Source organism: Aplidium turbinatum, chromosome 1, assembly GCF_918807975.1.
Source record: "Aplidium turbinatum chromosome 1, kaAplTurb1.1, whole genome shotgun sequence".
Taxonomy (NCBI): domain Eukaryota; kingdom Metazoa; phylum Chordata; class Ascidiacea; order Aplousobranchia; family Polyclinidae; genus Aplidium; species Aplidium turbinatum.
The window spans coordinates 48,758,655-48,812,597 of NC_137472.1; the positions used below are offsets into that span (position 1 = coordinate 48,758,655).

A 53,943-nucleotide genomic window follows, 5' to 3' on the forward strand; every position below is an offset into this window, starting at 1 on the left:
ACTTTTAATGCGATGGTTGTACCTTTATAGTGTACACAAGTTTTTGAAGCTGAGACTTGACTTTGCATTATAAGCATAACCGCATGTCATGCTCTACTCCCGATCGATTCTGATGTTTCAGTTGCAATGTAGTCATTGTGCTGAATCCTGCTTCACAAAGAAAGCCTTGTGGTTGTAAATGGGATCAGATTAAAAGCAAGATTGGCTAGAGTGAAGTACCGTGAATCTATTGACACCCAAAAGTAAATATTTTCTGAGACCTTTGGGTATTTTACTTAAAACGAGCTAAAAGAAATGCGGTTTGCTGCAACAGCTGTCATTTTTATAAATTTTTTTGCACTTTGGAAGAAAAGTTTCAGCAAATCTTATAGTCTAAGTCTTGTTCTTTGGACGGTGTCAGGATCTCACCGTCCTAAAAACTTTTTGCTAAGCTGCTCCTGCTGAAGATGACCTAGTATATATATATAATATCTTATTTTGGCAGATATAATACAACTCTGTCGACGATCTATTGTTGCAGTTTTAAAAACATGTCAAACTCATTTTGCTTCACATAACTTTGCCACAGGATAAGTTTTTTGTATATATAATTTTTTTTCTATTTTGGCACTGTGCTCATTGTGAAGCCAGAACCTTGCATGGATTGATTCAAACAGATCAATGAATTAAATATGTCGGCTTGAGTAAGCCACGTTTGCATTAAAGTGCTGCGATGCCATTACACGCAGTAATCATCTTGCAAATTAATTGAAAAAGAAAACACGTAATGTTAATCACAACCAAAAGCTATCAATTGAAGTTTTAAGAACAAACCCCAAAATTGAAAAAAGCAAGACTGGAAAAAAATAAGCCCAAAAACAAGCCGGTACACGACAACTGGGCGAGACAAAGTGGGCGATACCCACTTGGGCGAGACCAGGTGGGCGACGAGACAAGTGGGCGACAAACCAGGTGGGCGACGAGTCAAGTGGGCGACGAGCCAAGTAGGCGACGGACCAAGTGGGCGACGAGCCAAGTGGGCGACGGCCAAAGTGGGCGACGGAATGGAAAGTTTAGCCGTTCGAAAAAAATATGACTTTTAATTTTTACTTTAAAATACAATGATTGATTTGTAGAAGGGAAGCCATGAAAGTTCTCACGCTGAGTTTCACGAAGCATTAGAAGCAACATTTTCATTATTTTTTGTGTAATAGCGCTTTGCATTGTGACATCATCTTGTCACATTATTTTGCAATTCGCGGCGTCAGGGTTTATCGTGAAGTTTAAGAGAAACCTCTCAGGAAAGAGACAAACGAATGGCCAAAGAGTGGTTGAAGTCAGTTATGAACGTTCTCTAACCATTATTAAAGCTTGTCAGTATAAAATATGATTTTAATTTTTACTTTAAAATACAATGGTTGATTTGTGGAAGAGAGGCAATGAGAGTTCTCACGCTGAGTTTCACGAAGCATTGGAAGCAACATTTTCATTATTTTTTGTAGTCTAACATAATCTAGTAATAGCGCTTGCTGTTTGATGTTAATTTGCATTGTGACATCATCTTGACACATTATTTTGCAACGCACAATCCAGTCTCTGAATATTATAAACACTTGCGGTAGGTCACTAGGTCAGCCAGTGGTGAGATCTTAACTACGCTACTAAGTAGCTGGTTTGGTAAGTACATGCATTAGACATTTGAATGTGTGTAGTGATTTTCAAGCGAAACAGAAGTTTTTGTTAGTTGTTCGAGTGTGTTATTGTTTAAAATACATGTAAAAGCTTACATACGAATCATTAACTACGGAGATTAGCATAAATTTGATGCTCTAAAAATAATCCATTAAAATAAAATTTTTGACAGAATATCTAAAACTAAAGTCATATTTTTCAATTTTTAGGTCATAAACAAAATGGCTCTAGTAATGACTGTCAGTCACAATGTGTTCTGTAAACTGCTGATGCAGCTACGCAGCGTCTAGACTAGAGCATTCGGATTAAAGTTTTATTGGTACTTTCACATACAACATTGTAAATGTAAGTTAATGGCAAGTCTCTATGAGACATTGGATTTTCCGCGCACATACGATTTATAGCGTCAAGAACACTAGTTGTGCGCTGTTTCGGTCATTGACCGATTTTTTAGAACAATGTCCGAAAAAAATATAGCCTAGCCAATTCGGTCAAAATGTGCACACAAATATATAGTCAATTCGGCCAAGTGTTGCAAGGTTGAGTTTCGCTGATGAACGTTGAAGAAACGTTTGTCTGTTCCGACTTTTCTCAGGTAAAACACGACAACGTTTCTCAGCGAAACTTAATGTTGTGGCGAGTCAGAAAGTGCAAATTTTGGTTTGTATCAGCTACTTGAAAGGAAATATTTTCATCAGAAAAAATGACCGAAATAAATAAAAAATGACCGAATTTTTACAAGTCATTTCGGACAAATGACCGAAAAGTCTCAGCGAAAAAAAAAACAAACAGATTGCGCGTGCTATGTTGGTGGCTGCAGCGTTTTTATTAGCATCGATAGTGACCGGAAGTTTTTGCAACATACTCCATCGATAATGATGTTTGAAATTCTTGATCTACTTGCTTAAGGTGAGTTTTGCCGATGTTGTTGTTACGATGGTTGTTCAAGAGCTTTTCCCGTGCCTTCCATATCCGTGAAATTTGCGCCTGTGCCACATCAAATTTTGCTGCAACAACTCTCTGTGGCGTTTTCCTTTCTAACTCTTTGATTACAATTAGGCTACTCTTACTACCACTGTTTGACCTTTCGTTTGTCTCTTTTCTGAGAAGTTTCTCTTAAGCTTCACGATAAACCCTGACGCCGCAAATTGCAAAATAATGTGTCAAGATGATGTCACAATGCAAATTAACATCAAACAGCAAGCGCTATTAGTATTACTAGCCTACAAAAAATAATGAAAATGTTGCTTCCAATGCTTCGTGAAACTCAGCGTGAGAACTCTCATTGCCTCCCTTCTACAAATCAATCATTGTATTTTAAAGTAAAAATTAAAAGTCATATTTTTTTCGAACGGCTAAACTTTCGCTTCCGTCGCCCACTTTGGCCGTCGCCCACTTGGCTCGTCGCCCACTTGGTCCGTCGCCCACTTGGCTCGTCGCCCACTTGACTCGTCGCCCACCTGGTCCGTCGCCCACCTGGTTTTGCCCAAGTGGGTATCGCCCACTTTGTCTCGCCCAGTTGTCGTGTACCGAAAACAAGCAACCAACAAATTAAAAAAAATACTCAAACTGGAAAAGTTAAAACCAGTTTAAGCACACATACCTAAAATTGTACTAAGACAGCAAGCATTTATTATGGTGAGTTATGGTTACTCCATGTGGGGTTGAGACCCACCGTAGTTGGAAACCAATGGCCTATATGAATAATACAGAACTAGCACTTTTGTATTATAATATACTATCTTTTGTTAGATTGTTGATTTTATATGTTCAGGTTTGATATATATATTTTGTTTATTTTAATTCATTTCTATTTTAAATTAGATTAAAGGGGACCTGAAATGAAAAATTAAAATTTTTTTGGTGATTCTTTAGTGTTTAAGTATTATATTTTTTGAAAAATTTTTTTGATATGCCTTTTTGTTTGGGAGATATAACTAAATGAAAATCGGCCACCTGATGGCGCTATGTGTTTTGTGACGTCATCGGCTGGCAACCAAGTAAACAGCTTCATGCATTTGCCTTAGAAACGTCGCATAGGTCATTGCATATTGAGCATAAACAAGATGTCTGAAACAAGACAAGGATTTCTCTTTGAACCAAAAAGACGGCGACTTGACAGCGAAGAACATCATTCTGATTCGTGCTCTGACAACACCAGTTCAGACAGCAGTTGGATGGAAAATTTGCATTGAAAAAAATGCAGGAAAATAATTTGCTTGAACCAAGTGGTTTATATCAACTAAAAGTAGCCTATGTATTCAGAGTTGCCTAATATGCCTTTGCCTACCCTGCCAATGTTTTACTGTCTTACTGACCTGTTTCAAAGACTTGTTTTTTTCTCGCTTTGCTATTCGATCCAAACGCCCAATCGTACTCACAGACCTGTACCTAGGTCGATCGAGTTTTGTGGGTACTGTAATGACAGTGGCTTTCACATATCTTGAAAAATCAAAGACAGAAGAAACAGCTTCAGGGATGAGCAGGTGTTTGGACTTGGTGCCTTGTAGCTCTGCCTGTAGATCGCGTTAATAATCGCTGGCCAGAAAATGATTGCTGCACACACGGCAGTGCTTGTTTACAGGTGGGTTTTTGAGTTTCATTGCTGAAATCCATTTCTTCAGCTTGTCGTCATTATTCAGAGGTAAACGATGAAAGATTTGACGATTTCCCGGTTAGTACGACCGGGAGCCATACAAGTAGCCACCATTTTAAGGGTGTAAAAACTCCCTTAGCACAAAATTGTTCGCTGTTTCGGTAGCCTACGCGATTTGTTCCTTGTGTTTGTACGCAAAACAATAGACCTTGGATGCTGCTTTGCCAGCCAATGACGTCATCAAAAATTTTGACCAATCAGAATCATTCAATTCAAAAAAGGTTTTTTTAGGTTTTTTTAATTAATGGTAACACAAAAAATAAAAAAATTGTTGAAAAACGTTTTATTTCAGAAAGATCTACAAATACAAAAGCTATGTATTTTCGTTGCAGTGCACCTTTAAAGATGTTTGATTTCTATCTAAACAATATTTTTTAGTTTTCCATAGATAAAGTTGGTGATCCAATTAATGGCAAAAGAGCTTTCTGCGACCGTACGAGCAATTATCGCGATGATTTTGCTGATTACACTCTTGGAGATAATGTTATATCAATGTAAGTGGCTATCTTGCATAATGCATATGTTTGTTTATGTTGACTTGAGTCATACTATGGTTTTATTGTAAATGCCATTAGTGTGTGGAAAATTTGTTACTGGTAATATAATGTGCTCAGTGCTCACTGCTCATACTAAAATTACTCAATTTAGCTAAAAAAATATAGGAACTAGTTTTTTGCAATTAGATGCTTAGTTGTGACATTCAATTTTTTTGTCTCCAGTGACTTGAGCAACAATGAAATAACCGAAGTGACAGATGACTTCTTTCCTTCTAAAAATATTGCTAAGCTGAAGAAAGTTCTTGAACTGTAAGCAGTTTTGGAGACACTTTTTGCTTAGGTTGATGCTATACACTTTAACTCCCCTGAAATATGCATTATATTTAGTTTTAATATTACCGATTACCATATATATTCATGAAAACATAAATAAACTCACATTCAACATCATTGGTGTAATGGTGTAATTATTAATATTATGCAGTGTACGACTGTACATTAGTCAAAAATTTAGATGTGTATAACTGTATATATATTGTTTCATTAAAAATATTTGGTGCTATGATCATCTTATGAATAATGTAGAAAATATGTAAAAGTTTTAACTTTTGTTGAACATGTTTTATGCTAAGTTACAACCTTCAGAATTATTCACTTTACAATTTATTACTCAGATTGACTGCGTGGTGTGGTCAATAAGAGTTTTCTACATGTTAACAGTTGTGAACTAAGCACATGGAAGTTGAGCAAGTGACAACTGAACTAACAACATTTCAGCAAGTAGCTGCAAATTGGCAAATGATGAGACTGAGCAAGTAACGACTGAGTAAGCCGACACTTGGCTTGTCACAAGCAAATTCAGTTTAGCAAGCGATAACTAAGCCAGTTCGATGCTCGGTGAAAACCTCATTTGCTGACTTGGACAGTAGCTGAAATGTACTTGCTGAGTTATCGCATGCCGAGTGATCCGACGACTTGTTAACAGCTGTTTGTTCGTGTCTGCACAGATCGTTTGTAAGAAATAAAATCAGCTACATTGGTCCTGGAGCTTTCCAATACTTTGAAAATCTCCAGAGCTTGTAAGTTGTTTTAATCTCTGCTTGCATTTTGTTATTTTTTTTCTAAATGTTCCAAATATTTTTTACATGTCGGTAATATGTAACTGTTGTTGGTAATTAAGATTTTATTTTTGGTGATACCTTGCTTTTACCCACATCTGTTGAACTTTAAGCTACCCATTGTATGGATTAGCGTACCATTTGGAAACAAAATGTTGTTAAATGTTAATGCAAAATTGTAGCAGAATCTATTAACAATTTTTCAACACTTCAATTGAACATTTGCTTGACTTATTGTTTTTTGCTTTATCTAGAAATTTAAGCTATAACCTGATTGGCCGAATCAACAAGGACATGTTTATTGGACTTGAAAAGTTGCAAAAGTTGTGAGTTGGCCTGAGTTCATTTATGACATCAATAATTGCAATTAAATATACTCGTATTACAAAATGAATTTCCTTCCTTTCAAGTTTGTGTTTACCTTGAGAAGTATGTCCCTGATAGCAAAATCTGTCATTTTTTCATTGATTCAACGTCTGCAGACGTGTAAATATAAAATTTTGCCACCTCCACTTGACTTTTTCGATTTGACATTATATATTGTAGTTATAATATAGTTTTATGTTTAATGGCAAAGTTTGTTTCTGAAATAATGTTTTCAAAGACGCATCATTCTTTCAATAAAAACATCAATATTTACCAAACAAACAAATATTTGCTGTAGTTCTCTGAAATGTTTGTAAAAATCCAATTAAAGGTTTTAGTTTGTTTACGTTCTTTTACTTTGCAGGTTTTTAAAGTACAATGTTTTCCCCATAATCCCTGGAGATGCTTTTCAATATTTGAGTTCACTCAGAAAGCTGTGAGTTTTGTAATGCGCATCTTCGCGAAATACTTAACTAAGAAGTGATTGAGTTTATCAAAGTGTCAATCAATGCTTTTGGAGTGCCTGAATTGTGTAAGGTCCGTATTATTTGTTTTACCATACAGGTCTTGAAAATTTGTTTCATTTTTCACCTTATAGTGACTTGACATCTGACTACTTGGTATGCAACAATCTAATGAAGGATTTCGTTGATTGGTACCTTAGCAAACGGGCCGTCCGGAACCGTTTTCGACTGGCCGGAAACTGTGAGCTTCCCGAAGATAACCAAGGGGTATTGTTAAAGAAGCTCGAGCCGGAAAGTTTAAGTGGTGAGTATGGGCCCTGGTTGGTTGGACTGTTTTAGTGACTTTTATTTTTATTTTGGTGATTTATTTAATGTTGACAGAGTTTCTTTTTTTTGTAAATGTTGCTGAACCAAACATGCCCTTACCACCTCACTCCATTCGCCTTCGCCAACTTATCAACAGTTTCATTCAACCCAAACAAGTTCATAAAGTTGTATTCCTTTTGTCTTTCAGCTTCACACCACACATTGCCCTTGCCATATGACTCTCTCAGTTTTTCTTAAAATCGCCAATTTGTTTTCTCTTAAGCGCCATGTCTCACTTCCATACAGCATTGCAGATCTCACGCAAGTAGTATAAATTCTTCCTCTCATTTTCAACGAAAAGCTTCTACAACATAAATTATATAACAACTCTCGTCTCAAGTTTCCCTGAATTTCACCCAACCAAATCTCACTCTTGCAGGCACTGCCGCTTCACAACCACCCCTGGCATTCAACCTATCTCCTAGATAGCAAAAGGCATTCACCGATTTAACTTCGTCATTCAGCTTTTCAACAAGACCAACCATTCTCAACGTTGAAAAAAACCTGAAAGTTACATTTAATTTTCCGACCTGCATGCAAGCACGACTTGGATTCTTTCACTATTTACAGATGTTGTAGAATGAACCGTTAAATATATATTCACACAATGTTTGGTTTTATTTTAGTTGCAGTGTCGCATACATTTGTTTCTTAAGTTTATCAATTATCATGGTAGTGGTACGCATTATAACAATTCCTAAAACACATAGGAAGTTGTTAACATGATGCTGTGGTGATCGAACTGCGTGGATTGAGGAAATCTGATTATCGCAAAGCTGACTGATAGACTTAATGCAAGCAATTTTAAAAACTCAATCACTTCCTTTAAGTTTTCCGTTCTGTAAATAACACTAAGCTCGTTATTTTTGCTTCAGATAGTTTGTGACGTTAAACCCACGTCGTTTATTTTTGGGTTCACATTTTCAACTTGACCCTTGTACTTAAATGAACGCATTACACGTTACCGGTACTCTTGCCCAGGGCTGGGGAGCCACTGCAAAAAAGCATAGGCTCCGGCTCCAGCTCCGGAGCTATCAAGCATTCATCCACTAGCTCCGGCTCGGGAGCTATAAATTTTTAAACAGCGGCTCCATGCTCCGGCTCCATACTTTATCCGACTTATTCTTTTAAGCGGTATTCGCTTAACCGATGTTTTTACTTTACAGTTCCGGCAAAAAAATCTTTACATTCAGTCGGCAAAAAAAAAACTTTACATGTAAAATCTGCAGAAGTTCTTGGCTTACTGTTCCCGCCAAAAGCATTGCGTCACAAAAACAAAAATTGCTCTGCGTGCGTAGTGTTGCTTTCCAGCTTCGTGAATAGCAAGGGGGGTGAAATCGCACAAAATTTTTTATTTTCTTAAAGTTTCGAGGTCTTGCAAAATTTTTTTCAAAAACTAAAATGGGTCGAAAGAAGAAGCAAATGGAAGAAAAACCTCGTGCCTTGACTTTGTTAGAGAAGATAGATTCTTTGATTGCTGTAGCCAGAGATATTGGGGTCTCAAGAGGCAATTTATCAATTAAAAAGGTGAAATATTCACACATTGCAAAGATTTTGGTGATACATTGCCTCTCTGAAGACCCCAATATCTCTGGCTACAGCAATCACAGAATCTCCCTTCTCTCACAAAGTCAAGGCACGAGGTTTTTCTTCCATTTGCTTCTTCTTTCAACCCATTTTAGTTTTTGAAAAAAGTTTTGCAAGACCTCTAAACTTTAAAAAAGTAAAAAATTGTGTGCGATTTCACCCCCCTTACTATTCACGAAGCTGGAAAGCAACACTACGCACGCAGAGCAATGGCTTTATGGCGAAGTGTTGCCAGAGAGTAGCTAATGATGTAACTATAACCGTTTTTGTGACGCAATGCTTTTGGCGAGAACAGTAAGCTAAGAACTTCTGCAGATTTTACATGTAAAGTTTTTTTTTTGCCGACTGAATGTAAAGATTTTTTTTTGCCGGCACTGTTCATCAGATTGGATTTGGTTTGAGATTTCAGGTTTTGATTCAAATAAACGATTGATACGTTGAAGCTATATACTATTAACCGATTTCGTCTATTCAATACTGGAGCTGGAGCTGATAAATATTTTGTACCTCCAGCTCCGGCTCCACAAGAAATGTTTAAAAAGACTCCAGCTCCAGCTCCGGAGAAAATGCTTGGCTCCTGGCTCCGGCTCCAGCTTCGGAGAAAATGCTTAGCTCCAACGCTCCAGGCTCCAGCTCCCCAGCCCTGCTCTTGCCGCTTATGCACTTTTTCTTCTGTTCAATTTATGCCATAACCAGAAATTCACTTGGTTTGACCGTGGCTACTTGGAGAATTAGTGAAGATCTTTAGGCAGTCTTGGACATGTACTAATATAGGTTTGACTAATATAATAATAATAATGATTTATTTGCATCAGACAAAGCTGTCCATATCCAAAACAAAACAACAAAATATTACACAAACTGCAATATAGTTGCTATAATGCTGGTGATGTTTCTTGTAGGATCAAGTAAATACTTGAATGTGTCAATTCTGGTTGTTGAAAGATATCTAATGTCTTCGAGTAAAAGTAAAAGATTTCACGCATTGTTGTTGCAGACCAGATTTCAAGACTGCCTTTTCTCGAAATCCAACCCTCACACGATCAAATTGTATTTGAAGGCGATAGCTTGCCCATGAACTGTGAGGGAACGGATCTCTTAGCTTCGGAGGTAACACGACGTAGAACCTTTATCGGGTTGTTTTTTTTTTTGCAGGTTTTGCGGGGCATTTCTATACAAGCCCCACTGCAGATGGCTGGCTACCTAGCCAGCAAATCAATTACTTTTACATTGGTTTGCTTGGTAGCTGCACGCATGGCAGATTGCACATCGGATTTGCACATAAGTTTCATTCTCGACGGTCTTTCAGTATTATCGCTTCCCAAGTTAATTTTGGCCGACCAACCCCACGTCTTCCTAATAATGCTAATTTTTTTAGACGTATGATCCTCTTTGCGTTCGATTTGGGTCACTTCAATACATTAACTTTTTGAGCAATTTGTTAGTAGTTTTCTACTTTACAAACACAGACGTCATCACTCCATTACGTCACACTGAAAAACAAAATTGTTTTCACTGTAGGTGCGTTGGAGTCTAAATGGGGATAATGTGAAATCAAGTGCCGGCTTGTACAAAGAAGATGTCATTTACAATTTCAACAGAACTACTCTGTCAAGTCATATACAGTTAAAAGTAGCCCCAAAGTGGTCAGGTATGCAATTAACAATCTAACAAACGTCTGTAGTCTTCACTTGTGCTTGTGAATTGGTGAAAATATTGCCAGTGTGGGATGACTTTAGTTTTATTTGAATCCACATATGTTCATTTTGAACAGTCTCACGTTGAAGTTAATCTACGCTGCCTGATTTCAAAAGTACATCATCAACAAATACTTTCGTGCATTCACATACTCACATAGGCCTACACAATACACTTTTACACATACATACTTATGTGTACAAGTATTCCAGGAATAAGTTGTAGCACATGCAAAAAAAGTGCTCAATGCAGCTAGCAGATCTAATAATTAAAAAAAATTAAATTGACTAAGCCGTGTGCTATTCGTATAAGTACATACTTTGGTCGAGGGTTAGAGGCAATTTTTAATTGCAGTTTTGTAATCAAGTCACAAGTACATGGAACAAAGCTGTTTTTAAGGCATTCAGCAAAACCTAGTTTTCTCTTTCCTTTTCTCCTGTTTGCACCATGTAAAAATTCTTATATTGATCAATGTCAAAGGGTTTAAACTTTGCTATGTTAAATCAAACGTATGAACCAAGTAATCACCCAACACCGGCTTGACATGTTAGGAGCATGGAACTGCACGATCAGGTCTAACTACTCTCACGATTTCAAGCACGTGAGCATCATGGTACTTTGGAGCACCGCTGTCTACTGCGACAGAAACAAGATTGTCAACCACTTCGGGGAGTTTGATTGGCCAGCCGCCATCAATGGAGCTCATGTCGCTCTCAGATGCCAACAGCCTGATAACGTTTTAGTAAGTCTTCTACACAATATACTGTAACGCTGAATTTCTTACATTGGAGAAACACAACGAAACGTCGTTTTTGCATATACTCTGCTACAATCAGATGATCTGATTAACATATAATTATTGTGTTTTGATATATATAAATTTATAATTATAAAGTTTATTATGAATCAGCTTAGTGAGTTTTGTCCTTATAGATGGATTTAAACATACCGCGTAAAATGTTTTCATGAAAATTAATTTTGGATATCTAAACTCTTATTTTTTGTGAATTTCAGAATACATGCATGTATGTATGTCTACTGTCTAGTTTTAATCCGGCGACGTCTCCGATACAATTTTAAAACTAATCACAAGAAACAAGCGGATTTGAACGGTGATACGTTTAGAGATCGCACCATTTTTCAAACTTGATACCGAATTTAGCCAGTAATCTTCGGAATTGGTGGTTTTAACGAAGCCTTGCTTTTTCGTGCTAAGGCTGCCTTAAAATAAACAGTCAAAACTTGTTAATAGCATACCAATTAACAAAGTCATTCACTACATCACACGTAAATCAAAACCGTTTCACTGTATATTATACATGTTTTGTTGTTTGACACTGATATTACGTTGAAAACATCAATCGAAATAAACGAGTGGCTCGAATCTGTGGAACACTTTTTCTTCATAATCAGCAGACCTGCTTGCTGTAATAAATTCGAATTTTGCTGGTTGCGGTATAAATCTAGTTGCTTATTAGCTTTGCTGTCCCGTCGTGAGAGATTAGATCTTGCAAAGCAGAGAGTCAGGCCACAGTATGTCAGTATCCATCATTTTTACATTGACAAAGCTTTGGTAGAGAGTTTGCTTTGTTGAACCATAGTGAAATAAAACAAAGTAACTTTATTGGGTTTAACATGATGTATTACATAAACAAATATAACATAATTAAAATTAGAAATAAACTCTAACGTTTTCGACACGTACGTGTGTCCTCATCAGGAATTACATTAGGAATTTTAATTATGTTATATTTGTGTATGTAATACATCATGTTAAACCAATAAAGTTACTTTGTTTTATTTCTCTATTTTTACACTGATTTAACGTCGGCAGAACTGCTTGGGAAATGACTTTGTTTTCTCAGATCAACGGTGTGAACCAATTCACAGCTAGACGGTCCTGCCTGGATGGAGGGAGATGGTCGGTGGGCGACTACTCAGCTTGCCAGTATGCTGACGACGTTGCCCGTTTGTTAGATGTCAGTGACTATTACAGCATATACGTATCTTGTATTGCCAGCTTTAAATCATTTTAATCGTGTGTTTCTGCTTAATGTTTTTTTTGTAAGATTCTTGGGGTTGGAAATAATAATGCTTTAAACAATGTTTTATTGTTATTTTCAAGAAGATGCAGCATTTCTTGAAATGCGCTTATTTTTTCTGTGCTATCACAATTACTACATATCATGAAATCGATGCAAAAATACAAAAAGTTATTTCTAAGTCAATCATACTTAGCTACTCTCACGGCAGAAATGCAAGAAATCAGATAAAGTTTGTCCGTAGCTTAATTATCTGCTTTGAAGTATAATTACGGGTTGTGCTGTTGTTCAACTACTTACAACCAAGCCACGCATACACTACTTTCAAGTCCTGCTATGAGAGAAGCGTCGAAAGGCATTGATATTCAGTAAAAATGCATCTTGTTTTGGAAATTATTGTGGCGTATTCAGTTCATTGATGTGCATCGCACTTAAGCTAATATGTCGCCGAAATAGCTCCACAGATAACATCTCGCGTAATGTTAGTTTACTACTCTACATGTCGATGAACTCCTGCGCAGGAAAAATCGTTCTAAAATCAGCCATTATAGATCGTAAACTTCTGTCTTTAAGTAGTCGTTTCGCTTCAGTGATTTTAGCGATCACCCCAACTTTGACGTCACAACAGTGTCATGTTGTGTGGATGCCTTGGTTTTTTAAGACATACCTTAGAATTTGATTACCTTAACGTTATTTTATGTTTAATCTTGCAAAAATGAACATTTTCCAAGTTTGATTCGTTGAACGTAGAAAACTCGCAGTCAATCATTGCCATGGGAAACCACTAAAAGATTTATTGACACGCTTGCTTTGCGTTCTTCTATCACATGAGGGCATCACCTTTCTATAATGAATATGTGATCTACCATTTCCCGACGCTTGGTTGAGTGTTGACACTTAAAAAGTTGCTAGTTTGATAAATGGGCTTGTTTTCGTCGATGACGTTGACTGAACAGTAGTTGTGGGGTCAAATACAATTCATAGAGGTTCTGTTGCATGAATATATCAAATTTAACATTTTACTACACGAAGGTTAACGTGTTCATCTTTCTCAGAATGCCATCCATCAAAACTTCTCTTCAGACAACGCACTGGCAATTTGTCGTTCCACCACCAAAGCGCTTAAAAGATTGACCATCAGAGAGGCGATCGGCGTGGAGAAGATGTGCGATTTTGTGCAAAAGTGCCGACAATACCGATCCCCATCCTATCCTGTAAGTTTTCAATCACCAAAAGAAACATAGACATTTTGAGAGCAGTTAAAGAATACCAACAAAAGGCTACTTGACTACATGAAAAAAGAAGACTTATTGGCTATAATGAAGCTACACCCAATTGCAGCAACAATAAAATCAAAAATTTTAAACCTTTTCGGCCATACTAAAAGATCAAAATACGGAGCCAGCAAAATCTGCATGGAAGGTAAAGTTAACGGAAAAAGAAAAAGAGGCAAACCACCAAGACGATGGCATGACAACATCCAGGCATGGACCGAACTCAGTTTGACGACAGTGGGCGAGCTAGCTAAAATCGGTGACTCAATGGAAACAGTCAGATAATTCATGTTGATTGTTGATGCGCAATCTGCTGCACCCGGAGATGCTGTAAAGTCGGCATTGGTTGCTAAGTTTACCCATTACAAAAATTCTAAAGTTACAATATTTTGATGTTGTAAAACATATATTTATCAGGCAACAACTAAATGAGAAAGAAATTGAGGAAATGCTAAAGACGTTGTTGTGCTAATCTGATTTATCAACTGATCTTGGCAGGAACCCTACCAGCAAATCGGTTATTTTTTGTAAGGACTGGTTTTCTCGCTGAAACTGATTTCACATGGGTGTTGTCACTGCATATGTTGGCATGTCCATGTTCTGTAAATAACGTTGAAGATGTTGCTGTGTTTAGAACGAAATGGAGAAAATCTTGGTTGAACTCACCAGCAAAAGTCTCACGTCGTCATCAGAGATCATGATGATCTCACTGCTTTCTCATAACGCCTGTCACACCTTTAATGAAGTCATCAAGGCAACAGCAAAGCTTTTAACCTTCAACACAACATCTTTTACTCAGGTAATTAATGCCCCACTTTTACATTCAGGTGTATTTGTTGTAGTTTCGTGACTGACTAAACCCGAACCTGCTTCTTCAAGGATACATTGAATTTAGTTTGCGTATGCCTGCTCATTCGGCTATGACCTTTAGCGTCTGTCTGAAGTTGAACCACTTTAACAAGGACTCATTTTACCAGCCGGGTTACAGGTTTGTAAATTTGTAGCTGGGTATTATGTTTATGTCCCATTCTATTCATCTTTCTATTCCACAGACGACCCCGAACATAGCCATCGCCGCCTATAACCTTCCTGAAGACAGCGAGCGATTGCTGTGTAATGTCACGTCTGGTGTCACAGTTGACGTAAACTGCACCAACAAAACATACACGTCATTCGAAAAGGTATGTCCATATTGATGTTTTGAAGAAACGTTTGTTTTTAGACTGAAAAAGCCTTTCTGGATGCTGAATCTTGGCAGTTTCGCATACTCGTAGAGGCTTTAAACCTCTTCAAATTTTAGCTTGCCGTGTCTAATGAACTGTTTGTGCTCTAGATGCCGTTGAAATGAGAATTCTTTCTTAAAGTGCGTTGCTTAACTGCGCAATCTAAGATTTGAACCATCGTTTCTTTGTCAGCCTTTCGTTGCTTCAAAATTCAAGTGTCCAATCATTGAGATATTTAGGAAATCTATAAAAGTTTGTTAGATTAAATTAACTGTTATTATTTTCACTAACGGAACAAAATGCACTTTCTGTGCTCATTTGTTTTTTGCTCAGTTATAGTTGAGAAAAATTAACTGTGAATGGGTATTGAAGAAGGTCGTCAGACCACTCGGCATGCGACAACTCAGCAAGTATATTTCAGCGACTGCTAAGTCAGCAATGAGATTTACTTGCTCGGTTCGGACTTGCTTGGTCATCGCTTGTTAAACTCATTTTGCTGACTTGTGACGTGGCAAGCTTCGGCTTGCTCAGTGTCATCATTTGCCAACTTTAGCCACTTGTTGAAATGTTGCTAGCTCAGTTGTCACTTGCTCTACTGCCATTGGCTCAGTTCACAACTGTTGAGTTATAGGTGACTCATTGAAGAATAATCCATGCAAAAATAACTAATATATTTATTCTAATATTTCAGATTTCACAACCGGGAATATTTCTTCCATTCATGGCTGCGCGAGAGTTTCACCAGAATCATAATATACTTCTCATTGTCTATCGGTCCGTAGCCTTTTCCTAATGCCAACTACTACGCTTTAGATCAATGATTTTAAAATATCGTTTTTTTTTCTTTGAAATTTGTTGAGACATGATTTAAATTGTAATTGATCACTCAAGTACTCAACTGTCAAGACATGAATTAAATTGTAGTTGATCACTCAAGTACTCAACTATTAAGACATGAATTAAATTGTAGTTGATCACTCAACTGTTAAGTGGCTTGATATTGTCGCCGGACTCGATTACAACAAGCACTTCATTTCTCTTGTTCAGAAACGGAACTCTGTTTCAATCAAGACACTCCCACACCATGAGCCTTGAAGAATACGTGATTTGGAACGTCAGTCAATCGGCCAACTCTTCCAACTCTTCTGTGGATGACACAACTGAAGAGAGTGTCATAACATCCCCCGACACCACTGAAAAGTCTCCGGTTGGTCGTGAAGACAAAGCAACTCGTTACGTCACCGTGTCTGACGTGTACTCGGTGACGATTCCTGGCATTGCCGAGAAGAATCTCACCAAGCCGATAACGCTCATGTTTCTCACCAAGGAGAGAGGTATTTCAACCTGTAAAAGCTGCTGCCTTTTTAAACGTTTCAACGTTAATTCTTTCGTTCCTAAACTTAAAAACATGGTAAAATTTATAACTTTTGCTGGACTGAGTTTAGCTTCGATACTGCCACTTATAAAAATTGTTTGTATGGATTTAGCGGTCCCATTAGTAATATTAATTTTGTCTGATTGCGGTAATGTTAAATCCTGGGAAAACTTGAATCGAATGTTCGTAATAATGATCATATTTTATTTTGCGCCCATTGCGATAACATACAGTACTATGCGATCACATATAACAGGAAGCAGCGAAGGGACATATTAGTCTTCGAATCAGCTGCTCCCCATATTTTGGCATGCCATTAAGTGTCTTTGCTTAGACACAACCGTGTGCTCTGGAGCGGTGTCGAACCCACGTCCTTTCGGACGTCGCGCGGACGTTCTCACCGCTCGGCTACGCAGCCGTAACCTTTACAGGAAATATGCAGATTTCTTAACTCTTACTTTTAGTGACCATGCAAACTTTTTTTTGTGCATGTATCAGTGGATAAACGGCAGTTTGAACATTACATGGCCTTGTGGAATGGCACCCAGTGGCGTAGGAACAGAGGTGAATGCAGATTCCGCAGCGACAGGGCCACCATCGAACAACAAAATAGGAACATTACCATTGTGGAATGCAATGTGCTTGGTGTGTTTGCAATATTGAAGGTAATGACGTCAAAAATAAAACAGCCAAATAAAGTAAGATTTATTATTGTTCTTTATGTGTACCATGCGGCTTTCCTGGCCTCCTCCCACGCAGCCCTTAGCTGACACATAAGAGAACGCCAAACAGTGCAGTGATTTCCGAGCTTGCAGCTGTAGATTGTTCAAGAATGATAGTTAGCAACGTCCCGGTCAGACTAAGATGATATTCGTTCTAGTCCGGAATGCGACTTGCTGCATTGCGATCTATGTACTTATCTTTGAAGAAGAGATAGGTTGATTTTAGAAATCGAAAATATTTTTGCTAGCAAATGTTAAATTCCTATGCTTTTCTAGTCTGCTGATATTTCTGACCTTGCTTACAAAATTATTCATAATTTGATTAATTTTATTTTATCTTATTTATTTTGATAGTTTTTAAGAATCTAAAGACGTCTGTTTCTCGGCAGCCGATTGTAGCAAGAATTGACAGCGATAGACACCGCGTTCCGCCCATGAGGCTGGGTTAGTGCTTAGCCTTGTGCTGATAGCCGGGAAGAACGCTCCTTTCACTAAAGACGTCTGTTAATATTTCCAAAAATTTTAATGAACCGTAGTATCACCGGACCATTGCTGCTTGAAGTTAAAAAAGGGAAAATTTAGAATGCGATTGAGGCAATTAGGCATGTTATGTGGTTTGTATTGACGGTGATTGAAAAGTCTGCATGATTATAACCGTACATTTTGTTTGATTAACATTAGAATCTTGAAGGAAGGAAGAACTTAAACCAACCTAATGGGCCAATGCAATCTGTGCACCCTGCTGTGTATGTGGGGACATCTCTTCTCTGTCTGTGCCTTCTTGCTGTCATAGTCACGTATCTGCTATTCAACAGGTATGGTGACAGTGCTGCATGTTATGTAAAGTTATTTATCTTACAAGTGTTACATCGTATATTCATATGTTATACATTACAATGATTTCTTCTCGTTGACGAACAGGATAGAGCCGTTTCAATAGAAATATCTATTTAAAACACATTTAAGAAATGCCTGAGTGATGTTTTGTTTGGGTTATTGTGCTATCATTTTTTGTCAACGTCATACAAATTTTAACAAGCAAACCTAACTTGTGAAAACCGTCCTTTTTTTTTACATTGGATTAAATTTAAAAAATGCGGATTTTTGCCAGCCGAGAATAATTATTTTCAAACAAATTTGCTTGCAGCTTAATAATATCCCGTGATGCCAAACACATGGTGGTCAACATCTGCATTCATCTGCTGTTGGACGCACTAGCCTTCACCATCGGCATATGGAGGGTGGATGACAAGGTCTGTATCTGGTTGACATTTAGAGCAATGTGTCATGTATTTTTCTCTCTTGGTTGCAACAATAAGACTTTTGATGTGTATTGGACTTTTTGATGGCTAGGATATGTATTACTGTACCTTGAATCAGAATAACCTTTCCGTAACCTTTGAACTACTGACGTAACTGTAATTGCTGAGGTCGACATCGTAAAACTGTTAATTGAAATTGATGTCATGATGCCAACAGCAACTTTACCATTCATTTTGTTGAACTTATTGATGCCCAAACTGTAAATATCGTTGAATGATTGCAAGCATACTGACACCTCGCTAGTGAATATCGGCAAGATGATTCATGTCATCTTCCTCTTTCTGTAAATGTGGTGCCGAAGAACAGACCGAAGACCACATCATCAATGACTGTACCATCTTCAAGCCACCTAACGGATGAAGGTCTGCGCGTCATGGATGATGAAACCAAAGACTGGCTGCTCTCTAGTAGCCTTCCCGTGTAGTCCGGAAACATCGTGAATCTGGGGTAGAAAAAAGAATAGACCCTGTCCCTCGGCCCCAGAGGCTCAGACGACGACGACCAAAGTGCTTTTTTTGGTTAGACAAACCAGACAAATCAATCAACCCAGACAAATCAATCATTTTATACATTGATTCAACGTCTGCAGACGTTGAATCAATGTAAAAAAACGGTTGATTTGCTGTCTAAGAAGGGGTACTTTTGGTCAAATGACATGATAGCATTCGAATCGTAGAAGTAAAGCTCTATGATTTTATTACTTTTACTTAACCAGGTGCTTTGCCGTTGCTTTGGCATATGTCTTCACTACGCGTCGTTGTCTGTCTTGTTTTGGATTGGTCTCTCTGCCCGAAACATAAGCAAGGAAATTGTGGCTTCACAGCAGCCTGTGTCGGCGGATCCGAAACCTCAACGACCGATACTACGGTGAGTTGAACGACTCAGCCAGCAGAAGTCCGTATTTTTATATCGTTTCAACGTCGCTTTCAGTTTTACTAACAATACGCTAATGATGCGCCGTCGTTATAAAATGCAGTGCAAAGTTGTTTTTTTAGCAAACTAATCCCGTTTTCAACAACAATGTTTTTTTGATAATCACGTATATAGGTATCACATTTATTATGACCGGCGTTTGAAATGTTAAAGATATAATTATTTTCACAATCTTGTCCATCCGTGTTGTTTTGATCAATATTTTTTTTTAGATTTTACCTCACTGGATGCGGAATTCCTATTATTGTCTGTGGGATCACTGCAGCTGCGAAGATACAGAATTACGTTGGCGACGAAAACAAATAGTAAGAACAAGATATCAATTCATTCTCACTTGTCATTACCCAGACAGCAAAATCCGCCATTTTTACATCGATTGAACGTCAGCAGACGTTGAATCAATGTAAAAATTACAGATTTTGCTGCATGGAGAAGAAAATGTACGCGATTTGTCCACATCACTTGTCACTTTGTCTTTTCAGCTGCTGGTTGTCATGGGAAACAAGCCTCTACGCGTTTTACGCCCCTGCCGCACTGATAGCGATTGGCTGCCTTCTGGTGCTGTTACGAATCCTTGCCACGCTCAACTGCAACAATGCCAGCTTTAAAACGCGCCGGCATTACAGAAACACCAGCGCTATGTCAGTGCCATTGTCTGAACTGTTGTCGTTATTAGAATTATAAAAATTTTTATAAGATTTTTCGTTCTAGAACTTGTGTTGAGGCGTATCGCTCGTCAAATTGAAGTTTAATTTATTTTTGAAATAGTAATGTGCGAGTGCGGTGTGTTATGTATAGGCTTATTTTTAACTTCTGGCCTTTTCAGAGGGGAGAACACTCCTTTGCAAGGAATTGACTCGTCGTATCATGGCAGCACCATACACGACGGGTCATCATCTGGTATGCTGCACGTACACAAAGAGGTGATGGGCTTATTAACAAACGCTTGTAATGGCCGATGAACAGAGTATGTTGAATTAGTAGGAAGCTTCACAATTTGCCCACAAAATACATCTTGAAGTTTTGTTTATCCTCAACTGTTTGGTTAATAACTGGATGAGGGTTGTCTCCAATCGACCACACAGGAAATTGTCAGGATCATTTTATGGATAATAATTGCAAACTTTCATGGAGTTCATTGATATTTCTATATTCTTAGCATCCAAATTCAGAAAGTTTTAATTGACAAAAAAACGATGTATTTCAATAAAACCTCTTATCCCAACAGATCGACAACGAGCAACCTTACCGCACCCGACTGCGTGGTGTCGCCCTTGCGCTTGTTTTCTTCATCGTCACCTGGCTGCTTGCTGCTTTGTCCGTCGCCGCGCCTCAGATGCAGGTATCTTCGCTGCTCATTCATCACTCAGCTCTTATAAAAAATTGCCAGGCTGCACAAACTTCGCGTGGATAAAGAATGTTTATATTGTTTATACCTTCTTGGAAATGGCGGTTGCAGTTATTGCAATTGTTATAATATATACATGTTTATTTTTTATGTTACATTGACACTTCGTATTGTAAAATTTGCAGCTGCAACTGTACATTAGCATTACAATTGCGGTGTTTTTGTTTTGCGACGACTAGTATCCGCTTGTGAGTTACAGATGTAAAACTATGATTTTTTGACCAGGCGTTTGCAAACTTTAAATCATTGTTGAAAAGGACTAATTTTGGTGGGTATTCCTTTTGTTGAGGGTTGGATACAATGCGTCGTTGTTCTCGATCATAAACTTTCATAAAACTTTCAAAAAAATCAAAAATGAACTTTTAATCAAGTGAACTATTTCTTCCAGGGCGCCATGTCCACGTCTTCTGGCTTGCAACAAACAACTTTTCTCTTGGTAAGTGGTTTGTTAGACCGAAAAGTGACGTCAGGTAGCATTTATGCATGCAAGGCCTGCTCTGATAGCTCAGTGAATAATATTAAACACCCGGCTCTGCGAACGAAGAAACAGCAAGACCAATCAGCTTTAAGCACTGACAGCTCGCTGTTTAGCTATGACAGTAGTGAATAGTGTGTAGAAGTATAAATTTAGTGACAGCCTTTCGTTTACCGTATGTTGGTATTCACACGTTCTTGAATGGTAAATACAATTTATACATGCACGATTGCACGTTGTGCATCAGGACAGAGTACTTCGTATGAATAAAGGTCTGGTGCTGTGAAAAATACACATTTTCAAGTGATGAACTACTGCAAAACTCAACGCTATGAATATACAATTATACAATATACATACAACAATGTGCAATATTTCTCCACCACACATTCGAACACTGGCAGCAATGTCGAACTTGCATCAGCGAGTTCTCGACTCAGCAGAAATATCTTCCAATAGTTCAACAAATAAACCAAGCACCAAAAACCTCGCAACTTGTATCAAGAAACCCCCGACCCATCCCCAATTCACATTACAACGGAGTGGCAGAACTTCTGAAATAACAAAACCCCTCCTGATGGAGAGTTTATCACAGATCCAACAAAACCTCTCCCAGGCTTTGACGCGGCTACCAGAAAATCATGGTCCACTGCAAACCTGCGAAAGAACAAAACAAACTAAAACAAATGACAACCTTAACCGATGAGGGATGACAACTCAACCAAACTGCCCATATCAGTCTACAGACCATCTTATATTGGAGTGCTCAGTAACCAAACTTCAAGGAGGATACCTCACAGCCCACCAATGCAACAACGTCATGGATTGTCCAAACTCTAATTGAAGACTGCTTGAACTTATAGCGTCATACGAAACAACAACTGCATTTCTTCAAACACTGGCGTTTTGTACGGCTCTAATCACCAGCTAATTTGTGAGATGTTCGGTGTCTTACAGCACCGGATGTCAATGAATTTTAATGGTTTCAATAATAACTAAACTACATTTTTCCATCTTATGACGTTAGATCTCATGAAATCGTTTGGTTTGTTCAGGAGTCGGCCTCTTCTGAACAGTCGGATGCCGCTGTGGATCTCAACGCCATCTTTTCATATATGTTTGCCCTCGTTGCTATTGGCACTGGAGTCTTCATGGTGATGCAGCATCTCTCATCCCGACGAGATGTCCTCGCCGGATGGAGAGCTGCGTTGAGATGTGGAAAGCCAAAGTTCGCTTCTCAAGTCGCCGGTCGTCATAGCAACGATATCGATCTCATTTCAAATATCAAGCCGAAAGGGCCGAAACGGGAAAATGCTCTCACACCAAGTGGTGAGAGATTCATATGTTTGTAATTGACTTCCTCAGTGAACTTGCCTTTGTTACTTTGAATGCACAATAAGGATTGCGCGAATGTAGGGGAGACTCGGGTAAGTTGGCCCAGCAAAATGAAAAATTGAATTTGTGAGCTGATAACAAAACATATGTTAAAGCGAATGCTATTGAAGAGTAGAGAATTCATCATTCTACAAGTGGACATATTCTTGCATCAAACAAACATTCTTAGGTATATAATTTTTCAAGTTTTCCGAAAAAAATAAAATGGACCATCTTGCCTTCCTGTGCGGGTAATTTGGCCCACCATGGAAGGTAAGTTGGCCACGTGGGAAACACGTCCATCTACGGTGGTTATGCGTCTATTCAAAGCCGATAATTCAAAGTGGTAAATTCAAAGCCGATAATTCAAAGATAACAATTCAAAGCGGTCGATTGAAAGCCGATAATTCAAAGACGACAATTGAAAGCCGGCAGTTCAAAGTTGACGATAATTAATCCGCTTGATTGGAAAAGTCAATAATTGAAATTAATTAATCTTATTGTGATGTGATAAGAGTGCGAGCTCGTACTGTACTCAAAAGTCCATCGTTTTGCATTGCTGAAGTTAGTCAGAAGTTGAACAAGGAGTAGTATGGATGTTTCTTTCACGAAAACGGAAAGAGGAAGGAATAAAGCATGCCATGGCGGCTACTGCTATAATCACGACAGGGATAGTAAGCTTGGTGAGGGGTTAAGCTTCTGGTTGTGTGAAGAGTATTGGAAGGAAAATAAGTGCAAAGCAAGAATGCATGTCTGCAATGAGAAGGCAGTGAAATTTGTTGGAAAACATAACCACGCTCCAAATGGTCAGCGTAAGCAGGTTTTGGACGTTTGTGCCCAGGTTAAGTTGCAAGCAGCAACGTCTTACGCTACAACTCAGCAAATCATTGCGGCGGCAACAGCAGATTTGCATCCAAATGCAGCAGCTCAAATTCCTGAGGAACGTGTTTTGAAACGCAGCATTCAGCGAGCCAGAAGGCAAGTACAAAATATTCCTGTGGAGCCGTCAAATGCTGAAGAACTGGTAATTACATTAGAATTCAGGAAATTGGATGATGGTACTGTGTTTCTGCTTTATGATTCTGGGCCTGGAAATGATCGCATATGCATTTTCAGTACCCAGCGTAACCTTGAACTTCTCTCTCAGAGTCAAAGCTATTTCTCTGATGGAACGTTTAGCACAGCTCCAAGCCATCTCTTTCAACAGCTATATACCATCCATGCTATTGAATTAGGCATAATTGTACCTCTTGTCTATGCTCTTCTTCCGAACAAAACTGCTCAAACCTATTGTCGACTTTTGCAGGCTATAAAAAACCTTCGACCTCAAATAAATCCAATGTCCTGGATGACAGACTTTGAGAAGGCTGCAATCAATGCCATTCAAGACAATTTTCCCGCAACTTCACTGACGGGCTGCTTTTTCCATTTACAGCAATGTGTTTGGCGTAAAATACAGCAATTTGGATTGGTAGCAGCTTATAAAGAAGATGATGGAAAGTTTGCAATGAGTGCGCGGAGCCTGGCAGCACTAGCTTTTGTACCAGAACAAGACGTTGAGAACGCATTACAAGCCCTAGTGATAGATGAAGAATTTGATCACCGAATTCAACATGTAGCTGATTACTTTGAGGACACTTGGATTGGCCGACCAACTCGCCACGGGCATCGAAGACCTGCTGTGTTCCCAAATGAACTTTGGAATGTTTATCAGCGCACTTTGCGTGGAGAGCATCGTACCAACAATAGCATTGAAGGGTGGCATAGACGTTTTCAATCAACTGTCGGTTGCTTTCGTCCGTCCATCTTTCGCTGCATCAACGCTCTTAAGAAAGAGCAAAAACATAACGAAGTCCCAATGGAACGTCTTGTGGCAGGCCACGATCCTCCATCTCGAAAAAGGAAATATGAACAACTAAATAAACGGATCCTTCGCATTGTGCAATAGTATGATGCTCGAACAACGGCTCAGTATCTGCGTGGAATTGCTCACAACTTTGGCATGTAGTTTTCTTGCGAACTATTTTCTGTTAGAATTGTCGGCTTTTGGTATGTAATTAAATTGAAACTGTTTTCTTATGAACTATTTTAGGTTTGAATTGTCGGCTTTTCTCTGTTTTGTTTTTTGTCGTTAATCTCAGCTTTGAATTATCGGCTTTTAATTGACGGCTTTGAATTTTCGTCTTTGAATCGTCGTCTTTGAATCAACCGCTTTGAATTTTCGTCTTTGAATCATCAGCTTTGAATAAACGGCTTTGAATTTTCGGCTTTGAATTGTCTGCTTTAAATTGTTCTTTTTCTCCTCCGTTCTCTTTAAAAAGTTCTCTTTCTCCCCAATTTTATTTTCTTTCTAATTATTTCTTGGTTTTATAGAGGCAGACATACCGTACATAATTTATTCTATGTATGCATTCATGTATGGTTTATAATATAATCTACTATTAGGCTATAATGCTGTATTTTACTTCAGTAAACTTTTTTTACATGAGTAGCCTACACTAAATAAGCTTTCGAAAATAACAAAGGTTGTATCAAACATCATGTAGTTGGAACGGCATGCCTTTATTCCTAACGATCTAGTCACCTTAACGATACTGATAGGTAGGACCTTGTTTGCAATAGGCTACAAACCCCATTTTTGCATGGGTACCAATATATATCGGAACATTTTTTAATGTATCTCCGAAACGAGGTACGTTTTAGACCGTCGCTTGAGAAGTGGTTGATACACATTTCCGCGATTGGTTTTCTTGATTAGGCTACTTAGCCTACTATTATTACCATATGGGTTAGGAATAATTTGTGGCATAAAAACGATGTTAGGAAGTGTATTATTGTTATTGATCGCTTAATGCTGATGTAAAGCCGCGATTTACTTACTTTGGATACTTGATGATAGGCTACTTCAATCTTGCAAAAATAAGTCATCGTATTAATTAGTCAATTATTATCATTCTATATAATACCTCATGAAGGCAAGTTGGCCATGGTGGCCAACGTACCCACCCACGAAATGGGCCAACTTCCCTGCATGGCAACCACATTGCAGAAACTAAAATTTATGTCAAACTATCGAGCTTCTAACAACGGTTTCACAGTCGAAGTGAGCCTTAATAACCACTCTAGCGCTGCACTCACTAAATAATAACCTTTCTTATAACTTATAGTAAGAAAAAAATCACTCGACATCTAAAAAATTCTAAAATTTCAAAAATCGTGCTCACATGTTTATACTGCTTGCTAGAGCCTCCCAACCTGGTGATAAGATAGTTTCAACAGCACTTTCTCAGTATGCGTACGATACGTAACAATAACTATTTTAGTTAAAAAATTATTTAGAGTGGGCCAACTTGCCTACTGGGCCAACTTACCTGAGTCTCCCCTACATGTGATTTTTTAAACTTAGGCGAATTTAAACTGCTTTTGCAGTTTTGGGCTATAAAAAACCACGCACTTTCACACTTTGCTTCTGGTAAATACCATCTGCTTTTCTTACCCTTGTGACTGGATGGTTTCAATGAAAAAATGGTTGACGGCAGCTAAATTTTTACTTGGCCTCTATGTTCTCACCCATTTTAGTCGAGACAGCATGCGTTGATGAAAGAAATGTGATTTTCATTAAATCAAATTACATCTTTTACCACCGAGCAGTGACGGAAGGAATGACTTTGGAGACAGTGCTCCCTGGAACCACCGGGGAGGAGACCTCCCAGACGAACCCTGCCTCCATCAGGTCGCGCTCGGATCCGCAAATGAAGAACGCGATCCATAATGGAACGTTCATTGTGAACAGCGTATGCAGGGAAGGCAGCTGCCCTGTCAAGTTGGAACAGAAGAAGGAAACCGAGATGATCATAATCTCCCGCTCGAACTCATCGTATATGCAGGTAAAAATCTTTTCCTAAACTTTAATCAAAACTCTTTGTCTTTTAAGTTTCATCAAAATTCTTCTGGAGACGTCGAAACAACGTTTATATGTTTATTCTCCAGCTCCCAGATGGCAACCGAGTCTTTGTGGCATCCAATGGTTCCCATCATGTGGTGGATCCTTACCCAAGACACAGTCATCATCATGGCAACCACCATCACCACAAACACCATCATTCTGCGAATGGTTCAAGACCGATCAAGATGACCAACCTCCAAGTGAGTACAATCTAGAATAGATCGAGAGAAGCATTGCGATAATGAAAGAGCTGAATACACATATTTGCTCAAATCGACGGAGTCTCGCTTGAGCAACTGAGTTGCATAATAGTGATCGGTCTTCTATTGTTCTTCGAAGATAAGTCGTGTAAAACGTTAGGTTACGCTTTCCCAATCAGCTAATGAGTTTTTTGCATTGGTTCAACATCTATAGACGTTGTTTTGTTCACGTTTTTTAAAAGCAAATTTATTTTCTATTTCCTATCACAAACAAATACCCAATGTTCACATCTGCCTCAGCTAAGCAAAGCCGAAATGACTTTTGTGCAAGACCGATATAAACGATTTCGGATATTACCAGCAAAGCTGTTTATTGACCAACAATGTTTACTGACACGACAGTACGCGCAGCACGAGTCGAGTATGACGGAACACAGCTTCGATGGCAGTCTGATCAACATGCACACCATGCCGGTGGTGCTGCAGCACAACCAGCCCAAGATGGACAATGGGATGGTTTATAAGAAGTATGCTGTGCTTCCTTATTGAAATATGATACCCGTTTCAAAGTCAATTGGTCGATGATTTTATGACGTCTAGTTTAATTGAAAGACGATGTTGCTGAAAACATTTATTTTTACTAGCGCTGTAGATGAAGACTTAATTTTCGAAACTTTTGCTGAACATGAGTCTAGTATCTACAGTTTGAGCTCTTTATTTTGTGATTTTATTTTTTCTAGGTATTTATACTGCAGTTGGGAAAAATTTTAACAGCCTATATTTTGATAGGAATGTTTTTGCAATAATTTTCGCTTTAAAACGCTCCATAACTTTTGCAATCGATATTAATTCAAAGATACCAAAGAATTCGCAAAAACTTGGAAGCGAAGCGGAACCGGCAGCAGAAGTTGACAGTGCTGAGGGAGTACGCCCAAGACCCCCTGACCAGCAACGATGAAGGCAAAGAGTCAACTTCCTCAGTCAGACACAATGAAAGAACCCCCCTACTTGACTATTTAGAAAGCGATCCCTACCACAATGATGACAACATCAAAGACTATCTGGCCATCAGTGGTGAGCTAATAGTGTAACGAACGACTCTAGCTTTAAAAAGGATGGCTAGACCGCCATGGTCACTTGGCAGCTTTCTGTTGTCATTTACTTGTAAGATGCAGTGTGTCTTCATTTGATTATTTTTCTTGCTAATTAAAGGATGATTCTTTTGCTATTGTTATGTTGTTACTGAATTGTTAAGCAAAATACATCAATCGATTAGAACAAAAGTATTTCCGTTTTATCGGAAATATTTTGTTGTAAAAGTTTAAAGTTTTGTTAAATTTTATCCTGTTTTAATAATTGAACTTGAAGACTTACGGTCAAATTCTTTTTTATAATACTCATACTGAGCAAGAAAACCATGTTCTTTTTACATTGATTTAACATCTGCATACGTTACATCATTGAAAAAGGACGGATTTTGCCTGCTGGGTAAATTCATCCTGCGCAGTGTTTGATTTTCTCCGATGATTTCATTATTTGTTGTATTCCGCACAATGCAACATGATGCTAATTTTTTCGTAGAATACAAGAAAGCCGATTTGAATGAGAAACTGAATGGAGCAAATAACGAACAGCCAAAGTATCGGACTCTACTCATTTCTTCTCCGAATCGGAAGCAAGAAGAGGATGAGGACGCGAAGCCTCGGATCAACCACATTCCTCCTCGGAGGCAGCGTGGGAGTGGAAACCCCAATCTCGCATCGAACTACAACAAAAGAAAGTCTTCTCACCGGAGCGATCGAGCTGCCGCCGAGTTCGACAGAAGGTACAGAGACCGTCCGTCGACGTCTCGGCTCGTCAAACAGCAACCGGTCGTGAACTCTCTGCCTACTCCCGTGGGTGACAAAGCTGGAGACGCGAATATGTCGCTGCACGGCATCGTAGAATCGAGCACTGCGCTGCCGTCCTCGACTGGTGAAACACAGAAAAGCCACAATTACCTGACAGCACATTCTGTTCTGAGCAATCCCTTCTACGTTCCTTCGCGGAAATCATCAAGGACTGAAGCCACGCCCGAACCACAGCCGAACAGTTCCAATGCGAAAGACATTGAAACTGCTGTCGACGAAGGCGGCTGTGGTGATTCCTCTGCTAGAAATGAAACAACGGTTTAATTCAGCCCCAGATGACGCGGTCATATGAATGAAAGCCGCCAAACAAGACATTCTGCTAATCAATTGTGTTGTGATATATCAAACGAACATTCCTGTTTTATCTTCGCTTTAAAAGGTTGCAGTGTATTTTTAAGAAAGCGGTCATTTGCAATGACTCTAAAAAGTGTGAAGTGTTGCTCAAGGGCAATGACTTTACATGATCCTGATCATCCACACTTTTGTAAAATATCGTGGCTAGTTGCTGGATTTTTTAGTTTTTTTTTTACATTGCACTATGCCTAGTAGTTTTATACATTCGAGCCAGATTTTGGAAGTGGCGATGCTTTACCAGGCATTCCGAGCAAAACAGCATTAAGAAATGTTTATTTTTAATTATTGTGTGCTAATTGACCTTTTATATGTTATGATATTGTTGACAGCGATTCGTTCATCTTCGTCATTGTTTGCTTTTCCTTTTCTGCTCAATCGGCGTGAAATTATGATAAGAGCCTTGATACGTGTGCGGTGCGGTTCTAGTGTGCTTCGCTTTTTTATGCTCAACATTTTTACAATATCGTTCAAGTTTTATTTTTCATCCTGTGTTAATGTTTTCTTTATAAACCCTGCTGACGTTTTTGCAGTGAATCAAAAGTGCAGAAATCATTGTGCCACAGAAGAAACCCATACGGTTACTTGAATAAGCCGCGTTGATTATTTCGTGAGTTTACTTGTTTCATGACTAAAAGTGTCACCAATATTTTGCTTTCGGAGCAGTATTTCCGTTTATCTACGTGATTTTTTGAAATCTTTCACTCGTCACACGGTCGCGACAATTCATGACGAGTTGCGGTAATGCGTCTTCAATCGCGGAAGATAATAATTTCATTTTTAGGTATTCCTCGCATCTCAGAAGAAATAGTTGATATTACCATCAAAAGTTTGAGCCTACGATATTTTGAAGACAAATATTTCGATACTACAGCTGTTTCTTACTGAGCGCACGTTTCGTTAATTGTTTCGACGTCACACAAGCGCAGTAAAACGAGCGCTACATTAATCAGTTACGTTAGTCACCTGAATTGCGGTAACAAAAATATTCAATATGCACTGCTGCAGTACGTTACGTAGCCAAGATCCGCATGCGACTGTCTGGTAACGCAAACTGTTAAACTTTACAGCTGGTTTTCACATTCCTTGGTGCAGACTGTTGCTTCAGTTTTTTTTTTTTGCTTTTCAAATTGATCGTCACCAGTGCTCTTGATTGTGCTAATGTAAAATCGCCCTCGTTCAGGTACGGTGCCCTGTTGCTTTGATAACAAATAGTGACACTGTTAAGATGGTACTTTGTAGCCAAGCATGCCTTCGCAGTTTAGTATCATCTTTAAACTATTCAAAATTGCATTTTTTTGCGTTGGTATAACGTTATGATGTTGTCAGCTTAGTTGCTGATAATCAGGGACTGCCACTTTGTTTTGCTATTTTATCATTGTGCCTAAAACTTTTGTTCGCCTTTTTCGAGCTTGCTGCAACGACTGAGTTTTATTTGTTGGTATCCTGTCAGTAAATCAGTCTTTTTTTACATTGACTCATTTTGCTGGCTCGGTAGCGTTTAAAGTGACAAATCTTGTTGCAATTCTACCTCGGTTGCTAGGCTTTGTGCGATTTGAATAGAAATGCATAGTTTGTAGAATTGTTGTCGTCGTGGGTGATTTCAGTTAGAAAGCAGACCAAGTATGTTTGCAAATCATAGAAGAAAATCTGGACAAGAATCAAAGACGTAACCCAGGCAGCGAATCGTACCTTTTTATACATTGGTTGACGTCTGCAGTTGAATCAATAATGAAGAACTCGCTGATAATGTAGCAAACTTTATTGACTAGACAACAAATAAGTCGTTTTTTTCAATTGATCGAAGGTGGTGGGTAGAAACGTAGATTTACCGTATTCGCTGTGACGAAAGATGTTTACTGAGCACCTCACCACTGGCTTGAGGCTAAAATGACTAATCGGAATAAAGACTCAAATCAGTTTTACGCTTTAAAAATTACGTTTAGCGACACTTGAAGCAATGGTCATCACGATTTCTTGACGATGTTCACGTCAACAACGAAAACAATGAAAAATTTCCAAGAGAAAATGGGTTTACAAGACCACCCAGACTCATCGATCTGTTTCTGCTCCGATGGCACTCGACGATTGCATCGCAAATGATCTTGACCACTTGAGAAAAGGAACTTGCCAACCTGTGTTGAAATCTACATCAGGCAATGTTACAACACTCTTCAATGTGTTGAATTGCAGTGCACCTTTAATGCATGCTGCAACCAATGATGCATGGCAGGAAGGCATGCTCTGTCGCACTTGATGATTTTCAAGTTTCAGTGGGGGACACAGTGGCACATCAGTCTTGAATTAAAATTACAAAAAATAACTATTCTGAAATAACAAAAACGGTCAACTCCAGCATCAACACTTGCGAAAATTCAACAACAGTGCACTGGTGTGAACTCGCGCGATAACGCAGTTTCAAAACAGCCATACACCGAAGTTGTTTTTATCTGATAATTACAAAGTTTTCAAAGATGAAACTGAAAGTCACTGAATAAGTAGGGACGCTTAACATGTTAAGGCAGGCTCTTGTACATCTGCTGTGATCGGTTTACACATTCATTCGCAAGCGCAGCGCATTTAGTTGCAACTGAAATATACTCATACGGGTGGGTGGGAGTGAATAACGCAAAAAAAAAACGAAGTTGAAAACAATTGGCAAAGTAACTGGCGACAAGTTGGTTCCATCCAAAAAACAAAACTCGCCATTGTTACGTCATGTAAACACGGCAACTGTTATGAGTTGGAGACAAACAAACATGACAGAAGCAGTGGCACCTATCGGGGTTGATAGTGCTAAACAGCTGGAAACTCAAAATTGAAGTTGCAGAAATTTACTTTAAATTACATGCTTGAACAGAAAATACAACAGCACTTCATATAGAATCACATGTCAGCCATTAAAAAATGCCTTTTCCACATCGCTTGTGCACCGTTAAAAAACGGTAGGCACTTTAACAAGCAGATTTCTAATAAACCACGAACCAATCAGAAGCTACGCTGTTCATGACGTCATCAAGGTTGCGTTTAGGAAGAATAAAGGAAAAACGCAAATTCTAGCTAAATTAAATCAATGCTTTACCTTCGGTTGACTTGGTGCATTGGGTTAGGGCGGTGGTAGTCATTACATTGACGTGGGTTTGATTCCCACCTCTGCTATAGCTCTTTTTTCTTCTGTGATTACCAGATAAAGTTCAACGTAATAATCAATTCTCTGGCTGAATGCTGGAATGGTCAACAATTGGACAGACAACGTAACATCTAATTGGTTCGTGGTTGGATTGGACAGAAGTCCATGGATTGGATATCTGCATATTAAAGTGCCTTCCTTAAAAAGCCATCTGTTGCTGACTGGCTTGCAATCATTACTCTCAAGATAAAATCTTTTAGTAGCAGTCTTGAGCAAACCACGCCGTGTAAACTTTTACGTTGATGAAAATTCATTCCAGAGGGCAAAATCTGTCATTTATAAATCTGCAGACGTTGAATCAATGTGAAAATGACGGATTTTGCTGTCTGGAACATTGTTCGTTATTTCTTCACTTGCTATTAATTCAGAGGCTAAACGAACCAGCTCCTAAATCTACAAATCAATCCCTTGTTACATTCATTGAACAATGAACATCTGCAGACGTTGAATCAATGTAAAAAGACTGCTTTGTTGGTTGAGGCGGAAATTACTGAGGCGAAGTCACCGACGAAAGTTGCAATGTGATGTAAAAATGATAAGTTTCATTGGCTGGGTATGTCAATGACATACAAAAATTACATCAAAAATATATTTCCAATGTACCATTGTACAGGAAGCTTTAAGCTATAGTTTTTTGAAAACCACACCACGGTTTCCATTTGTGTTTTCAGCAAAAAGCATTGTTCCATGCGATATTGATATCAAGACTCAAGAGAGCATCAGCATACAAACTTTTTATTCTCTGTCGCGTCTGGCTCGTGAAAGTGCAAACCAAAGCCGCCGAACCTGTGAAATATTTCCAACGGACGAAAATGACAATTTTAAAGATAAATAACATTTAAACCCCCCTTATGTGGGGGTCCCATCGGATCCATCTTCGAAGTCCGTAATCCTACGTTTTCCAAGTCTTGCGTAAATCTGTTGCTTCAAATATATCTTCAGTATTCCCTTTATGACGGTGAACGTTATCCCACCCTGGAAATAAACAATGTCGTTAAAGCAACACAAGTATGGGAGAGAGGCGGGTTCATCAACAGAGCGATCTGATGGAATGTTATTACTTAAGAAAACCACAACGAAACCAATAAAACAAACAAGCCTTGTGGTGCACAGCGCCGCAAACGCTGAAGTTTTCATTGCATTTTGCCAGTTTGGTTGGGCTTTTAATGATGTTGCTCAACCCAACTGCTTTATTGTCGACTATCTATCGTAAACCTAAAGTTATTAATCGTAAAAATTGTTAAAAAAAAACATGTGCAAATAAAGTGCCGTTCTACAGTAAGATTCCACTCTGGCAAAAATGATTTGAAATATGCTTCATTGCTGTTCTTATGCTCACCGCATCAACAAATTGCAACTTCAACTTTCATCAGAATATACTCAATACCCATTATTCTTTAAATCGAGAAATTGTTTTTGATTTTGGGTGCACTTTGCTGCATTTATCGTAATATATTTAAAACCTTTCCCACACAGCAAAATCCGTCATTTTTACATTAATTCAACGTCCGCAGACGATGAAACAATAAAAAAATGATGGATTTTGTTGTCTAGGTCTTTCGACAAAAAAAAGTAATTCGTAACAACAAACGGCATACCAAGATACTCCTGTGCAAGTTGCCGTCAACATTTCTAAAGACAAGCTTTCCAAATATTGTTGCAACTGTCGGAAAGAACATCGCGCCGCAGAAGACGCGAGTGAACTTAATCTCTCTAGCAGGAGTCTCGTGAGGTTGGGTAGGCCGCACTGGGGCGTGTTCAGATCTGTAAGCACGATCATAACATTAGTCACAGATTATGACAAACAATAGGTATCGTTTGCAAGAAAAAGTTTAAAGTTCTGTGATTTTATCGAAGCGTTGAAATATCTGGCTTACCAGCAGAGCAAGAGGTCTTAACGGTTCTCAACCTTCTAGGAGTAAATAAATAAAACAACTCATCTAGATAGTAGTAGTAGTTTCGTTTGGCATTTTCACACTTGAAGCTCGTTGTCTTTTAGCCAGTTTTTAAATATTGCGTTGGTAAATTGTGTTAAAACCACCTGGTAGTGCAGTCCTGTGTTAAAACCATGTAGAATCTAAAATCAAATGATCAACAGTTTGCCAGCTTTTTTTCGCAATTTGCACAGATTGGTGTGATTTGATAGTCCTATCGATGAAGAGTGGTAGCAGTTCGGGCATGACAGGATAAAATTCTATTATAACAGCTGATCCATTCCGTTCTGTTCCATGTCAAGAAACCTGAGTAGGATAACGTTGGATCGTTGATAATGCCTCCACCATGGTCGATTTTTAGTCCAACATTCTTTCCATTCATGATTTAGTAAAAAGGATAACGTGATTTCAGTCGATGGATGTTTGGCTTTTGTTGAATTATGTATTGTAATGGTAAGTTACTCCAAGTATTACCAGCTTCTTGAAATCTTTGATATATATAGTTTGGTTGTGATTTCTCCCTTCTCACATGTGGTAGGAAAATTCCGCTCATCGTGGGTAGCCAACGTATTGTTGTCGATTTGAACGCTCCGGTTATAGTACACATAGGCGCCGGGTTTTGAAAATTGCCGGGGGGGCAAACTTTCTAGCCGACTGATTGCTTACATTCAAAATGCTGATGTTTGTTTGTCAGCATTGATGTTTGTTTGCGTCTATCTGCCATTGTATATCGCCAAGCTTTATAATGTAGGCTCAGGCCTCGAAATTCACGGCGGACATGTCCGCCGTCACAGCATGTGATGTCCGCGGGAAGTACCATCTAAATCGGTCATATTTGTCCGCCGAGAAATAATACAGGAACTAGCGATACAAATCGTCATTGCATAGCACGAACAATTGTTGCAATAATATATTTTCCAGCGCATTCTAGCGCTCATCTAGAAAATGTGAATACTGTACCCCTTAGCTTCCATTCAAGGAGGAAAACTTTCGATTTTTACGTTGCTTCAACGATTGATGACATTGAATCAGCGTAACAAAGGTGAATTCTTTGCTAAGAATCGATAGGAGTACAGGTACTTCTACAGTACACTAATCACGCGAAATTTAGTTCACGTTTACGTCACAATGTCTGGCTTTAATCTCCGAGTAATAATGGTTCGGCAAGGTTGGTTACTAAATTAGATTAACGAGTAGGCTATCACAGTAAGATGCAACAAAATTTGTTAAGTTTTGGTATTACAGTAAGAAAGAAAAGACCCAAGGAAAATTCACTTTCACTCACATGACACGCAAAAATAAACTTAAAGAAAAAAGCCTGTGAAACTTTGCACAGCAGAAAATAGTAGCGTTGGTGTAGAAATTTTTCGACTCCTGCCAAGAGCATTGCGACGCAATAAGCCACACGACCTTGTTCGGTGGAAGTTAATCAGTTATGTGACGTATTGACCAGCTACACGGCGCTTTGACTCTTCAAGCGCAAGTCGTTGGTCTGATGAAAGCCTTTCAGAGTGACTTTACTGATTTTTTAAAAAGCCTTCTAAAACTGTAGTTATAGTTCTGAAATGGCGAAGAATTATTATCAAGATAAAGTGATTAAGCATGACAATCGACGGCTAAAACTGGTGTGTCCGCCGTGAGACTTAATTTGTCCGCCAAGATAGCTGCTCAGACCGGACACGTTTGTCCGCCGTCAACAAAAACGAATTTCGAGGCCTGTAGGCTACTTCGAATTATATACTGGTCACTTTGAACTTTAGCTCTTAATACGCGCAGGGCCGGATTTAGCTGATGGGAGGCCCGGGGCACTTTTAGATCGGGGGCCCCCGTGCAAAAACCACCTCTACGTCTACAGCAGCATTAATCCAGCACTGCACAGCATTTTGCAGAAACTTCAAAGGCTGAAAGAAAAAAAATAACACAAAATCACATTTCTTCCACTTTGGGGGGCCCGGGGCACCTGCACCCTCTGCCCCCCCTAAATCCGGGCCTGAATACGCGTAGATACTAAACTAAGCAAACCCCACCTCGTTATTGACACTCCCAAGAAAAACAAAGCAGAAGAAATCAAGAAAAACGTTTTTCAATCATTGTTACTATGCTTCAATGGCACCATCCTGGCGTTTATCAGCTACCGTACTTCTGTTTCTTTTGTTATCTTAGGAGCAGCGCTCTTGTTGCAACAAGTAGACCTTTTAATTGAGATCGATCCGCAATGAAGATCAAACTAACGCAAATCTTAACTTAGAAACATTTGATTTAGGATTTTTTTTAAATAATTTGCGAGGGGGCAGCCACCCCGAGCTAAATTCACGGGGGGGCGCCGCCCCTCCGCCCCCCCTGAGTCGGCGCCTATGATAGTACACATTGACTCTCGTAATTGAACGTCACTTTTTTATTGTGTGCACATCGTTCCTACACAGGAGCACAGTATTCCGCCACTGAATTGCACAGTGGAAATGCGCAAGACGGTTTGAGACATACCCCAGCTTGTTCCAACTAGTCTTTTGATTAACGAGTTTTTTGTTTTGAGTTTAGCTGCATGTTTTGAAGATGGTTTTTGAAGGTTAAGCTCCTGTCAAGTAACTGCGAGATATCTGGGATGTCTTTCATATGGAAGTGCTGTTCCTTCTGTTTCAATGTTGTAGATGACTTCTGTCAGGGCTTGAGCCTACCGCTGCAGGGCTAGCTTGCAAGATGCCTTAACATTTTAGGAAATATGCCATCTGGTCCAGCGGCTTTTAACAGCTCCTTGCAGCTTTTCTGTCGTGCTTTCCTGAGTAAGGTTGTCGTTGCTTTCTTCACATTCGTGATACATATGTTAGTATTGTTTTCTAACTTTTGTTAACAGGGAATGTAATTCTTTCTTCTCCACCCTTACATGAAAATGTTAGCAGTAGTTAAGTTTTCTGAAATCTTCTATTTTATCCTGTGTGGCACGGAGTTATTTGCAATTGTTGTCAATAGTGGTTTAGAATTCTTTCGAGTTGGCTTTACGGAAGATCCATCTTGGCTTTTGGATTGATGGGATGGTATTGATTAAATATAATATACTTTCAAAACAGTGACATGCAACGATAGTAAAGAGTTTAAAAATTACCTTTTAAGTTTATTTCTTTCAGAAATTCTCGGAATTAAACAAGCTATCCACTCTTTGTGCCGATGCAAGTGATGAGTATACCAGCGACAAAGCAGGCTGGTTGTATACAAACTCTTGATCAATTACTGTCATTCTTAATATGTCTTATAAAGTTATATACTGCCAGCCAGTTACAGTGAATTTAAGTAGCTTCTTCAAAAGGTTTATAAAAGAGCAAGCAAACCTGGGAAATACATAGTTGACCAAAGCAAACTTGTGGGCGTGTTTTCGCCACCAACTCAGCAGATATTCGTCCCACTGTATCATTTTACCCAAGACTAAACCAACAGGAATAGCTGGTAGACCAATTAGTAGAAATAAAGGGTCAGCTTGCTCCATCATGTCCAATCCTTCTTTATGACCAAGTACCTGAAAAACAATCAAGAATTTGTTTATTTCTGAAGACACCAATGAAAAACCATGCAGTAAAGCTTTAAAAGATTTCTTTCAGTTTCTAGCAAACGGTGAGTTATCAACACAACAATCGATCACTGAATGGTGATCACACAATTTTTCTAGAAGAGGTGTTTATATAGATATAATTATACTTGACTAGGACGGCACTGAAATATATATTTCCTGTTTCGAGTTGCAAGTTCAAAGTGCACAGAATCCAGCAACCAGACTCGTCTCATTGCTACAGTATAATTGACACTTAGGGATCTATCACAACGGTTTCTAGTCCATAACACACATTTCTGTATGAATATAATAGACCAACGCAAGATGTACACATTTCTAGAACTTTTATATCTGTTACCTACTCTTAGTTTTTTGTATAATAATAATATACTTTTAATCATATCCCCCAAAAAAGGCAAGAAGCTTATTGCTTTTATGTCAGTACACTGGTACAAGAGATGTGATAAACAACCTTGTCTCATCCACTGCATTACCTGCATCACAGTGATCGCTCCATAAGTGACAGCTGTCCAGTATACAGATCCCAACAGAACACCAGTAGCAACAAATGGAGAGGCTTTGTATATCAAACGATCTACTGCCTGGATTACCCCACAAAACTTACCTAAAATAGGTTTTTGCATAATAAGGAAATTAAAATAGCAAAGCATAGGTTACAACCTACCACGGTAGCTGAGTTCAAATATGCAAAAAAGATCAAGAGTTATACTGTTCTTTGCATTGACTAATTTAATTACTATATACATTCCTATTGTCTGTCATATTGCTTCTTTTCATTAAAAATTAGTATTTATGAGCTTTATGTATTAACAACTTCAAAATTTTTTATTAAAAACATAATTAGTTGGCCACCAGGTATTTGCGCTTTTGCAAGATGCACAAACAAAATAGATGCTCAACTGTGTGCATTGCATATTGCAAATTTATTTAAAAAGGTAAATGAGCCTCACCAAATGGTGGAAATATGATAACATATTCAGTGTTGCACTGTGGACAAGACACCTTTGTAAATGAATGACCTTTCTGCTTTTCATCAACCCATCTCATCAAGCAACTGTGATGTACCCACTTTGTTGTGCCTCGGCAACGACAAGGTTGTACCCACTGGGCAGTTCTATCATCAGATTCATTGCCATAGCAAACCCAACAACTTTTTCTGCAAAACATAGTGCATGAAGAAGAAGGTAACCGTTGTCAAAGAGGAAATGATAGTTTGTAAATAGTATCTTTCCTTGCTGTCGACACAAGACTGAGCAAGTAAGATAACCTATCAGTTATACCGTATCCTATACCTACACACATAAAAAAATTAAAACAATGAAAACTATTACTACAATATATACTACAAAAAGTGCTCAATGCTAAGCAAAAAAAAGCAAAGCAAAGCGAATTAAATCAAATATAGTTATTACTATCTGAATCCTTAACAGCCTGTTTTACCTATACGGATCATCAGAAGTTCTTAGAATCTATAAAAAAATTAAGTGACATGTCTGTCAACATTGTCATTGTTTAAGCCTTTGGGTCTATCCTTTTACAACCACAGGTTGGCTATGTTTTCTTGAATAGCTACATAGAGAGACTATGAAAGAGTAGCAGGTGTATGGTTTGTTAGACATATTTTCTGTACAAAACATCAATACACACAATCCTTTTTTGAAATGTCATACAAATGACTTTCATGAACTATGACTTACAATGTAATAAAATTGACATCATTGCAAAGTTTAATAATTTTTATTTTTGAGCGAAGCCATAATGTATGCCCTGAAAATTAAAACACCAAGCAAAAATCCTATAGGACTATTACTTGCACTAATGACAATAAATAATTAGCTTATTGTTTAAAAAGCAGTATTTACTGTGAGTCCGGATTGGATGCACTTGACACATGCATTGTTTGAGTGGACGATTCTGCAACTTCTATTGATTCATCATCATCATCTACAACACTTGTTTGTTTTAAATCCAAAATGTTTTCTTCTTCTTCTGTTTCTTCTTTAATTACGTCATCATTATCAAAGTTCATTTCAATAAAAACCTACAAAAGCAATGAAATGACACAATAGCTTATCCACTTGAAACATAAACACACAAAAGGATCATAAAAGGGTTGTATTGAGTTTTCTGTGTTGCATTTTGAGTGATTACCGTACATTCTAAGCAAAAATATGAAATTCTTAAGATGGTAATTTTATTTATTGTTTTTATTTTTTTTTTAATATATATATACAGTGCTATAGCCTCAAAAGCTATAACTGTAGTCTTTGTCATAATTCACAAAAAACTTTAATTATAATATAATACAAAACTTAACTAACTACCGTATGGTATGTGTGAAGAGTTCAAAGCCTCTATGACTATGTAAAACTGCCAGAATTTTGCTTCAAAAGTGGTTTTCTTAGTCTGAGATAAGATTTAACAACAATACCGTACTACAACATGATTTCTGGTTAGTAGGCCTATTCTATTCTTTTATGTGTTCGACTGAAAGGGATGGTAAAAATTTTCATACGTTAGGTAAAAATAAGCATTGCGCTGACAGCACATTGCAGTTGAGATAATTGGTTTTTTGATTTTGTTTGTTTGTTTGTTTATCTTTATCCTGCATTGCGGGAAAGCGGACTTGAGCGCTATGCATCGGTGTACGCCTTCCGACATACACCTGACCCACGCTGCAGCCGACAGCAATGTCTGTTTCCGGTTGTCTACTTAACTTATGACTTAAATTTGGTACTACCCATTACTCGAAATCGATCACTAGGTAGAGGCAATTATCGTAAAGTTTCTTGCCCAGAGAAACAACAGCAAGTGCGGGTGGCTGGAGTCGAACATGCAGGCTCTCGACTGCGAGCCCAACGCGCTAACCACTCGGCCACGGCTGCCGGTTGTATTTTTTAGTTAGACTATATAATACCTTATGTTACAAACTGAAATAAAAGGATGTCTAACTTCGTTACTGACTGTTACTTTTGAACAAAAACTGAAACTAATCACAAAATATTACCAGTTAATCTAAACTTTAAGAAATGAACATTTTACAAACTGGTCAAACACAGACTACTATGGTAACACCTAGGTAAAAAACAAAGGTGGTCCCATACTTGAATTAAATGTCGGGTATGAGAAGATAAAATTCTCATTGTACTAAGCCTTCGGCACTAACGAGAGTAGGGTGGCCATTTCCTTTCTCTTGGCCGCCTCTGTCAACCTAATTTATTGCACCCTAGGTAGAGGTGAGCAGTGTTTTTAACAACCAGATGAAGCTGGGAGTGGAACCAGGTTTCTATACTTATAAAGCCAATGCCTTATCCGTTGCGCTATCCTATCGACTAGGTACCGTACTCCTTGTAAAAGCCTATCTTTCAAATACAATTATGCGAAAAACAGAAAAGTTAAGCTTTGATAGCTCAGTTGGTTTAGTGCGTGACTTTGTGAACAAAGAAGCTTTAAAATCAAGCGGTGCAGGTTCGATTCTCGGGGTTTGCACCTGAGCAATGTATTCTAAGGACTGCTCTCCATTCAGCGGCACCTAATGGATGGAATAATCCCCCGGCAACATTTCAATAATCAGGAAACTTCACTCTGATTGTCCTGCTTCGGTATCATGCACGTTATAACGTTCGCGTTTTGTCGCTTCTATCTTTTTCTGGACCTCTGCTATGTTTGTCATATATTGTTTTTTTCTCGTTGTGATGATCAGAAATAAAAACAAACTGAACTGAAGTAGGCTACTACTGAACTTGTTTAAGTTGTTTGTATTGTAACATTTTGTAAATTTTGTAACTCTTTTGTTACAGTGTTGCCAGATGTTGTCAATTAAACTTTCAGATTAATTTTCATCTGAATTTTTGCCTAAACTGTAAATAAACCCTTTCTCTAAAAATGCCTTTTTTCATAGTTTTCTGTGCAGACTTCATTGCTTGCCATAACTTTCCGGAATCTAACATTTTTTTATTAAATTAAAAATTTTGTCCCCAACTACTTTGAAATTTCCTCAATCTTTTTTAAATTTTTGACAAATTATTTGTATGACATTTTTTGCAGATTTTAGTGATTAGAGATCATCATAAAACAAAATAAGCTTTCGCTTCAGCTTCTCGGGGCCCATAAAATAAGCACTAAGTAGTAAGCACAGGCCCTTAACTAGCTTGGAACACTAAGGGGGACAATAAGTGTTCTAGACTCCTAGAGGGGGCCTGCAGCTTTACCCTCAGTTTTATCCTCACAACAGGTAGCGGTCGTCGAAGCAGACTACGCCGACTTAAAAACGGCGTCCCACAGGGCTCAGTCTTGGCTCCTCTCCTGTTCAACATATACACCTACGACTTGCCCCCCACAATCTCCAGGAAATATGCTTATGCAGACGACCTGGCACCTCTGCACTCAGCAGGAAACTGGCAGTCAGTGGAGAGGAACCTCAGCCAAGACATGCAAACACTATCAGCATACCTCCAGAAATGGAAGCTACAGCTCAGCAAGTCAAAGACAGTGTCGGCGGCCTTCCACCTTAACAACCGGGAGGCACAGAGTGAGGTAAACATCAAGATTGATGGGGAACGCCTGCCCTACTGTGCCGAACCTTAACAGGCTACCTCGGCTGTCGGCATAACCCTGGACAGGTCACTCACGTACCGCCTACACTTGAAGTCACTGCGCAAAAAACTACCTACACACGTCGCACTTTTGAGGCGATTGGCGGGTTCCGGCTGAGGAGCTGGTGCTAAAATTCTTCGTACAGCTACCCTAGCCCTTGTTCATTCCCCGCTGAGTACTGCGGGCAGGTCTGGTGTCGTAGTTCTTACACCCACCAGATTGATACCGCCATCAACGACGCACTGCGTACTCTAAATGGATGCCTGCGTCCCACTCCAACGGACTGCCTACCCATCCTAGCAGGCATCCAGCCCCCTGAGCTACGCCGTAAAGGATCGAGGCACGATTTCTCTCGCTCGCCGCGCTTTGAACCCCGACCATCTCTTCCATGCAACATTCAAGCGACCACCACCTATAAAGCAGCGGCTGAAATCAAGACGCCCCTTTGTGCCTGCCGCACAACAACTACCGGTACTTAAGAACGCAGAAGAACTTGGTTTAAGTGCGGCACACTGGACGAACCACATGTGGAACACGTCATAGCCTACCTCCACGCTCCGTGACTTCATAGGCTACCCGACGCCGATCCCCGTCCACCAGGATGTCCCTCGCAAGGCTTGCGTGTGTCAGTGGTCACAGCGGTAAACCATAATCTCTTCGTGGGAAAATTGTAACATAAGATTCCCGAATCCGTTCGTCTGTATATAATGACCGAAAAAGAAACACTCCTTTGAAACGTCTATTCAAAAAGTGTATTTCTGTAAAATTAGCTCGCGGCTATCGAAAATGGGGTGCAACGCAATACACCACTAAACACTTGTCACTACAACAAACTACTTAGATAAAAGACAGAAACTTTGTCCAGCTAGCAAGCAATAAGCAAAACCGGTAAATTTGCGACCAACTTCCAAGTAACAATTTTACAAATGGTCAGAATAATTTGCAATATCTCAAACTCACGTAAGCAGTTATGTGACGTAATAATGAAAGGAATTGTGAAGCAATTCAAACAGGTGTTCAAAGGTGATGATGCAATGTTTCATCAGTTCTTACGAACGATGGTGCAATATTTGGACATTTTCTAGCAATTTCCATGACGTAAGATGCCAGCTGGGTTAAGTAGATCATAACGGTTTTATATGACGTTTGATTTGGTGAACAATTGGCTGGAACAGTCAGGCTTAGGCTAACCGCCTGCGAACTGGCGTCGGCTGCTTTCGTTCGGACATGCACAAGTGGGGCCTGGCTCCTTCATCAGAATGCGAGTGTGGTGCCACGGAACAGACCGCAGACCATGTCATTGGTCACAGCGGTAAACCATAATCTCTTCGTGGGAAAATTGTAACATAAGATTCTCGGATCCGTTCGTCTGTATGCAATGACCGAAAGAAACACTCTTCTGGAAACGTCTATTCAAAAAGTGTATTTCTGTAAAAATAGCCTCAAAGCTGTCGAAATTGGGACGCAACACCGTACGCCTCTAAAAACTTGTCACTGCGATACAAACTAGGCCTACTTAGATAAAAGACGAAAATTTTGTTCAGCTGGCAGCACTAAGCAAAACAGTGAAATATGCGACTAACTTTCAAGCAACAATTTTACGAATGACGAGAATAATTTGCAATATCTCAAACGCACGTAAGCAGCTGTGTGACGTAATAATGATAGGCAATGATAAGTTATTCAAGCACCTGTTCCAGCCTGGCCCACACCTGCTCAAGTTTGGCTTACACTTGTTCAAGTAATTAAAGATTTAACGATGATGTAATGTTATGCTGCAGCTGCAAATGTTTTACAGGTCTTGCAAACGATTCTGCGATCTGCTCATTTTTAGCAATAGTCCATTACGTCAAACGCCAAGATTCAGTTGACCGGTTTTATATGACGTTTGAAATGAAAATTGTTCGTAACAGTCATCATCCACCACTGCCTAACCCACCGGCCTCCACACGGTGCGCATGGTCTGAGGGTCTTGGACGACGAGACTGCTGAGTGGCTGAAGATTTCCTGCCCTCCAATCTAGCCTGGAAAGATCGCTCATACGTACGCCATCATCATCATCAGAGGGGGCCCAACTTTTACCTTCCGTATCATGTACGAAAACGACGTTTGTACACAATGTGGGTAAATTTACGCAAAAACATTAATCGTATTACAGCGCTTACATTAGCATAGATTAGAAGCATCAGCGTGAACTGGCATTATAGAGTCAATTACGCTACATGCTGTTGCTTAAACATATATACATAGGCCTAATGACGACAGCATGGAAATTATGAAGCAAAATCATTTTTATAACATCCGACCATCAACTAGTGATAAAATGGTTAAAAATTGAAATAGAAACCGCGGTGAAATTGATGATTTTGTAGTTGATTCTTTTCAACCTTTTGTTAGTTAATCCATTGCCTTTCATGGACTTTGCAACAAAACTACATTGCAAAAGCTGCAACGTAGGCTATGGAGATGCGGGAGAGTTGAACCAATTTTTGCTTTTGAGCCCATATTTCCGATTGTATGATTGCTGGTCCAAATGTTGTGTGCTTATATTGAAGTAGAACCAATTGGCTTCCAATCACTCTGATTAAATGTTAGTGAATATCAAACGTATTTTCAGAATTTAACTTCAAATTTTTTTTTCTAAATGGCTCAACTCTCCTGCACCTACAGGAGAGTTGATCATAGTGTTAAGGAGAGTTCAACCGGATAAGGAGAAATATAGAAGTTCAAAGTTAGAGTAGCGTAGGTCTAAGCATGTTCTGCAAAAGCCTCATAAACCTTGTGAGTCATAATTTTGCTTTCGACAAACAATCAGCGCAGTTAAGAATGACTTTTTCTGTTGAATAGTAAGCTATCTGTAAGCCTAAAGTAGGCTACTGTAGGCTACTGTATATTTATGCACCACAGAATTTTATGAGTGTACACTTTTTTAAAAGAAAACATCAAGTTTGTAAGCAGTAGGCCTATGCCACAAAGTACACTCGGATTTTTACTCGTAGTAGCTCCGAAGAAGATCTCCAGCCCCTGTCAACAGCGTGCTGCTGAAGCAAATGAACGTCGCACCTGGATTCGATCAGCTGCAAACGAATTTGGGGTCCACGACTGTGACAACAAGTCCACTTTAGAGCGATATATTAAGAAATGCAAAGAAAAACGTCATGACAAATTTGGATACAAGAAATGTAAAACAGCTAATAGGATATTTACAATGGAAATGGAAACTGAGCTAACCAATCACGTGAAAGACTTGGCCACTACCTATTATGGCTTGTCAAAAGACAAATGTCGCATGCTTGCTTACGAATTTGCTGTGAAAAATAACGTTGTTATTCCCGACAGCTGGAAAAAGGATAGGAAAGCAGGGCAAAGCTTCTGGTTGGGATTCAAAGATAGTCAAAAGTTGTTGATACGTAGGCTACTCCTGAAGCGACATGATTAGCAAGGGCAACAGCATTTAATAGATACACTGTTGGTACGGTAGCCTACCTTCTTCGATAACCTTGCAACTGTAATGGATAGCTATCATTTCTAGCCACAAGACATATACCGGTAGACTACTGTATTTAGGAAAAACAAGTTTTACTCAATGTGTCCGCCATTTGCGTCGATGACAAATCGGAGACGCTTCGAAAAGGACCTGCAAAAGTCACAAATAACTCTTTGAGGTATTTAGGTCCATTTTTTTCAGATTAGCCTTCAGCGCTTCCAAACTTTGGTTGTGTTTAGTCGAAACCTTGTTCTCCAGGTAAGACCAGATGCTAAAGTCTAGGGGGTTCAGGTCTGGGGATGAAGGAGGCCATTCTTCCTTGGAAATGAAGAACAGCACATTAGCTGAAAGCCAGTTATTTTGCGTTCTCTTAGCTCCATGTGAAGAGACAGAATCTTGTTACAATGACCAGTTACGTTTTTTGAAGTGTTTCTTAGCCCAAGGCAACAATGAACCCTCAAGCAGTGCCGGTCTTTGGGATGTGCAAACCGTGCGATCGCACAGGGCACGCAAATTAGGGGGCCCGCAATTTACTCAGAAAATGCAGTAATTTTGTCATTTTCAAAGGAAAAATTCAACAAGTGAATTCAGCAAAGGAATTCGCAACAAGAAAACATAGAGACTCAACGAATTCAACCTATTTCGTCGCCTGAATATTTCGTACCCTGAAAAAATCGAGAAAAAAAAACGACATAGCCGAAATCGCTGATCGGAGTTGCCGCAAACATTTCAAAATTTCTCGATCTTTTCAGGGGACGAAATAAGTCGAAATTTAATTTTGTTACACGATTTCAGGGGACGAAATAGGTTGCATCCAGACTCAACATACTGTAGAGACATAGCTTTATTTCCGAAAAATGCCAAAGAAAGCATGATCTTATCCTTTTGCTATGCCACCGGACAGCACCATTTCACAGTAATACTCATACCTAAATTTTTGTTGAACATGCTCTCAGAATGTCCCAAATTCAAAGTAATTTTTTAAAATTTTCTGTGGGAGGGCCCCCAGACCTCCCCGCCGCTGGTTGTCGTCTTTGGCGCTCACGCCGCCACCGCCGCCTCTCCCCTTTCAAAGTACCTAGCTACGCCACTGAATTGGATTATTGTCATTGGGCCCCACAAAAGCATATTTTGCACAGGGCCCAAAAAACCCTAAGACCGGCACTGCCTCAAGAATATCATTTCGGTAGTATTCTTGGTTCAATTTCACTCCTTGGTCCACAAAAATCAATAGACTGTCCTTTCTGCTGATTCGTTGACTGCGGCCCACACCATCACTGATGCCGCCCCTTGTCTCCGAGTGACTACCCGGGGTTCCATGTCACCATCTCTTGACCAAACATGATCATTCTGACTGTTAAAATGATGCTTGACAGCAAATTTCTTCTCATCGCTGAACACAAGGTTTGGCAGCGTGCTTCCTCCTTCAACGCGTGAGAACAGAATTCTGGCTCTGGAAAGACGTTTCTCAATGGTATTGACATTTAGCACCTGTTTCTTCATGTATTTAAATGGGCTCATCTTCAAATCCTTTTTGAGAACTGTGAACATGGTTCTATAGGCCAAGTTCGCCTTCTTTGCCAGTTTTTGAATTGGATCTCTTGTAACGTTAAATTATATTGATGACCCTTGTATGCTGATAGATAAGCCGTTGGGTTAGCTGTTCAATCACAGTAGGCTATAGGCTATAACAAATAATAATAATAATGTTATGGTTTTATTTTGCCTATTGTCGCTCTACAACAGCTAAGGTCTTTTAGCGACAGGGCTCATGATTAATTTTATATCAGATTTTAGGATGTTATTTTATCACATTATTATCAGATTTGTTCTCACTGCGTTGCACAAGGAAGAACACAATCGGTACCGTTTTTAGAGTCTTCGGTTTGACCCGACCTGGAATCGATCTCCGATCTACCAGCACCAGAGCCGAAGGCGAAACCATTCGCCCACTGAGCTGGTGGACATAACAAATAATAATAATGTTATGGTTTTATTTATTGTCGCTCTACAACAGCTAAGGTCTTTTAGCGACAGGGCTCATTTTTAATTTGTATCAGGTTTACGATGTTATCACATTATTACCAGACTCATTCTCACTGCGTTATGCAGGAGAGAACACAATCGGTACCGTTTTTAAAGTCTTCGGTTTGACCCGACCTGGAATCGATCTCAGATCTACCAGCACCAGAGCCGAAGGCGAAACCACTCGGCCACTGAGCTGATGGACATAACAAATAATTCAGCAAAAATAGCTTGGGCTCTTTTATAGAACTCACCACAATGCCTGAAACATTTGCATGCTTGGCTAGACTGTTTTAACAAATAGATTGAAGCAAAGGCCCAGTTGCTTTGATATTTTTGCTTTAATAATTAACTGTTGCAAGCAAGTAGGCCTATCGTTTTTAAGCATAAAACAACAATTTAAACGCTAGAATTCTAGATTTGAGAAAACAAAAATTTTTTCATTTAACAAAAGGGAGAGTTGAGCCATGTCGTTCAACTCTCCTTGACGTGGTGGTTCAACTCTCCTAATCGTAGCCATTTTGAATTTAGTCCGGATTTCTTCAAAACGAAGCTGCGTGGTAATTGTTGCATAAAATCACCTTTGTCAAAGGTACCCTGCACTATATTTGTAATTTAAATATTTTTTATAGATCTAGAGTTATTTAAGCAAATGCTGAAATTTGTCGAATCTACTTTTTGATACATTTTTTTGCATTTTCAAAGATAACTTTCCGTGGCTATATCGTGAAGCCTTCTTGACAACAGTGAAGCTGTAACAATGTTTTTTCATACCACTAGTGACAGTAGAGTGCAATTATGTTAAACAGAATTTCTGCTAGAGGCGGTGGCTCAACTCTCCCTGTGCCTCAACTCTCCTGCATCTCCCCTATACATGCAATAACTTTCTTCGTACTGTATTTGACATTGACCGCAGAGAAAGCATAAAAGGTGTAGTAATGGAACTCAATAATCTCAAATCAATTTACCACATGAAAATTACAGAGATTGCAACTTTCATGTTAAATATTCAAAAAAAGCTACTTCCCACAACATTCAATGATATATTATTATGTGTAAACAATCAAGTAGGCCTACCGGTAGCCTAATGACAAGAAGTAATAGCTCCTTTTATATTCCTATATATTGCAGACTTAACATTTGCAAACAATCAATACGGTACAAGGGGCCTGCAGTTTGGAACAAGCATCCAACTACTATAAAAAATGAATATAAAACTGTAAAAGGGTAATTTTTGCTACTGTAAAACTGTAAAAGACTAATATTTCATTGCCCAGCAATGATGGGCTAATGTGTGTAGAGTTATTAGCAAAATAGTAAGGTTGTAAATACTCCTACTGGCTTTCTGGCTCTTGTGTTTTTTGTCCACAGAAGTTCTAAAGAGCTGCATAAGTTTTTCCATCCTTTTTGACCAATCTCCATCTTTCGGTGAAGCGGTGGTCACGTGCTCCAACCAGTTGCTTTATATCAATATCTTGGACTAGATCGTCATGCACTCATGCTATTGTTTTTTGTTTTTTTATCTAAGAACTTACTACTTTTTCTAACGTAATATGCCGAATTGGATTTTTTACTTTTATTATGATTTAACGCAGTGCTGTATTAAAGCGCTTTGCATGCTGCCTCATAATATTATTGTTTCTTATACTCTATGATTAATTATTCAAGTGTTCACAGAAATAGAATCATTCAAGAGCGAGGTTCTTCATTGTAGTGCATTTCAATGCCTAAACTTAGGGGAAAGTATGTCGGATAGTTGGTTGGTTTTGATCTTTATTCTCATACTGACAAAGCCTTGATTGGTTATTTCTATTAGTTTTGCATACTTGTAAAGGCTTTTGACCCAGGGCCAGTTACCAAGAATGGCAGAGTGAAGTTTTCCGATTGTTGAAGTGTTGTTGCTGGGGAATTATTCCATTCAATAGGCGCTGAATGGAGAGCAGTTCTGAAATGCGTTGCTCAAGCGCACACCCCGAGAGTCGAACTCGCGCCGCGTGATCTTGAGCCGGGCGCGTCGGACGCCATACTCACAAAGTGTAAATGTTGTAGACTTCACTTCTTTGAGCAATCGTTTGCAACAACCGGGCTGGTGCAATACAAAAAAATCGACATAGCTTCTGTTTAAAAAGCGTAATCAAACTGAAACTTTTACTCAATTTATTTTACAATTTTTGTATGTCTTGATGGCGGTGCAAATGTAATGATGGAATTGAGATGGAATGACGAAAGATTGTCATCCAACTCTTCCATCCTTGAAATTTGCCATCTCAAAATGTGCATTTCATTCCATTCCCTATGTGCAACTGTGCTATCTAGGGCTAGGCTATCATGCGCCAAATAATGAGGGCATTCTGCGTGGACCAAACAATCCAATGGCTGCACGACACTTGTCAAACATCTCTCCCGAGTCAGAGCCATTGCTCAAGGGTAGTCAAAGACAGAGCACCTTTACCATTGCAGTAGAAAAGGAAACAAAATGTTTAAACGAAGAAGTAGGGGGAAGGCGGGGCAAGTTGAGCAGTTTTTTTTTTAAATCTATTTTTTTTTTCACTAACTTTTTCGAAGACTCAAGTATTGCATTTCAAACACATGCTAATGAGCCTAGTTTTAAGACAAAAACTGGCTGGTTTTATTTATTATTTTGCACTGTATTCGAGTTTAAGTAACGATTGCACAACATGCCCCGGATTATTTTTCCAAGTAAATACGTAATTATTTTTCCAAGTAAATACGGTAAAAGTAAATACGTTGTTGGTGAAGCCGGGGTCAGGATCACTTTCTGAATTCGGAGAGGGTGATTTTCAGTCAAGCGATGTGCCAAAAGCCAAATGAGTGGGGAGGGTAATTTTGTACTAATCACCCTTCATTCAAGTATGTGTGTGGGTGTGGGTGTGGGAATGAACACCCCATCACCCTAGATCCTAGCCCCTAGTTGAAGCTTTCGGGAAATTAAAAATTAGATCTAGGCCTAATCTGATCTGAAACCATTCGTCAACATGAGTTCAATAAAAAAACAAATAATGTGTGCAGTTGACGGGGCAAGTTGTGCAGGTCAAACAAAAAGAACTGCAGCTTCGAGCTAACTTAATAAAAAACTTCTCGTGATATGAGAATGCGAATAAAGATTTAAATAAATAGCTATTTAAGTTTTTTTTTTCAAATTCATATTAGTGCTCCGCCAAATTTAAAATTGTGCATGTAGTGGTCGATAGAGTTCAAAAGTTTGGTGATCGCTGCTCTAGTTCGGCATAGCATGACGTAAGCTGACAAAAACGAAGGGCATCAGATAGACAAAAAAATCACCGAATAGGCCTACGCTACAGCCTACTTCAAGAAATTCGAAGCAAAGTGGAGGGAAATCAAAAAAAGGATAGCGAAAAAATGTTGAAGAAAAGATAGACATGATCTGGTTGAAAACAAAATAATGTGCAAACCGATACGGAGGCAATTCTTCACTGTATGGGAATAAATCATTTTGGGAATGAAAACAAAATTTGCCCAAATTTCATCTTTGTACCTAAACATATTTTTGAAAACTCAACAATTTACAATTTTCCAAATTACTGGACATTTTTTTCCCAAATTCGAGAGTTCTTTTTTTTTGTAGCAAAGAGCAACTCGTACATCCATATCCTACAGATATGAGGCTGTGGCACAAAGCAGCTAAATCTGTTTTTTGGATTTGCTCTACTTCGGTACCACAAACTTAAATTTGTTTCTGGCGGAACACAAGGGTCGACTTGCCTTCGCTCAGCTGAGCAAACGCAAACATCGGAAGCTCCCAGCACTCACGCATGTAAGCAACGTCGACCAACGGGTGTAAGGACTGTGCTGTTATAATAACCAGACGTTGCATTAACATTAGTTTTAATCAACTTCAAAGTAGGATATCTAAATACAATTACATAACATAAATACGTAAACAGAAAAGAACAATAAAGGTACCGGTACTCTACAACCAACATTAACACCAGCTAACAAACTCAAAACGGCAACAAGTTGAAAACAGAGAACACCGCGTGTACAAATAAAGTAAGAAATGCCTGCGTCCCAAACAAAATAATCATGGCGTCACACACGCGAATAAGAAGAGCTCAATTTCATTACAAGGACTTGCCACCCTCCCACGCAAGGCCATTTGTTAACATTGGCATGATTGGTTGAAGATTGTGATAATGATAAAAAAAGAAGAAAATTTTGGATGTGGCAGAGTCGTTGGGAGAATAATTTAGGTCCGATACTAAGGAGATCCTCAAGTCCTAAACCAAGGTACTGTTTAGAAAAACGTACTGTATCGCAATACACGGTGATTTCTTCAAGTATCGAACCCCTTATAAAGATTATTGGCCCTTAAAATCATCTCGGGACTGAAAATATCTCTGGACTCACCTCGTCAAAGCTATTAGTATATAGGCCTATATGGTCGCTTGCCTATATCAAATTTGTTAAATCAATAGTCGATTTTAAGGTCTCAACTAAGCTATTATAGCGGGTAGGCGTGTAATTTCTGGTCTAAGAAGGTCAATGGCATATCTACGTTTAAAAATATGTAGGCTAATAACCTATTAGCCTTGGCAACTGTTGAGGTTGCGATTGTTAAAACAAGAAAACGTGAATGTGATATTTTGAAAACAGGAAGAACTTGAGGCCTGTTAAAAATAATATGTCTAAAAGAGTTGCCTAAAGGCATTTAACAGGTCACATTTTATTATATAAAGCTGCTTAGAGCGTAAAGCTACTTTAATTTGTTGAATAAAAGCATAAATTTATTGTCATTTGTCTACTGCAAGTAGACTTGCCGGTTGCTATCTCAGCTCGTGCGTTGTTGATACACTATGCATAGCTTACAAGTTATTGTGGATCACAAGTTAGAGCAGATGTTCAAACGAACATTTCACCATATACAGTAGTAGGCCTATCTTGCTACTGGTCTTTATTGTCTCGTGAAAGCAATAACATTCTAGATGGCAGCAAAGTCAGCTTATGACCGTTTATAGCCTAAACCAATTAGGAGAAATAAACGATATTTTATTTTAAGGTTTTGTAGGCCTACTTAGCCTATTACCGGTATTGTCATAATCCTGAACATATTTATTTTGCGCAACAATACAGTAAGTTACAATGCGTGAAACCTGGAAAAATGTCAAACTCTTGCCCCATAGATTCGGTATTTTGTTGTTTTAAAAGCATTGCATAGTCTTTTAATGTATCAGGTCTGGAATATATTTTGCTTGTCTATGAGGTGACAGCTTGACTTATTGTCATTTCACGTCGTTTTTTTTTTTTGGACAGTGAGTCCCATACATCCCATATAGCCGTAGGAGGAGGGCTTACAAATAACACGAGTTTTAAACTATCTTCGTTCGGAAGTACCGCAGCTACTGCCATATACCTTGAGCAGTAAAACGCAGTGTATCTTCATTTGAAGGATGACTTGTTTTTTAGCCTACAGTTGGCTGCGCTATTTTCACCACTACGTTCTTATGTTTACAGCAAAAACACAAAAAACACACCAACGTAGCCTAAGCTACCGTATACCGGTATCTAATTACTTAGTCTATAGCAATGTATTTTAACCGAGTTTATTATTCGGACTTGCAATATCTCTCTGTCATGAATACGATAACATTGTAAACACCGGCCGTATATTCTGTGCAGCAACTTCTAGAAAAATCGTAAGAAGCTATTTATGGTAATCCCAATCCATGATACTTCAGGTAACAAAACCTGCATTTTCTTCTAAGATATCTCACAAAAACTCAGGCTTGACCTTAAAACGTGCGAATCGTTTGTTTTATTTCACCATTTTTATGTGATGAATCCAATAGGCCCTTAGATTCTTTATCGACGGCTTAGGCTAGTCTATGTTGAGTAAGAACTTTTTTGTTAATACCCCCAATTAAGCAGCACTGTTTAGCTTATGGTGTTATTTCATAGTAAAAATACAAGACCTATATAGAGTTTCCTAAAATCAATTTTAGCTGTAGTATTGACAGTTTTAACTCATATTGATAATGATATCTTTGTTGTTCATGGTGAAATTGTTCTACCTAGGCTGGGCTGCATTCGTATTCGACTATACGTAGACTATTGATTTCGCTGCTTCATCAATAGTTTGCTTCTATTGACGCATTTTGTTGTTGCGTTGTGCTTTGACGAGTGTAGGTCTA

At 38.8% G+C, this 53,943-nt stretch overlaps 2 protein-coding genes across 2 annotated transcripts; one reads left to right on the forward strand and one right to left on the reverse strand.

Annotated features, from left to right (window-relative positions):
- The first annotated feature begins 4,322 nt into the window (after window positions 1–4,322).
- Window positions 4,323–30,542, forward strand: LOC145766604 (adhesion G protein-coupled receptor A3-like). Its single transcript, XM_082578322.1, has 31 exons — window positions 4,323–4,370; window positions 4,706–4,821; window positions 5,047–5,133; window positions 5,832–5,903; window positions 6,197–6,268; window positions 6,673–6,744; window positions 6,907–7,076; window positions 9,723–9,835; window positions 10,247–10,376; window positions 10,975–11,165; window positions 12,289–12,402; window positions 13,521–13,679; window positions 14,374–14,538; window positions 14,792–14,920; window positions 15,654–15,736; window positions 16,010–16,296; window positions 16,836–17,002; window positions 17,741–17,874; window positions 18,207–18,312; window positions 19,098–19,249; window positions 19,528–19,620; window positions 19,798–19,956; window positions 20,142–20,238; window positions 20,544–20,657; window positions 21,112–21,159; window positions 22,254–22,527; window positions 26,224–26,459; window positions 26,563–26,718; window positions 27,121–27,245; window positions 27,575–27,792; window positions 28,300–30,542. Exons 1-31 carry the CDS (start codon window positions 4,323–4,325, stop codon window positions 28,890–28,892), a joined length of 4,680 nt encoding a protein of 1,559 aa, XP_082434448.1. The 3' UTR covers window positions 28,893–30,542.
- A 2,344-nt stretch (window positions 30,543–32,886) lies between these two features.
- LOC145781906 (E3 ubiquitin-protein ligase MARCHF5-like) lies at window positions 32,887–39,735 on the reverse strand. The gene is made up of 6 exons (XM_082593602.1): window positions 39,528–39,735; window positions 38,616–38,821; window positions 38,139–38,269; window positions 37,427–37,611; window positions 33,768–33,933; window positions 32,887–33,144 (listed from the first exon to the last, which is right to left on the reverse strand). The coding sequence occupies exons 1-6, from the start codon at window positions 39,692–39,694 to the stop codon at window positions 33,019–33,021; spliced, it is 981 nt and encodes a 326-aa protein (XP_082449728.1). The 5' UTR covers window positions 39,695–39,735; the 3' UTR covers window positions 32,887–33,018.
- Between the last annotated feature and the right edge of the window lie 14,208 nt (window positions 39,736–53,943).

Excerpts from the sequence above, each read along its gene's own strand:
- LOC145781906 (XM_082593602.1), bottom strand. The coding sequence starts at position 39,694 with ATGAACTTTGATAATGATGACGTAATTAAAGAAGAAACAGAAGAAGAA. Across the intron at positions 38,822-39,527 it reads GCATCCAATCCGGACTCACA|AAAAAGTTGTTGGGTTTGCT; the intron begins GTAAATACTGCT and ends TATGTTTTGCAG. Across the intron at positions 33,934-37,426 it reads GTCAACTATGTATTTCCCAG|ATCTGAACACGCCCCAGTGC; the intron begins GTTTGCTTGCTC and ends TCGTGCTTACAG.
- LOC145766604 (XM_082578322.1), top strand. The coding sequence starts at position 4,323 with ATGAAAGATTTGACGATTTCCCGGTTAGTACGACCGGGAGCCATACAA. Across the intron at positions 10,377-10,974 it reads AGTAGCCCCAAAGTGGTCAG|GAGCATGGAACTGCACGATC; the intron begins GTATGCAATTAA and ends TTGACATGTTAG. Across the intron at positions 14,539-14,791 it reads ACACAACATCTTTTACTCAG|ACGACCCCGAACATAGCCAT; the intron begins GTAATTAATGCC and ends TCTATTCCACAG.